We start from the raw sequence: 72089 nt of genomic DNA on the forward strand, positions 1-72089 counted from the left end.
GAATCGGGTATGGGTTATACCCGAAAACCGGGTACACAGGGTTTTCCATTTTTAAACACAATATGACCGTTGGTAACCGGTTCCAACGGCTATATAGTCGTTTTGGACCGTTGGAACCGGTTTTTGAACATATAAAACAAACACACATACTATAAATAGCTAGGTATAGTTTAGTACTTGATAAACCACTTGTCTAACTCTAAAACCCACTATAAATCGTAATATAGATTAAACCGGCCAGCAATTGCAACCAACGATAATGATGCTATAGTCATCGATACCCCAAACCTGAGGTTTGGGTTCATTATGACTTGTATGACCGACACACAAGAGATGGCGCGATGCAAGTACCGTGCCAAGTTTCTGAAAGCGGGGTCGAACTCCACTCTCTGAAAGCGCCGCCGGTAACATAGCTTAATTGGCGTAGAGAGCGAGATGAAAACGACGAACGGTGCTTGTTATTTTAGTTTTATGTTTAATAATATTTGTAGTTTCTCGTTTTATACTAAAATTTTCGTCGTTATGCTATAACGCTAATATAATGAAGTGGTTGTTATATATATATATATATATGGGTGGGATTTAGAAAGAATTTCTTTTAAAGAGAGAACTAAAGAACTAATAAAAAATTATTTTTAACTTTTTTCAAAATTTTTTCTAGTTTTTTTTCTTTCATCCTTCTAATTTGTTGATATTATTACTAAAAAACAACTGTCGATATAGTGCATATACGCAATAATATGTATTACATATTTAAAATAGTGTTTTATTACATATAATAGAACACAATTGTATTATTATACAATTCAGATTATTAAATATATGCAAATACAATACTATTTCTTTTATGCAATGCACACTAATGCATATATGTAATACAACATTAGTGCACATATGCACTATATCAACCTTTTGTTATATTTGCTTATAATATAACATATTGCGCATATACGATACAAATAATTGCATATATGCTATTGAAAACTTTTTTGAATATAAATACACACTATTGCACGTATGCAATAAAAAAATCGATCTATTGCATATGTGCACTGCAAAGAGTTTTTTTTATTATTTTTTATTTTTATATATTTTATAGTGAAGAATAGCAACATATAAGAAGTATGAAAGAATAAAAAATTAAAAATATTTTTTTTAATTAAATTAAAAATTTTTTTAGTAGTTCTTTAGTTTTCTCTCTAAAAAAGTTCTTTTTTGATACTCTCCATATATATATATATATATATATATATTTAGGGGAGATTTTAATTAAGAACCTTTTTTGAGTTTTAAGAACTCGAAAGAACTCAGTGTAATAATTTTTTTTTCGAATTTTTTTTACACATGCGTAATATATGTAAGTCACATACACGTAAAAAAATTACAGAATTTTTTACGCACCGAGTCGACTTTTTACGCATGTGTAACGGACGTAAAAGTTAGTGTAACCATTTACATATTTATTCTCTCTCCTACTTTGACTTTTTTGCCAGATTTAATCTCAACCGCATATTCCGATCCATTTAATTAAATGTGTGGCCTAAAATGAAGTTCTTAAGTTCTTAAAACTCAACATGGTTCTCAAAATATCCCTCCCTTATATATATATATATGTATGTATGTATGTATGTATGTATGTATATATTATTTTCCACGAGTTATTTATTACTTAGGGTTTATTATCTTCACCAAAGCCGTTTCACAATACCCTTCATCTTCGCTCCAGATCTTAATAGCCGGATTCATAATCGATGCTCAAGAATAAATGGGACATGGTTTAACGAATTAAATCTGGATATACCATGTTCAATTGATTGCTACAAATTCACTAGGTATGTTGAACAACATATAATATTTAATCGGTATTATTTTTTTGGTGTATGATGTGATTTTGATTAATATCATCACTCACATATCAACGTGATGTGATTTTGATTAAGGTAACTCTATGCATACAATTTTGGGTGTTTCATTAATAGCTCGATTGTTCCCGACCGAATCAATTTTCTTTAAGGGCCGGCTGCAATGAGTACTCATTTCAAGAAAATTGGTCAGTATCACCGTATGATGTTTGTATTTTATGTCTGTATAGCCATAATAGTCAATAATACTCGGGTTCTGTTTTGCTAATCTTTTAGTAACAAAATGTTTCAACTCTTCATGTTTGGTTTTTTAATTAATAGATTTTGTTTACTGTTTTGCTAATCTCTTAGTAACAAAATGTTTTTTAATCCTAATCTTATCCTTTCATCTTATGATTATTTAATTAAATTAAATAACCTAACGCGACACACGGCTAAAATAAACTTATATTATTTATATAAATAAACCTCAAAACGAGGACGTTACATTAACGAGTGCGAATACAAATCCAAATGCGAATAAAAATGACACATGAAACATACGCAACGAAACATGTGACATATATATATATATATAAACAAAAAAATAAAAATTTAAAATTGGCCAGGTTTACGGGTTTGAAAAATAAGGAATGTTACATGTATTCACAGTAGCAACATTCTAAATCAAGTTTAACCCCTAATTTTGTGTAAATAAATATGGAATCCATGTATTTTCTTTGTAAATTGAGTTTTAACTCCGCTGCTTCGGAGAAGACGGCGGTGGGAGGTAGAGTGGCCGGAGAAGACGGCGGTGGTGATGACTGCCCGACCTTGGTGATGGATGCGGGAAAGCTTGGTGGCTATGGAAGAAGAAGAAGAAGGGGTAGAGAGAAAGAATATAAATATATATTAATTGTTTTTTCATTGTTTTGTTTATTTGTTAAAATATTTTTTTAATTTAATAGATAAAATGACCAATTTGTCCTCATGTGCGAAGCACATGACCTGACTTAACGAGAAAAATTAACTGGGTTAGGACCAAAGGACAAACGTTGTTGGATTTATAAGCGTAATGAATAAAACAGATCAATTTTGAAGATAATGAACACGGGTGAAATTTGGATAAAGATTAAGGATAATTTCTTTAAATCTGTCTTAGTTTTATAATAAAGATTGGTTTGAGTTAGTTTGTGAGTGGGGATATTCTTATGCTTAAAACTATGCGCTCCTATGAATTAAGAAAAGCAATTTAAGAAAAACGGATAATGTGCTTCCCTCAAGTAATCTAATTTGAAACTATGCGTTCCTCTCGAAGATTCTAATTTGAAAATGGGCTACCCTTCAAGATTCTAATTTGAAGCTATGCGTTCCATCAAAATTTTAATTTGAAAATCGTCGTTCGGCCCTCCAAGATTTTCATTTGAAGTTTAATTTTCAATATTATATTACTACATTTTAGTTTTACTAATATTTTGTTTTTTCTTTATAACTTTTACAATATAAAGTATACAAAATTCTGAATTACCGTTTAGACTTGAGACATGCTTCTTTTAATAAACGTGTGGAAAAAAATTTTATTCGAAACTGACTAGAGCCAAAATTTATATTGAACGTTTTGATATAATATCTCTTACCCATTCAGCTCAAAATAATTTTTTTGAACAAATAATAGCTAACGTTTGATTTTGATAGCTAGATATAATATCTCTTACCCATTCAGCTCAAAATAATTTTTTTGAACAAATAATAGCTAACGTTTGATTTTGATAGCTAATTTCGCCCCTAAAAGCTATAAATGGTACGATTTCCTTCTTTCTTTCTTTCTCTTTTCTTTCCGTTTCATTAACTCTTTTTATCACTTTTATTTTATATATTTTAATAGAAAATTAGTAGTTAATTAACCAACTTATTTATTTTATAACATATAAAATTTTCTTTTTTTTTGTTTGACTAAGTTATATATTTTTCTCAATTTTAATTTATACATTTCTTTAAAGTTTTAATAAGTTTAGCAACTTATTTAATTTATTAAAAAATATATTCTTTTACACTTTTTATTACTTATTTACACTTTTATACCGAAATAGTTTGTGTCAATACTGCTCCTTGATTTCCACGTTCTTGTCCTCCATACACTCATGAGAACGTGCTGGTGGTGATTGCTACTTGCTACTTACCATCTATAAGGAGACTATGAAGTTAATATTTCAAATGAATTTTTGCTAGACTTTTACAGGTGCGAACCAAGTTTATTAGAATATGTGTATCGGAGGACACAATTGTGTGTGTGTGGTGTGTGGGGGGGGATGATTTTTGGTTTGAACACTGCCCTCCCCCCAGGCGATATTCGGGTGATTTGTGAGAAGGGGGGGGGGGGGGGAGGGGGTATACCTTTATCGCCGGCTAGGGTGTAAAAAATAACATTTTATTCATTTGATTGTTATCCATTAAAAAAAAATTATTAACAAACTTAATATAAATACCCAACCTATTCAACCTTCAAAAACCAATATCATCCAACTTTCTTTACCAAATTGGATTCGACAAATACTTCCGACATAGTGGAATAATTTATTGATAATAAGAAGAAGTAGTTGTGATCATACAAGAGATGGCGGAGCAGGAGGCTGTCGTTGTGAGTGCATTTCGAGCAATAGCAAATAAGATCACTTCTGGTTATACTAGTCCTCGGTTGCGAACGAGGCGATCGTATATCGTTCGAGACCGTGAGGCTGCGAACGATTCTTTGATTCAGGTCTATTCAACGACCCGCCTAGATACGACGACGCTAAATTGTCGTTTTCGGATGTCTAGACGTTTCTTTTTGTGCATTGCGGAAGATTTGTAGCGTGTGTATTCATGTTTTCAACAAAAATGCGACGCAAGAGGATATTTAGGATTCACCGCCATCAAAAAGTGTACAGCGCTACGCGTTCTTGCAAACGGAAAAATGACCGAAATCAATAACGAATATTAAAGATGGCAGAGAAAACGACACGAGACACGCTAAAGAATTTTTGCATCAATAAAATTTAATTTGATTTAAATTAATTATTTTTGCATTGGTATAATTTAAATTGTTTTATATAAATTACTTGTTTTTAATTTAAATTGTTTTATTTATTTATGTAGGAATAATACAATTATACGGTGGTAATTACCTGAGGATTCCAACAACGAACGACCTAAGTCGCATATATGATGTACAAGAGAGTAAGCATTCTTTCTCCGACATGATCGGGAGTTTAGATTGCCCACATTGGGAGTGGGACAACTGTCCAACCGCATGGCGAGGTCAATGCACTCATGGTGACCATGGAGTACCAACGATTAGTCTTCAAGCCATTTGTTCATACGACCTTTGGTTTTGGTCGGCCTACTTTGGCTTTGTCGGATCCAACAACGACACGACGTTCTCAACGCGTCGCCCGTGCTAGAGTATTATGTGACACCCAGCCTTTTAAAACTAATGCTATGCTAATATAATCCGAGTTTATCGTGTAATATGATATTATGGAAGAATAAAATAAAAATATTTTAGTCCAAAAACTCCAAAAATTTATGTGCTATGCTTTATTGTATTCAAAAAGTTAAGTTTTGGTGCGTAGCAAATACTGCACGAAACAGACACTAGCAGTAACCCGAGTAAGGTTAAAAGTCCAAATAAATTCTTAAATGTCTGGAATGACCTAAAATAATATAAACATAGTGAAAATATTAATATTAGGGCAGAAACATAATTTTAGAATGTTCGGTTCAAGAAAACTGGAAAATAAGCGAGTAAAATCTGGTACCGGACACCTATGGACCTGAAACCAACCAACTCCAGAAAATTACAATTTTATATGGTTTTGAAGCTAATTGTATGAGCCATACTAATATGCAATTGGTTTTACATAAAAAAAATCTTAACTAGTTATAAATTATAAAATTATTCAAAGAAGGCTTAGATTAATACATGTATTACTAAAAACAAATAATAAATAAATTAACTAACCACCACCCCTGGCCGGATCCCCACTTCCCAAGCCCATAGGTATGCTTAATCACCCTCCTAAAGATATGCATGACACAACACTCTATATTCACACATATTCCAACAGACACTCAAGATTTAAACATAATCATCCTCTCCTCTTCCTAAGACCACCACCACCCTCCCTTCTCTCCTCTCTCCCCATTTCCGGCCGCCACCCTCTCTCCCACCTCCCTTTTCTCTTCCATTCACACAATAATCTCCATACAATCATCAAAACCCTAACTTTAAACCAAGAAAATGAAGTAAGGAGCAAGATAGGAAGGATTGGAGCTTAAAACACACCTCTATGGGCTATCAAACTTATTCTCTTTCATTTCTCTCTCAAACCCTAAGGTAAAATACGAACCGTAGTCTTATTCTTCAAGTTTTGGATGCAAAACACTTGTTCTTGCACCTTGAAAGGGTTCACACAAGCCACTAAACCACAAAACTAATGTGAAAATGGAACTTTGAAGATCAAGTGTGTGTGTGCATTTGAGCCGTGGGGTTGTGTGTGTGTGTGTGTAACCCATATCCAGATGCACATACAAGCACACATGCATATCACTTCCATTTTCATATTTGTTAAGTTTGGTTTGATGATTTTAAGATGTAAAAAATTTGAAAATGAGTTTAAAGTGTGAATATGGAAGAAAGAGAGAGAGAGAGAGAGAGAGAGAGAGAGAGAGAGAGTATGAGTATGTGTGTGTGTGTTCTCAAGTGTTCAGTATTACATGCATGTGTGTATCTTGATGATTCATGTTAGAATATTGTTATGCATGCTTAAGATTTGATGATATGTACATGATTTTGAAAGAGATGGATTGATATGATCATAATGTTAGTTTTATGAAATTAATAGCTTAAGTTTATGTAAAATCATATGAAAACACATAGGATCTTTATGCATGCCACACTTGAGTTGCTAACTTGCACATAAAATTATTATTGTAAATATTATTAATGTTAATTTGAAATGGTTGACAAGAATTAGAAACTAATGTTAATAATCTTGGAAAAGTAATGTTTTAACTTATATAATAAAAACTATAGTTAAGATACATAAATGAAGGAATAAAAATCTTATTTTTTCTAGGTCTCTTAAATGCTATATCTTATTGGAAAATGATCTCATAAGTATAGATATTAATATGTGACATGATGAATTTATGATAAGAAATAAATGCATGTTTATAATCAATAAAAGTATGAATTTACGATATAATAAGAAATCTGGAAATTTATATATGTTTACATGTTAGAATAATTAGATTTTGTGTGATATATGCTATACATGCTTTACTTGGTTCAAAATGAGTATCGGTTACTTAACTAGTCGAACAATCGGCTTTTTAATGCAAATCGACAAGGTTTTTAGGAGCTAGTTTAAAACAGCCACTAAAACCTAAAAACTCATATACATTACACTATATAATATGTGTAAAGAGGTCAAGATTAAAAGACTTGACAATAAACGAGTCGCGTCACGAAAGAAGATGCGAAAACGTTAAAAATAATCATTTCTATAAGATTTAAACTAAACCAACAACAAATAATTTTTTTTACAAACTAACTTATAAAATATATACACTTTATCTATAAAAACTATATTTTAACTTAAAAAGAGTAGAATGTAATAAAAACATTAACCGGTTCGTCCTTAAACGCGAAACCAACAAAACCGATAAAATATCACTTAAAACGTAAAATTGTAAATTTTAAAAGACTTAAATAGTTCAAAAAATAAAAAGGTGTTTTTACCATATTTATATTTTAAACATTAAATTAATAATTAATAAAAAATTTTAAGAAAATTGTTTAAGTACATGTTTAATTAAATTTGATGCTAAGTCTATTTATGTACATGCTTAATTAATATTGGAAGTAGATATATATACTTATAAATATTTGTGATGTGCGCTTGAGTGATGGACTTAACCAAACCAAATGCACCGGTGGATAAATTGAACAATAAATCTAATAAACAAGATAAAACATTACGAAATACTATAATTTTGGTGTGAACGCTTTAAGTTGAAAGAACAACTTAAGGATATTGTGAGAATAAATCATTAAAAACGTGTACTAAATGAATAGGACACGAGTTCATTTTGGACAAAACCGACCATCTACTGAAAATAGTGAGTTTCTCATAAATCTCCTCGTTTTGATAACGCTTTATATATAACTGTTTTGGGGAAAAGTATATTTAATTGATGCATTTTATTTTACAAAACGTAATTAAATGGGATGAGCCATTTGAATGGGAAACCGTTAACCTTGGTCTAGGCGTAGAAATATTGATAGATCTATTGGGGTGACACCCCTCATTTAGCCAGATATACTGGTTACGAAGGTAGGAATATTTCGAGTTTGGTATGTTTCGTGTTGTTCATTTTATAGTTATACATGTTTTGTACTCTTTGCTCGTTTACAACTAATACAATTTGTTTAAGAAATAAAATGCAAGATTCAATGTTAATAATGATATTCTCATTGATTAAAATGAAAAAATAATTGATGTAAAAGTCGAGAGCTATTTCATCATGGTTTTTAAATGAGAATTCACCAACATACGTGTTGACAAATATTTTAATATGTTTTTCAGGTAAATGATAGTTTGGAGCTTCGTGGAGCGTGCGGGATAAATGGTGACATGTGTTTAAATGGGAAAAATGTTGACTTTTGTCTAGTTGGACATGTAATATGAATAAAAGTCGTGTAATTGGACATGTGTAACATTGTTATTGGTTAAATAAAGTCCAACATATACTTTCATATGTATACTTGAATGTGAATGGTTGAAACAGTATCTGTCACCACCCGAAACGACTTAGTCAAATCTTCCGCTGCTTAAGTTAAGATTTTCGGGATGTGACATATTACATCAGCCGTAGCATGCTAGTCTTACCGTTTTATGCCAACGGTACCTACTACCATCACGGATACTATTTGGGAGACGAGATATATCCGGAGTACTCGATCATTGTGAAAACGCTTTAAGACGCGATCAAAGAAAAAAAAGACTATTTTAAAAAGAAGTAAGTGTCTGCACGAAAGGATATCGAGAGGTGTTTCGGGGTTCTACAAAAACATTGGCATTATGTGAAAAACCCCTGTCGTGTATGGTCGATATAAAAAATGAACGATGTTATGTAACGTGTATCATATTGCATAATATGATTATAGAAAATGAGGGCAAAGCAATATGCCAACGGTATATACAAAGGAGTGTTCCAGAAAAATTTCCTGAACCAATCAAAGAATAGCAAACACGAAACAATCACCAGTATCGAGTGAGATATATAAACAACTTAAGGAAAATTTGGTACAACACCTTTGGGATAATTGTCTATTTGAAGACGATTAACAAAACGAAGAAACCAAATACGAGTCATAAATTAGTATTTTTATATGTATTTTTTTTAATTTTTATGTATTTTTTGTTTTAATATTTCTTTTTAATTTTAATGTATTTAACTTAATGAATTTTTATTTTTTTAATTTAATGACTTTTTATTTATTTAATTTAATTATAAAAAGAAAATAAACAAAAACTGACGTGGCGATATGATGGGCTACAAACCACTACACCTCTAAAATTGAAATAGATCCCCTGCTGACGTGGTGCCACATGTCGAAAATCCCCACCATTTTGTAGCCCTCCACTACGCATAACTGTCACTCCCCAACTAGCAGTTGCAGAAGCGTAAAACGGGAATGTAACAAACACCTCTGGTATCAACCACACTGTTTATAAAGAAACATTACAAACTAATTTACAATATATTACATCGTTTTAACTTCTTTTGCAAACTAGGTGATACAAATCAAAACCAGCTCGTTAAGCTACTTTAATCCTTACTTGAATACTTTCATCTACTTACCTAGGTATTGATCGCAAGCTAAACACATAGCACATTAGCTTATCCAATTTCGGTACCCCTCCATGTTAAAACGGGTCAACTATGAACAGTTGGTGAGTTTCACGAGTTTCAACAAATCAGTTATGCATAACCATAATATTCATAGTTTGTATGTACACATGTGGGTATGTATGTACGTTTGCGAGTACGTTTGTTTGTAGGTTTATGATGTTATTATGCTAAGCTATAGTGAAACCTTGACTGTTTGTTCGTGCTGCGTGCCTCCATTTCCCACGCACAATCAACCACTGGGCCCCCCTTCCGCCCACAACATGCCCGGATTAGCTATGTCTAACACTACACAGCGTGTTTGTATGATTATGGTCATGTACAAATGGCGTTATGTCTATCACGTCATCTGTGCCGATTCCGTTTGGGTTTGTCAAAGTTAATCACTGTGATTGTGGGGACTTTTGTGTGTTAGCACTTAGATAATTCACATCATCACATGTTTTTATATATATAGGTATAAACAACATGTTTTTCACCTCAAAAGTTCGTAAAACAGTTTAGAAACTCACTTTATAGTAGGTACTCAACACGGTATCAGTTCGTGGTTCGTTTCACTTGTTATCACTTAGTTCCTATAATCAGTATTATATAAAATTAATATTTTATTATTATTATAGTCTCCATACTAAACCGGGTTGTATATCTAGTCTGGGTATAGCTGTCATGCCAAGAACATGTCAATAGTCTTAGATTGTGACATTTTTTAATGTATAATGTTTAAAATCGAACTTGGCTCAGTTTCACCGTTTCACGAGCTGGGCCAAGTTGATCGTTTACGTGTATAGAAAACAGGTATGATCACATAAAATCGGGTAAACGTGCCGGTTGATAAAATAATTAAATTTATAAAGAAAAATTATAGTTTAGATGTCTGGATTCGCTAGGGGATCATTTCCGTTTATTCAGTCTGGCTTGGAGAAAAATGCGCTAAATACATCCGAATTGTCCGGATTTCTCACTAAACATTCGGTATTATTTAATTAACCCAAGAATGTGATATTTGACCACTCTGAATGTTATGATATCTAGCAGGTTCATTAATCACAAAATTGTCGGTTTTTATCAGAATTGAATTTGTTTATCTTTTAAATTAGCACAACTAATTATCGTTAAATTACAATAATTTATACACTTACTAATTAATATATCTAGATTTTTATAAAAATATTTCTGGAAATATTTACTGAATTATTAATTTATAAAAGTTCATTTTATATGCTATTTTTAACCGACAAATCGTTCGTTTATACCAAACGATTTTAAAAACTCCGATAAATTTTCTGAGTGATCCAAATAACTTTCAAAATACCCTGTAAAATTTCTAGAACCCAACAAATTTTCTAAATTACCTTTTAAAGCCAAAAAACCGTTAAAACTCGAATAAACGCGAATCCAGAAACAAATAGCCAGGGTTCTCCAATTGACCCCAAAATTTATCTGTTATCATTTGGTGCATTACCTGAGTTCTCCACAAAATTTCATAATTTCTCAAGCATTTTAAGTATTTTACCCAAATAAACACCGACAAACGATAATAAATTCGCCAAATATTTTTGGATTATTGAAAAATTACTAAATTTGGATAGGGACTTGTTAGTGCATACATCTATTGCTTTCGTTTTTGTCGAATGAAGGTGTGCGGAGCTTTAAAGGAGCTAAAAGTTTGATCATTTTAGATGGAGTATAAATGAATATATTATTATATGGGTGATAGAGAATTTGAATATGAGCAAGTGGGCGAAAACGGCACGTAAAACGGAGCTGTAACGAAGAAGTTATGAGCAAAACAGTTTTCTGGTTTGCTGGAGCATAACATATGCGTTGACCAAACTTATGCGTTGACTAGACTTATGCGTTGACCTACTTATATGTTAGACTTATGCGCTGGTTGAAGGCTTACGCGCCAGAAATACTCCAAACACCCTATAAATAGTGATTTTGACATATGTTTTCATAATTCTTTGGTCCAGAACGTATATGTACTGATACTTGTCATATTTTATTGTAAATGTTGATATATATGAGAAATAGAGAGAAGATAATGAGAAACCTTGTTGTTTTCGATCACGTTTAGGATTATGCACCTTCACGTTGATTATGATATTTGTCATATCTTATTGTAAATGCTGATATATATGAGAAATAAAGAGAATATAAAGAGAAACCTTATTGTTTTCGATCACGTCTAGGGATTCCCCACCTTCACGTTGATTATAGATATCGATCTACGTCTTGTTCACAAAAAGAACACGTTCCTACAGGACTCATTCATATAGCCTTGATGTCACTGTAAAGCATCACAATCTAACAACAATCACATCATAATCTAATCCTAAACAGCCCCTAAAAGAGGGTTTTGGTAACACCTTTGCTGTTTTTGTTTGTTTCGGCCCTTTTTCTCACTTGTACGGGTTCTTGGTCTTCTAGTTAATGTATCTGCAAGGCATATAACACAAAACCAAGCATGTGTCATCAATCAACCAGCCTTGAAACAAAGGGTTTAGGTTAGGTTTAAAACCGAGTTTTTGAACCGTAAAAACATGATTTAAACTTCATAATTCGTGTTTTTGGCCAAAAAAGTATTTGATTATGATTTCTAACCGTGTTTAACGTCAAAGTATATTTTTGTATTATTTTGAAGAGTTTTACATGGTTAGTTATGATTTTCACTAATCAAACTATCATATTTATGTATAAAACATGTTTAATCAAGTGTAAAATGATCAAAATTGAAGCTTTTACCTTAGGGTTTGGTTAAAAGAGTGAAGGATCAGCTGGAGAAGCTCTTAGGAAGATAGTATGGTTTTGGAATGGTCTAGAATGGTTTAAATGAGAAGAAAATACAAAAAAAGGGGGTCACTAGTTGCGGCCGCCCCTTTGGTGGGGTCCCCTAGGGCCCCTCCTTGGCCATTTTTCTTGATTTGCGTTCCTGAATAAATCCCAAGTCTAAATTTATTTTGAGTTTGGTTTTTGGCAAGAAAAAAGTATCGTGTAAGACCCCGAATCCCGGGAATCCTACAGTTGGTAATCACATCCACAAATTCACAAAAATTTAAAACCAAACGATTCTTTGTATTTAAAACAAGTTCAGAGTAAATAACATCGGAAAAGTTTAAGTATTAAAAATCCCAAAACACGGGTACAGGTGTCCAAAATCAAATGTAAATAAAATATTTGTTTTATTTGAATTCCTCGACCAGAAATGCCTTCAACCTCCCGAGTAGCATCCAGCACGTCCAAGCGGTAGCATCCACTTCTTAACCTGAAAGTCAATTTAACATACACACAAAGTCAGCTTGAGCTGAGTGAGTTCAAGTTTTCATAAATAATAATTCATACTTTATTTCAAAGCTATAGTTATACACAATAGAGAAGGTATAAATAAAATAAATTATATATAATTCACCAAGTAATACATTTATTGTCGAACACATGTACACGGGCCTCCTCACCCCGAGTCAAGACTCGAGTAATATATTTGACCCGGACGCGGTAAGACCTAAGCATGTGACACGAGCCTCCCCACCACGAATCAAACCTGAGTAATATATTTGACTCGGTCACAGCTTATACATCCAAGCACGAGATACGGGCCTCCTCACCCCGGGTCTTCCCCAAGTAATATATTTGGCCCGATCCCGGCTCATACATCCAAGCACGTGATACGGGCCTCCTCACCCCGGGTCTTCCCCAAGTAATATATTTGACCTGATCACGGCTCAACATCAGGGTCGAGCAAATGTACAACCCAAACACGTAACATCAGTGCATGCAAACACAAAGTAGGCACACACAACATCAGTAGTCGAAACGACTACAACATCGCCAAATATAGGCCAATCAATAATGTATATACATATATATATATATATTTAACATCCCAAGGCCTACCTTATGCTAGCAAGCCTATATAAATTCGTTTAAAAACACTTCAAGAGTTTAAATATCAAAACGAGATTATAAAACATTCCAAGAGTTTAAATATAAAAACAAGATTATAAAACATTCCAAGAGTCTAAATATAAAAACTGGATTATAAAACATTCCAAGAGTTTAAATATAAAAACTGGATTATAAAACAGGATTATAAAACATTCCAAGAGTTTAAATATAAAAACGAGATTATAAAACATTCCAAGAGTTTAAATATAAAAACTGAATTATAAAACATTCCAAGAGTTTAAATATAAAAACAAGATTATAAAACATTCCAAGAGTTTAAATATAAAAACTGGATTATAAAACATTCCAAGAGTTTAAATATAAAAACTGGATTATAAAACATTCCAAGAGTTTAAATATAAAAACTAGATTATAAAACATTCCAAGAGTTTAAATATAAAAACTGGATTATAAAACATTCTAAGAGTTTAAAATATAATACGGGATACGAACAGTTAGGCCATCATCAACACTAAGTATTCGTACTTAGACATCTATATACATCAATATATTTATATCCCTATAAATACCGTCCAAATAATAACATCAGGGTCGAGCACACGTACAACCCAAACACGTAACATCTCATCCAAGTAATAACATCAGGGTCGAGCACACGTACAACCCAAACACGTAACATCTCATCCAAGTAATAACACCAGGGTCGAGCACACGCACAACCCAAACACGTAACATCTCATCCAAGTAATAACATCAGGGTCGAGCACACGTACAACCCAAACACGTAACATCTCATCCAAGTAGTAACATCAGGATCGAGCACACGTACAACCCAACACGTAAAATCAGTGCATGCAAACACAAATAGGTCTACTCATATTCAATTACTGCCAAGTCTACTAACATCCTCGAGTCTAGACCATCAATAATGTATGTAACCTTAAGGACACAAGACCATGAACGAGTCTAAAATATCCTAAGGCATATAAAATAATTCAAATATAGCTTTCAAAATGCACCATCACGAGTGAGACCATGTAAAACTATTCAATTCACTGTAACAAGTAAAATCGTTTAAAATTGTATTTCGGTGTGTATGCTAGCCCAAAACGTAAAAGAGTAAAAAGGGCATCATGAACTCACTTGGAATCGATCGAACACCTGTAACGAGCTAGGAAATCCCTAAGTGCACACTCACAAGTAAGGGTCTGTAAATTATACACAACGCGTTACTAAACTAGACTGTAAGAACACTCTAGCCTAATGGGCCGTTCAAGCCCAACAACTTGGCCCAAGGCCCAACCACTTGGCCCAAGGCCCAACGCTTTGGCCCAAGGCCCAACAACTTGGCCCAAGGCCCAACACTTTGACCCAAGGCCCAACCACTTTGGCCCAAGGCCCAACAACTTGGCCCAAGGCCCAACACTTTGACCCAAGGCCCAACCACTTGGCCCAAGGCCCAACAACTTGTCCCAAGGCCCAACACTTGGCCCAAGGCCCAACAGCTTGGCCTAAGGCCCAACGATATTCAAATCGGGTCGAATGCGCGCGAAATAAACCTTAAAACCATTTGTTAAACGAATCAGCCCCGAATGGACCAAATTCCATTTTAAATCTTTTCATTCATCAAGATTATGTCACCCGAGTTGATCGGGTTGACGGTTCCTTTTTACAACTCTTACTTTAACGTTTAAACGAAAATTCACGCACCGCCGACTCGATTGACGAAGCACTACCCCAACAGCCTCGTGCATCAAAAATATAATTTTCCCAGAGCCCTTAAACCAACATAGGGCTGTACAAACTGATTCAGTCGGTCATCCGATCGTTTAACGCATCAAACTCAACAATTGCCAATCCTACACCCGATAAACCCTAGTTTTCGAACTAAAATCGATTGACTGACCTAAACACCTCCATTGGCCATGAAATTTTAGTATATTGTAAGTGACATACCTAATAATATGACGGAGTATGAACATCAATTATAACAGCCCCGAAAAATGCGAGAAAGGGCAGCCACCGGTTAAGCCTAAAACGAACTTATTGATCAATACGAATATAACATGCAGATTTTAGCATGCAAAGATGTATTTTATTACATAGGAAAACCATGGAATTAAATTATTAAATTTTTACCAGTGTTATATAAATATCTTAAGTTTATAAAAATTTTTTTATTATAATTTTCTAGTGGACACAAAAATCATAAAAATTCTTCTAACACAGAAAGGTATGTCCAGCTATTTCAGCTGCGCAACAAAATGGTTTTATTTTTATAAAATTCATTACCCAGCCAAATTAAACTATTCCAATTGGGTTTGGTTCCTAACTCAAAATATTAACTTCCAGAAGTGGAACCAACCAATTTAGACTTGTCGAAAAAAGGTTATGATGTCGGGAAGACGGACTAGAATCCGTCGTCCCGCATCAGGTTTGACACTTGATTTTATAAAATCATAAAAAGTATTCAAATCTCGTCCAAAAATTACGTATTATACCTTTCTGGAAATTGGACTCAAAGTAGAACATCATGGAATCAAGAATCGATAAAAAACAGTGGATTAACATCGCGTTACAGACCCTACAATAAATGTATACGAATCTGTCAGCAAGCTGTTATCATCAAAACTCAAACTTAACGACCAATAAGCGCGTTAATATGATCTATTAAGGTGTAAAAGACATTGGGAATCATAAAACCGACCTTGAATTGAAGTTTTCACGGCTGAAACTTGGCTAGGCAGAAGAAAAACGAGCAGGGGGGGGGGGTCCAGGTCCGACGGCTGCAAATAGGTTTAGGGTTTGAGTTTTCTTTTGTTTTATGATATAAAATAGTTACATCCAAGTCCCTCCAAATTGAAGTATGTAGCAACTTGGGTGGAAAGTTAAGTGAGAACGTATACGAGGTTTGCAATGAGCTCCCGGGAGAATGCCGGGTCAAGCCCGAAAGGTGTACATAACACTACAAGATTAAACCTTTTGTCGGAAATTAACGGGCGTTACATATCGGGTGCAACAAACAGCGCGAAAACGAGGGTTTTTCGGCCAAATTTTTGTAAATTTAGAAAAATATACTATTTGTTTGTAAAAATCCCAAAATATTTTCACGAATCGCTTAAAACATATCAAATAAGTGTTTTGTAGGCCTTTTTGGCTTAACGGATGATACAATGCTTGTTTTGGAACTAACTTTTGCGTTTAAAGTCATAGCGGGTAGTTAAACGGGTATCTTTTTGTTTAAATAGTTTGTTATTGTACTCAGGCCATAATATCAATATGTTAGCTTCTAATATACGTATATCACTTATAGATGCCCCCCCTGGGATATACGGGTCATAACCGGGCTCGTTTGGTTATTCGTTTGTTCATTACGCAGTAAACGATTAGGGTGTGTAAATACTAAGGTGTACATGATTTTGTCACGAATGTCATAATAACCTTTTCAATACTATTTCTTGATCTCCACATTTTTTTGTTCTCGATGCATGCATTAATTAAAATCCTCTAGTTTATAATATGGGTTGAGCTATTCTACAAAGGGTAACATAAAATAGAAAGATGAGAAGCCATGATTGATTGTAATGTGTCAAGTGAAGACCAAAAGACGAATAGTCACAGCCAATGCACATGTCAGTGACCCCATTATTTGAAAACATATATAACTTTTTCGTACATGTCAGTGACCCCATTATTTGAAAACATATATAAATTTTTCGTACGACATTTTTTTTAAAGTTCCCCATAATAACAAACATTTTTTTATCTTAAATATAAGTATGACTTTGTTTTATTAAAATATATAAAAAAACTATGTCATTGTGTCTTTTGTTTGTCATTGTGTCTCTCTATTTATCATTGCGCTATTATGCTTATCAATGTTTTCTTTTTCAAAAGTTTTGAAATCTCGAAATTGTAATAGTGAAATAACACCGTTGTGTGATTCTAATGTTTAAATATAATGATAAAATAACAACTGTACTTATCTAATACATAAACACAATGATTAATGCATATTACTTGTTAGGATTCTAGATCTTAATCTAAGCTAATGAACACAATCGCAATCAATGGAACAGTAACAACCGATCTAATTCTTTGTATGAATTAGCATCACTTTAATTAAAATCATATTTGAACTATAATTCAATTAGTATTTTAATCAAATAGTTTATGCAGCGGAAATAATCAAGCTAATAGGAGGTTTCATATGGAAGAACAACTTTGTATTAATCGTAATTGAAAGATTACATTCTACTGCTCCCCCTCAACATTAGCTCATTATGCATTCACTGATTTTCAGGTACAAAGTACGCTTAGTAGGTGAATGTTGTGATGTGTAAAAGTGTTAATAAAGAAGATACTCTTTCTTCATTATATGCATGTGTGAAATAACTGATGAGCTAAAGGTGAAAGCGACATCAAGCAAAACGGTTACAAACTACTGATAAACAAAAAGTAAACAACTAACAAATAAAAGAATCCTATGCTAACTACTAAACCTTACTCAAACAACTGATGTTTGTGTCATCAGTTGTTAGTCTTCAGTTGCTTGGATCTTCTTTAGTTTGTTGATCAGATGTTGAGTCTTCAGTTCTTTCATATCATTATTTTTGTAATGTCAGATGTTTGGAGCAGTAGTTTGTCAAAACATAATGAAGAACAACTGGTGTTTATGTCTTCAGTTGTTTGGTGTTTGGCCATCAGTTCTTTGCCAGGTTCAAAACTTTCCCCGTGAATTGATGATGCCAAAACCATTTATTATTTGCTTCATTGTTTTATCATTATTGTATTCTTTTAGCTAAGTCTTTGATAAATTTTACAAACTCAGCTCCTAGACAATCATCTTCTTCCATTTTCAATGGAAGGTCTATCAAGCTCCTTAGCAAGATTTCATCCAACATAGTCACTTTCTGAGATCTACCCTTTGTGAAGTATGAAAATCAAATTCCAAAGTCACATAGGAGCAATTTTTATGTTTGCTCCATTTAATAACTTTGAAACCTGACTGGCTTTGTTCTTCAGTTGAAGCAATAACCAATGTTGACAAGGAAGACGAAGAAGGCAACTAATGCAGATAAAATTCAAAAGCCGATCTCGGCATCTTTGTGAATATCCTTTATGGTTAGAAGCTCTTCTTCTTTAGTAAGTTTTCTTCTCTTGGCATACAATGCCAAATTTATTTCCTTGATCCCTTCTTGTGCAGAATCAGGGATTAGAGCAGTTGTTTGCACTTTTCTTTGCCTTTTGGGGAGTGTGATCATAGATAAAGGTTTTGGTTAAGTGAATTTGCTTGGGTTCTTCTTTCTTTCTTGTACAAGATCCCTATAAGCAACCTTAGCTTATCAATTCCCCATCTAGCAGTCTCCCTTCTTGAATGAAAATTATCCTCAGGTAATTCCATTTTCATTTATAGGATTTCCTTTTCTTTTTCATCAGAAGTCCTTGCTTTCACTACATCCTACTCAGGTTCAGGATGATCCTGATCAAGGTCTTGTTCAATGAGTGTCTTAATTCTGCCACACTGAGATTGAAGTTCTTCATAGTCCACCCTCTAAACTTCTAGAGAGATACTTTGTACTTGGCATGCTCTTTAAGCCATAAAATAGCAGCCGTTTTATCTTCTATCAATAGATTCTTGTTAGGTATTGGTCTTTTTGATACGACTATGCTTCTTTCATAGGCATGTTATTCTAAATCTCTCGTCTTCAGAAGTTCTTGTTAATATGCTGCTTCTTCATCATACATGATTCTTGCTGCGTTCGCAAAAGCTCTTGCTGCCTTTTGCTCTTGATGAGTGATTAATTCTTCAACATTCTTAGGCTTGAACTTTTGGGCAGGAGGAAATGGTGGTGAATCATCTCCTTTTGGCAAGAGTAGCATTCTTCTGTTTGAACTACTGTCAGCAGCCTTTTGTTGACCATGCTTTAACTTCAAGGTTTTAGCTACCTTTGGAATAGTTGCTGGTTCTTGTGTTACCTGTGGTGCATCAATAGTCTCTGAAACTGCTGTTGGTTCTTAAGGAGCACCAATAGTTTGTTGTTCAGCATTAGCATCAACAGTTTGTGAAACTGCTGGTCTTGAATCAGTTGTTGGTGTAACAACTGTTTGAACATTAGTAGTTTGGGAAACTACTGATTTTTGTTTAGTCTTTTTACCACCTTTAAGATACACTTTAATCTATTTGTCTTTGAGGAGCCTGTTTCATCAGGCTTTTCCCTCAGTTGTTTGACTAAGGAATTTCTCTTTTGACTTCAATCTCTTTCTCTTTTGTCTCTCTTTCCTTCTTCGGCATTTCTTTCAGTCTAGCAGCCTCTTCGGCCTTTTTGTTGACCAATTCATCCAGCTTCTTTTCAACTGCTCTTCTAGAAGCATCAAGAACGTTCTCCCCTTTTTTGGCATTAGCAGCAGCATCAGCTTACTCTGGAAACCACGGAGAAAGAGAAGAAATTCCTGATAGTTTTGCTAATTGATTCGGGTAATCAACCATATCTTTCCTTATCTCATTTGCAAGAGTATTTAAGGAATTTCTTATAATGGAAGTGTCTGTATTGACCTTGGTTTTAAAAATTTGGAATTGGGTAGTGATAAAGAATTTGAGCTCAACATTCTCTGATGTGGAGATGGTTATACCCTCTAGTATGCTGGAGCTTTGAGTGGATGGTGGCTTTGTAGTTACTAATTGGTGGATGAAAGTTTGAAATTCACCCCGTATGAAGGCCAACAATTAGGTGTTATCTTGGGGTTGTTAGACTTGAGTTTGAGTCATATTGGTGTTGAACTTCTTGAGGTGCAAGACCTCAGAACTCAAACTTTTAGCTAGATCCGCCAATTTTTCACACCCCATTTAGCAAATTGCGGAAGCATAAAACGAAAATGTAACAGACACCTCTGGTATCACCCACATTGTTTAAAAAGAACAATACAAACTAATTTACATTATTTTAGATCATTCTATCTTCTTTTACAAACTAGATAATACAAATCTAAACCAGCCTGTTAAGCTGCTTTATTTTTTATTAGCACACTTGTATCAATTCACCCAACATTGATCGAAAGTCAAACACGTAGCACAATAGCTTTCTAGTCCAAATCCACTATACATTAAAAACATGTTAAAACGGTTCAACTACAAATAGTTGGTGAGTTTCACGAGTTTCAAGAAAGCCGTTGTGCGTATAACAATCATATTTTGTAAATATGCAAGTATGTGTGTATGTACGTTCGCAAGTACGTTTATTTGTATGTTTATGATGTAATTATGCTAAGTTACAGTGAAGCCTTGACTGTCTGTTCGTGCTGCATGCCTCAATTTCCATGCTCAATCAACCAATGTGGCCCCCTTCCGCCCATAACATGCCCTGAGTAGCTATGTCTAACACTACATAGCGTGGTTGTATAGTTATGGTTATGTGCAAACGGCGTTATGGTCTCATCAAACCTTGTTGGCTCCGTCTGGGTTCTTCAAACCAATAGTACTATTCAAAAGCCAATGGCTCGAAGTTAATCACTATGTTAGTGGGGACTTTCATGTGTTAGCACTTAGATAATTCACATCATCAAACAGTTCCGAGTGTATAGATATGTATCAACATGTTTTTCACCCTAAAAGTTCGTAAAAACAGTTTAAAAGTGGGGTTATGAAACTCACGGTTTAGTAGATGTTCGGTGCTGTATCGGCTCGTGTTTCGTGTCACTCGCTCTTACTTAGTTCCTATAATCAATATTATAATAATATTAATATTTTAATATTATTATAATCTATACACTAAACTGGGCTGTATCTCTGGTTTGCGTATAGCTGCTACACCTAGAAAGTGTCAATAGGCTTATATTGTGATGTTGTTCAATGTCTAATATTTAAAACCAAACTTGGCTCAATTTCCTTGTTTTACCAGTTGGGCCAAGTTGATTTTTTATGCGTTTAGAAAATAGGTATGAGTACGTAAACTTGGGTAAATGTGTTGGTTGATAAAATTATTAAGTTATAAAGTAAGATCACAAATTAGGGGTCTGGTTTCGCTACGGGGCTTGTTTCCATTTATTCGATCTGGTTTGGAGAAAAACGCGTACAATCCATCCAAATTGTCCTTATTTCTCATAAAAAGTTCAGTTTACTTCATTTATCCAAAAATATGATTTTTGATCACTCTTAATGCTATAATATTCCCACAGGTTCGTTAATCACGAACTTGTCGATTTTTATCAGAATTGAATTTGTTTAATCTTCAATTCAGCAAAATTAATTATCCGTTTGTTATTAAATTATAAAAATTTTGACACTTATCAATTAAAATATGTAGATTTTTCTAAAAAATATTTTTTGTATTATTTACTTAATTACAAATTTATAAAAATTCATTTTATATGCTATATTTAGCCCGAAAATTGTCCGTTTATACCAAACGCTTTCCAAAAAATTTGAAAAAAATTCGTGAGTGATAAAAATACTTCCCAAAACACCCTTAAAAATTCCCAGAACCTAAAACTTTTGTAAAATTACCTTTTTGAGCCAAAACTAAAATAAAACTAAAATAAACGCGAATCCACAAAACATAGCTAGGGTTTTTACAAATGATCCCAAATTTCATATGTAATCATATTATATAAAATATGAGTTTTCCAATAAATTTCATAATTTTTCAAGCATTTTAAGTATTTTTCTCAAATAAGCGTCCCTAATCGGTAATAAATTCGCCAAATATTCTTGGATGGTCTTAAAATTACCAAATTTGGACAGGGACTCATTCATATGGTCCCCGATGTCCCTGAAAAAGTTTACAAGCTAAATATATGCACATCACAATCTAGCCCTAAACAGCCCCTAAGCAAGTAATTCAGTATTACCTTTGCGATTTTCGTTCGTTTTCAATCTCTTATTCAAATTTATGAGTTCTTGTGCTTCTAAGTAAGGTAGATATAGGTCCTATATCACAAACCAAGCATGTATCATAAAAAAATAGCCTTGAAGCTTTGGGTTTTGGTTAGGGCTTTGAACCGAACTTTTGAACCGTAAAAACACGAGTTAAACCCCCCTAATTCATGTTTATGGCCAACAAACTTATCAAACCAGGTTCCTAACCACGTGTAAGATCAAAATATGTTTTTGTACCACTTTTAAGGTTTTTTCATGGTTAGAAGTGATTTTTGGTAAACAAACTATGTGTATATATGTTTAAACATGATTAATCAAGTTAGAATTTGATTTAACTTGCTAAAATACCTTAGGGTTTGTGAGGTTCTTGAAGAGAAGCATGTTTTGGAGCTGATGAAGGTCTGGAACTTGTTCAAACTATCTACTCTTTCTTTATTATAAAGTAAGTAATATAAAAAAAATTAATAATAATAAAAGGTGGCGGCCGACCCATTCGACCCCCCTTTTGGGCCCAATTTTGGCCCACTTTCATCGTTTTGCATGCCCAAACGTGAAATACCAACTCCATATTTATTTCGATTTTTGTTTTTGTTGCGAAAAATATATTGGGTACGACAAACAGCGCGAAAATGAGTGTTTTTCGGCCAATTTCTTGTAAATTTAGAAAAACATACTATTTGTTTGTAAAAATCGAAAATATTTTCACGGATCGCTTAAAACATTCCCAATAAGTGTTTTGTAAATCTTTTCTGACTTAACGGATGATATAATACATGTTTTGTAAGTATCTTTCGCGTTTAAGTTCATAGTGGGTAGTTAAACGAGTATGTTAGCTTATATTAAATGTGTATCACTTATAGATGCCCCCCCTTGGGATATCTGGGTTATAACCAGACCCGTTTTGTTAATTGTTTGTTCGATACGCAATAAGCGGTTAATCGCTTATTCGGCAAGTAAATACTAAGGTGTATCCGGTTTTGTCACGAATGTCACATTCCCCCCCAATTAAGAAATTTCGTCCCCTAAATTCAATATGCCAATTACATAGTTCTTAGGGACAAACAGGAGTATTTGTTATTGTTTTCTAATGTATTTGGTTCCCCGTTGTGGATTTTACCAAACTTTTGCCAATGAAAATTTATTGAGTCGTAACTGTTTGATTTTCCCGTCCTTTATTTACACGGGTTCTTTAAAAATTTTAGTTATGTATAAGTGTTCAAGTGCTACTATCTCCGTCTCGTCAATAAAGCACTTGATTAGGTTCGATATATATAGGAATTTTTCAGTATGATTAAAATCGTGAGTGAAACTCGACTACAGGATTAATTTTTCCAAGGCAACTTTGTACGATTCCGCTTACATCGACGTTTACTTATCGGTTTCCTCAACTCATATAACACCTTTCAAAGGTCAACAATTTACTACGTACATCAGTAATTCTTTTCGTCAGTCTCGATGGCTTTTAGTTTTTTTGTTGAAATCTTACGAGTTTTGTCTGATTTTTCTAAATCAAATCGGATTTTGTAATTCGGGTGTCACCCACTCTCGGCCTAACAAGGTGGTAATCTATATTCTCCCTCGTATAATACCAGATATAGTACTGCTTGCATAATATTCTTATAACTTTCAATATACGAGAATTAGACCAGTGGGAGACATGTTCCCAATTTCCTCCCAAGTCTAGCACATAGGGAGAAATAACTCCTCTAGTTTTTGAAAAGTTCGTTCAGTTTGAACGTCTATTTGAAGATGCTAGCCCGTGCTCAGATCGATTCGGATTTATAAATCTTTATGCACAGCTTGCCAAAAATGAGGCGAAATGACAATCTCGGTTTGAAGTAATTGAAATAGTCAATCCATGTCAAGATATGATTTCGTTAACATACTGGTAGTTGAGACTTTCAATTGTGTAGTTGTTATGGATCGGGTGGAAGTGTACAAATTAAGTTAGCCGGTCGACTAGTACACAGACTACATTGTGTTCTTGGGAGGATTTATTAAAGGGTGTTACCAAGCTTATAGTAATCTGTTCCCACTTCCACTGGGTGTTTCCGGTTTTTATAGCATTACCGAGGGTTCTTGATACGCTGCCCTAATTCTAGCACAAGTTAGGCATTTACCGACATCTGTGGCTATATCTTTCTTCACACCGGGCCGTCAATAATATTCCTTTAAATCTTTGTACTTCTTATCAGTTCTTGAATGAATGGAATATCTGGACTTATGCTTCATCCATGATCAAGTCCCATAAGTTACCAAGAGTTGGAATCCGGACTCAGTTTGTTTAAAGTATAGAATTTCATCGGTTTTCTTTTCAAATTTCTGCTCGTTCCCGTGCAAGTCTTCGTTTTCTAAATGTTATCCTCGTAGGGCTTTGTTTTGGGAAATATAAATTTGCCCAGTACAGTTCGTTTGAAAAATTGTTTCAAGTGCTCGTACTTTCTTGGGTTTAACTTTATCCCCCCATCTTAAGGCATCGGTTTTCACAATTACAAGTGTTTCACAACTCTACTCGTCTTCCTTACCCCGTATTTAGTTCCGTCAGATCTATTGCAGGTCATAGGCTTTTGCGATTCATGTAATTTGTGCATTTGGTGGCATATAAGTAGTATTCCCATGCCTTAGGTGAAAAAACAACCGTTCTATACTCCGGGTCATGGATAGTATAGTTCTTTCTGAAAGTTTTAATATTGGAGCTGAATAAATGTTGCTAGATGGAAAGACATTTCTTGTTCTTCTTCCCAATCATGATTTTGGTCTTTCTGGGTTAAGAGGGATAGTGGTTAAGTTGTCCTGGAATTTTTTTAATGAAGCATTGGTAGTATCCAGCTACTCTCAAAATTTGGTGAATTCCTTTTGGTGCCTTTGGTGCTTATCAACTTTTAATGAATTCTATCTCGTTCAGGTCTATGTAGTTTCCGCGTCGGCTAACAACGCGTTCTAAAAATTGCACTTCTTGTAGACAAAATTCACACTTGGAAAACCTGGCATGCAATTCCTCCTGCCACAACAACTTCATGATTGTTTGTAAATGTTGATCGTGTTCCTCCTTGGTTTTCGAATGGATCAAGATGTCATCAATAAACATTATAATGAGTTTGTCAAGTTACGACTTACAAACTCGGTTCATGAGATCCATGAAAACTACGGTTGCATTAGTCAGCCCAAAAGGAATAACTAAGAATTCATAGTGACCATACCGAGTTTGAAATGCCGTTTTAGAAACATCTTTCTCTTGGGTTTTAACTTGATGGTAGTCGGATCGAAGGTCAATTTTCGAGAAGTAATTCACTCCTTGGAGTTGATCGAACAATTCATTTATTCATGGGAGGGGATATTGGATTTTTAAGGTGATTTCGTTTATTTCCTAGTAATCAATTCACATCCTAAAGCTTCCATCCTTCTTCTCTACAAACAACAACAATGCTCCCATGGAGAATAACTAGGCCGTATAAAGCCGTTATTTAATAACTCTTGTACATGGCTAAATATTTCTTACATTTCGGAGAGTGCCAAATGATAATGTGCCTTGGCAATGGGAGTTGCCCCTAGGATTAGGTCAGTTCGGAATTCAACTTGTCGGGTCGTGGTATTCCGTGTAGTTCATCAGGAAAGATATTGGAGTAGTCACATACTACGGGGATATCTTCTATATGTTTTTCATCGGGGTTATTTACGGTTACGATTGCCAGAAATGCCATACACCCTTGGTGTAAACATTTTAACGCCTTGAGATGGGACACGAGGGATAATATAATGCTAGAATTTTCTCCTTGTACCGTAATTACTTCATTATCCGATAAGGAAATTTTAACCATCTCATTATTACAAACGATATGTGTCTTGCGCTCACATAACTCGCCCATACTGGAAATTACGTCGAAACTTCCTAACTCTATCGGGAGTAGATTAATAAAAAGTGGCTGGTCATTTAGGATAATAGTATAGTTTCAGAATATTTGGTTAACAGTTATAGGTTTACTATTAGCAAATTCTATATCGTAGGGATCTATTAGTTCACTAAACGGTATATTCCCCAGGGATGAGAAGTTAGTGGGAATGAGACTTCTATCGGAACCTATATAAACGGAACTGAAGCATATTAATCAGAAATTACGAATGTACCCTTCACCACATTTAAATCTTGTCGTTTTTATCTGATCCAATCACTAAACGTGGCTTCCAACCGAGACGTTGATGTTTGTTCTTGGTTTAACTTGGGACATTTCCTTTTGTAGCATTTCGTAATTCCACACTCAAAGTAAGTATGAGGGTTTGTCATAGGTTGTGAGCGAATTGGTTGATGTTGGGTAACTGGGAATAGTGAGGTTAGAACGGTCGGCGTACAGTGCTTATAATGGTTCCACAGCTACAAGCACAGTGCCCAATCTTTCCCCTTTTATGACATACCTTTATCGGTATTCCTTTATATGATAATGATTACATAACCACACTTTTGGCCAAGTTTCATTGTATATTGTTCGTTCGGAACTAAAGCTGATCGCAGTATCGGTTCAAGTTGTAGGGAGCGCACATTTAATTGGTTGTACCTCTTGTACCCCTGTTTCATGTTCGGTTTGTTTTGTACTAGATGATTCCTCGGGCATTCTCAACACACCATTTCTCCCCAATTCAAAAGCTCCCACACCAGCTTGTGTCACGGTATTTTCGAAAGTTAAGTGGCTAACTGAATTAACTAAAGTCCCAACTTCTGGGCTACTAAGCATGGCACCAGTCGAGCCAGAGCGTTAAAACGGTTTGTGTATTCCAATTGGTTGGAACTTTCCGTTTTCAATTTCTCGGGTTCGCGTCCTAATTTCTAGGTTTTCTTCCTTGGATGAAAATGTTTCAATATAAAGGTTTTAAGTTTTGCCCAAATCAGACGGATAATTGCCTCTTATTCCTGAATTCGTACAATCGTTATTTATCACCTAGGTTATGGGCAAATCCTGATATTGATAACAGATTTTATCGCTTTGATTCATTTTACTAACCCATTTGATCATTTAGTACCACTAAAATTTATAGGTTTGCACGACTTAAATTGTTTAAATGAGTATTCCCGTAGTGAAGGATCATGGTTGTTACGACCAGCATTCATGTTCGGTAAGAGATTTTTATTGCCAATGGCATTTAGTAGGGGAAATTATTATTATTAGCAATAACATTAGTGTTTGGTGGGGGAGTATTATTGGCGACAATGTTCGTATTTATGAAAATAACATTTGTAACTGTATTAGTATTGGGCGGTGAAATAGTACTCACAGCCGCAGCCGCATTATTGTTTGGCATTGGATTTGTATTCATTGTCGTATTAATACCGGCAGCGAATCACGCTGCTATTGTCGGGATTACTGTCTACAGTTTCCGAACAATCATCTCGGCCACAACTGCTTCAGATCATGTGTTTATTTTCTTCGGGGCCATCCTATAATAATAATCAGCTATACTTCAATTAATAGTAATGCCATATATAACTCATCGTACAGGGAATTATATTTGTTATTGCTCAGGTAATTCAAATAACACATGTGTATTACGCACATCGGATCCTGTATCTATATACTAAGGATAACACATAGATTTAGCCTAATAAGGCCATTGTTTGCATGTATATATCCAAAGTTGTCACCCAGTAACAAGTAATTTTAACCCGGTAAAGGTCAATGTTTGTACTAAAAGACTCAAATCGTCCTCCATATCAGTATAGCGCACTCTTGGTGCTTGCATGAAGTATTGAAAACTATACACAATAGTGCCATACTATCCTTGTCTATCCTATCACACATTATAACAAGCATTAACATTTTACAATTCGCATAAAAATTATTTCGATACAATTCCATCATTGCTCAATTGCTTTATCCCGACACTCGCGTAACTAGGCATATGACCTTTATGAGTTCAAACCATTTGATGTAAGTTGGAATGCACTCATACACCACACTTGATCTTTGGATGTTACTAGGAATGAGTTTAAATGTTCTATCACAGGTCAGTCAGTACCCTTAAGCATGTTGGGTCTACTAAAAGTGGTGGTTTAATAGTTGAGAGTAAGTACGTCCCATGCCAGCTAAGGCACATCATTGGTCCACGAGTGTTAGTTTTCTCTTCTATAACAAACCGATTAGAATGGCAAAAATATAGCAGTGGTTGGAGATACTCGTATACATATGATTCGAGGAGTTTGTTGATTAGGTAGGTTTGACAGGGTTGGTTGTACTAAAGATATGAATAATTTTTTTTTGAACTATAGCTGGTAAATGGTATATACGGGTGATTACGGTCTATATAATCGCGAATTTCGTAAGGTAATTATTATATTTATAATTTCATAAATTGAACTTGTCGCTAGGTATTCCCCTAAGAATAGTGTTTGTTTTTTGAATGACGAAAGTGGAAGGACGACTAGAAAACAGTTCAGTTTACTGACCGAAAACGAGTATATGAGATAAAGATTAGGCCCCGATTGAGATGTATTGTATCCCCATGAGATGAGTGTATGCAGATCACACCTCCTACGATTCTATTTAGGGCCTTGAATATTAAGCTCAGTCTGTGGTTCTATAATACAATAATATTCAGTTTGGACTCAATAGAACGATCTCGTATTCTTGTTTATAGGCAACATCAGTTTCTTTATCCGACGTAAAGCTACCAGATTTCGATATCTTTCAGTGTAACGGTTAAATTATAAGATTAATATTTTTTTCGATAGCATTGATCAGAGTAAAAGGATATTATTAATTATAGTAAAGGATATTATTAATTACGGAAAAAATAAAATATTTATTTGTTATGATCAGGTACCATATTAATTATGATTAAATATAATATTAGTTTTAATAAAATATAGTTTAATTATAATAAGAATTAATATTGATTATGATCGAATATAATATTTGTTATAAGAAGATTTAATATTATTGACAGTACAGTACATACATGTATTCGTACACCTTGTTCCAAATAAGCACGTATTCATGTTACACACATATATACTTAACATTATCTTTAATATACATATGTTACCATTTTTACCTACCACTATGTTCCGTGACTTCTCCCCGAATTCCCTTGTATAAGCAAGTCTGTTATTATGTTTAGGAACACAATAACTCACTTGCCCTTTGAGTTAATTCCGTCATCCATCAGCATATAGTATTAAATTATTATTTATTTTCCAAGAGTTAATCGAGCCTACGGTTATATTTTAGGTATCCTAAGGGATAACCTAATCCTTTATAACCAATGGTTCTGATACTAACTTCTGTCACACCCCATTTAGCAAATTGCGGAAGCGTAAAACGGAATCGTATTAAACACCTCTGGTATCACCCACATTGTTTAAGAAGAACAATACAAACTAATTTACATTATTTTACATCGTTCTATCTTCTTTTACAAACTAGGTAATACAAAGTGAACCAGCCCGTTAAGCTGCATTACTTCTTAATAGCACACTTGCATCAATTCACCCAACATTGACCGCAAGTCAAACACGTAGGGCATTAGCTTTCTAGTCCAAAATCCAGTATACCTAAAAAACTTGTTAAAACGGTTCAACTACAAATAGTTGGTGACTTTCATGAGTTTCAAGAAAGCAGTTGTGCGTATAACAATCGTAGTTTGTAAATAAGCAAGTAGGTATATATGTACGTTCGCAAGTACGTTTATTTGTATGTTTATGATGTAATTATGCTAAGCTACAGTGAAGCCTTGACTATCTGTTTGTGCTGCGTGCCTCCATATCCCACGCTCAATCAACCATCGTGCCCCCTCTTCCGCCCACAACATTCCCGGAGTAGCTATGTCAAACACTACATAGCGTGTTTGTATAATTATGGTCATGTGCAAATGGCGTTATGGTCTCAGCAAATCGTGTTGGCTCCGTTTGGGTTCTTCAAACCAATTGTACTATTCACAAGCCAACGGCTCGAAGTTAATCACTATGTTAGTGGGGACTTTCATGTGCTAGCATTTAGATAATTCCCATCATCAAACAATTCCGATTACATAGATATGTATCAACATGTTTTACACCCCAAAAGTTTGTAAAAACAGTTTAAAAGTGGGGTTATGAAACTCACGGTTTAGTAGATGTTCGGTACTGTTGTGGGCTCGTGTTTCGTCTCACTCACTCTTATTTATTTCCTATAATCAATATTATAATAATATTAATATTTTAATATTATTATAATCTTTACACTAAACTGGGCTGTATCTCTAGTTTGGGTATAGCCGCTACACCCAGAAAGTGTTAATAGGCTTATATTGTGATGTTGTTCAATGTCTAATATTTAAAACCAAACTTGGCTCAGTTTTCCCGTTTTACCAGCTGAGCCAAGTTGATTGTTTACACGTTTAGAAATATAGGTATGAGTATGTAAACTTGGGTAAATGTGTTGGATGATAAAATTATTAAGTTATAGGGAAAGATAACAAATTAGGGGTTTAGTTTCACTACGGGGCTCGTTTCCGTTTATTCGATCTGGTTTGAAGAAAAACGCGCACAATCCATCCAAATTGTCTGTATTTCTCATAAAAAGTTCGGTTTTACTTCATTTATTCAAAAATATGATTTTTGATCACTCTTAATGCTATGATATTCCAATAGGTTCGTTAATCACGAACTTGTTGGTTTTATCAGAATTGAATTTGTTTAATATTTAATTTAGCAAAATTAATTATCCTTTTGTTACTAAATTATAAAAATTTTGACACTTATCAATTAAAATATGTAGATTTTTCTAAAAATATTTCTTGTATTATTTACTTAATTATAAATTTATAAAAATTCATTTTATATGCTATATTTAGCCCGAAAATCGTCCGTTTATATCAAACGATTTCCAAAAAATCCGAAAAAGATTCGTGAGTTCAAAAAATACTTCCCAAAACACCTTGAAAATTTCCCAGAACCTAAAACGTTTGATAAATTACCTTTTTTAGCAAAAAACGACAATAAAAACTCAAATAAACGCTAATCCACAAAACATAGCTAGGGTTTTTACAAATGACCTCAAATTTCATATGTGATCATATTATATAAAATCTGAGTTTTCCAATAAATTTCATAATATTTCACGCATTTTAAGTATTTTTCTCAAATAACTGTCACTAATCGGTAATACATTGGCCAAGTATTCTCGGATGGTCTAAAAATTACCAAATTCAGACAGGAACTCATTCATATAGTCCCCGATGTCCCTGAGAAAAGTTTACAAGCTAAATATATGCACATCACAATATAGCCCTAAACAGCCCCTAAGCAAGTAATTCGGTATTACCTTTGCGGATTTCGTTCATTTTCGCTCTCTTATTCAAATTTATGGGTTCTTGTGCTTCTAAGTAAGGTAGATACAGGTCCTATATCACAAACCAAGCATGTATCATAAAAAAATAGCCTTGAAGCTTCGGGTTTCGGTTAGGGCTTTAAACCGAACTTTTGAACCGTTAAAACGCGAGTAAACCCCCCTAATCCGTGTTTATGGCCAAAAAACTTATCAAACCAGGTTCCTAACCATGTGTAAGATCAAAATATGTTTTTCTACAACTTTTAAGTTTTTGCATGGTTAGAAGTGACTTTTGGTAATCAAACTATGTTTATATATGTTTAAACATGATTAATCAAGTTAGAATTTGATTTAACTTGCTGAAATACAAAAACTTCATGTGTTAAAAGTTGTCTAATAAATGTTGGGTTTTAACAAGATTATCAAAGTGATAAAACCTTACTTTTACCAAAAACGCAGCGGATAAAAGTTTTAAATCTTGTTTGTTTATAGTGTATAAAACCAATTTTATACATGTAAAACCCAAACCCGGATCCAAATATGAAATACATACTATCAAACAAATGCATGTCACTATCTGTCCATGCATGTTAAGACGACCTTTCAAAACCAAGGAAATGTGAAAGGGATGATGAATGGTAGGCTAGAACTTCAAGGTAGGAGTTCCTCAAGCTTGTATACCCTTCAAGCCTACAAGCAAACATCTTGTAGCTAGGATTTGCACTCAAAAATTTTCTTCCTCCCTTGGCTCCTCCTCTTGGCTGAAAATTAGAGAGAAAGAGAGAGAGTAGAAAACTTTTTTATTACTTGCAAAAAATGAGAGTGAAAGAGGAAGTAAGTGTGTATCTTTTGGCACCACCCATGGCACCAATTAGAAACCTTGCATGTCTCCACTAACATTTGAAATAACAATAAAATAATAAGAGAGAAAGAGATTCCTTGTTATTATTATTATTATTATTTTTAAACCTTCCATTTATATATTATCGTTATAAAACTTATTACTTATAAGTGTAACACAACATATAGGTAACATGCTAGGTAACCATTTCACATAGTTATTTAATCATCTTAAGTAAAACTATGGAATGTTCTCTCTCAAAATATAAATCATCCATATGATTTATTCATTTCACAAGTACATTGTATTTAGAAACCCATTTCCAAATAACATAAGTGTCAATATTTATTTACTTATGATCATATCATATATAAACAAATATAATTGGTGTTTGTCTAGCTTGTTATTGGGTATGACCCTACTTGGATCATAACGTACTAGCCACATCAATTATAATATGTGTCTTGGGCAGACCGAGTCCAACAATCTCCCACTTGCACAAGATACATAGAAGATTGATGTAAGTAGCAAATACCGCCTAACTACGGTTTACTACCCCTAATACGCATGACGAAGTGCCATTCAATACATCATCCCCTTCAAGTCCCTTACTTGAAATGATTTAAGTGAATCTATCATTTATCCTTTTGCCTCAGATATGTCAAATCAAGAGACAGAGAGTGATCATTCTCTGTTGATTTAACTTAGCAGGCCTTAAACATCTTACTCTCAACGAATAAGAGGGACAAATCCCCTTTTGACTACATACGTCTTTCACAATCACCTAGTACAATACCTGATCTTAGACTTATGTACCGTCATGTTTCAGAGTAGCAAAGAACTAAGTCAAAGCATAATACTTGGTGAATATCAAGACCCAATATGTATCTCAGGTCGGAGGATACTATGATATTCGCCTTTTCTCAAATTTACTTATGATCAATCACAAAGATTCCATGGAGTAACATTTGAGAGCGGGTCAGTCCAACATTTATATCCAATAAATATCTATGAACCTTGGCAGCAACCCTTGCTCTATATTCATACCTTATGAATATCCACCAATCCAAGTTCATAATAGTCTTTCCTTCATATTTGCTCCCACAAATATGAGCGACTACTGACATTTAGAATAAGTAACTTATTCATGGATTTAAACATGCTAAAATGGACCATAACTCAAAAATGTCATAATCATAAACCATAATCATATGAATGAGTCAAAATAACAATTGTTCCGATATCCAAATACAAAATTCGATCATATCCAATCACTAGAATATCGAAGTCCTAAGGCACAAGTGTGACCTTCATGCTGTGGCCTTTCAAGGAGCTTCGTGAGTGGATCCGTAATGTTTTGATCAGTGTGAACTTTGCGAATACATATCTTTCCCTTTTCAACTTCATCTCTTATGTAGTTGAACCTCTGCTCAATGTGCCTCGTCTTTTGATGTGCACGAGGTTCCTTGATTTGAGCAATCGCACCCTCGTTGTCACAAAAGATTTCTAGAGGGTCTTGAATGGAACGGACCACCCCTAGGTCAGCAATGAATTTCTTAATCCATGCAGCTTCTTGAGCTGCCAATGAGGCGGCGATGTATTCCGATTCTGTGGTGGACAAAGCTACCACATCTTGTTTCGAGCTCTTCCAAGAGACTGCCCCACCATTCATAATGAAAACATATCCCGATTGTGATCGAGAATCATCTCGATCGGTTTGGAAACTCGCATCCGTGTAACCCTTTACAACGATTTCCTCCTCACCCGATCCGTATATTAGAAACATGTCCTTAGTCCTTCTAAGGTATTTCAATATACTCTTAACCGCCATCCAATGGCTACTTCCCGGATTATGTTGGAATCTACTTGTCATGCTTAAAGCACATGACACATCCGGTCTAGTGCATACCATTGCATACATGATGGATCCAATAGCCGATGCGTATGGGATTCCATTCATTTTCTCTTGCTCATCCTTTGAGCTTGGACATTGAGATGTACTCAATATCGTTCCTCTTTGAATAGGTACCAAACCTCTCTTAGAGTTCTCCATCTTGAACCGTTTCAAGATTTTGTCAATGTATGCACATTGATTTAAACCTATCAACCACCTTGATCTATCCATATAGATCTTATTCCCAAAATATAGGCGGCTTCACCAAGATCTTTGATGGAAAAACAACTTCCAAGCCATGCTTTTACACTTTCCATGATTGGAATGTCATTCCCAAATAGTAGTATGTCATCAACATACAATACTAAGAAGGTAATGATGCTCCCACTAGCTTTCTTATACACACAAGCTTTATTACCATTTTTGATGAATCCAAATTTCTTAACTTCTTCATCAAAATGGTGATTCCAACTTCTAGATGCTTGTTTCAATCCATAGATTGATTTCTTTAACTTGCATACTTTGTTAGAATGTTGTGGATTGACAAAACCTTCGGGTTGAACCATATAGACATCTTCCTCAAGATGTCCATTTAGAAAAGCGGTTTTGACATCCATTTGCCATATCTCATAGTCATAATGTGCGGTTATGGCAAACAATATCCTAATAGACTTTTGCATTGCTACGGGAGAAAAAGTTTCATCATAGTCAACCCCTTGAGTTTGAATGAAACCTTTTGCTACAAGTCTTGCTTTATAAGTATCCAAGTTTCCATGCATATCAGTTTTCTTCTTGAAAACCCATTTACTTCCAACCGGTTTCGAATTAAGAGGTGGTACAACCAAATCCCATACTTGGTTGTCATGCATGGATTGCATCTCAACGTTCATGGCTTCAAGCCATTTGTCACAATCGGATTGTGACATTGCATCAGTGGTATGTGGTGGGTTCATCTGAATCTACCACATAGCATCCATCCATGAAAAATCCATATATTTCGGGTGGATGACTAATTCTACCGAATTTGCGAACATTTTGTGTGTTTTGATCAACCATTTGATCATTCTCAACAACCTCTTGATGATTGCTAGTATCAACCAAATGTGTGTCGGCTTGTGGTTCTCGATCCTCCCCGAGTTCCACCGTTCTACTAGTACCTTCCATAAGGAACTTAGTTTCCAAGAACTCGGCCTTTCGAGCAACGAACACCTTTTGCTCGGTTGGGTTGTAGAAATAATATCCCATAGAATCTTTGGGATATCCTACAAAGATACACTTAGTGGATCGACTTTCAAGTTCGTTTTAGGTGTTGTTCTTGACATAAGCCTCACAACTCCATACCTTTAAATATGATAATGATGGAGCCCGTCTATTCTATATTTCAAAAGGTGTCTTGTCCACTTTCTTGGTTGGGGCCATATTTAGAATACGGGCCGCGGAGAGCAAAGAGAAACCACAAAATGATAGAGGTAATGTGCCTTTAGCCATCATAGATCGAACCATATCCAATAGAGTTCGATTCCTCCTTTCGGATACACCATTGTGTTGTGGTGTTCTGGGTGGAGTAAGTTGTGAGATGATCCCACAACTCCTAAGATGATCTTGGAAAGCATCGCTTAGGTATTCTCCTCCTCTATCCGAACGAAGTACTTTGATGGTTTTATCGAGTTGATTTTGTACTTTATTTTGGAAGATTTTGAACATTTCAAAAGCTTCATCTTTGTGTCTTAACAAGTACACATACCCATAACGACTATAGTCGTCAATAAAGATAACGATGTATCTTTCACCATTCCTTGTCATTGCCTTAAAAGGACCACATACATCCGAATGTATGATGCCTAATAAGTCTTTTGCCCCTTCGTTTGTCCCACTAAAGGGGTCCTCGGTCATCTTTCCTAACATACAAGACTCGCATTTATCAAATGAATCACCTTCACTTGATTCCAAAAGACCATTCTTTTGAAGTGTATGTATGCGATCTTTGTTTATATGACCAAGGCGACAATGCCAAAGATAAGTTTTACTCAAATCCATTTTGAGTCTTTTGGTGCTTGATTGGTATAACATGTTATCATAAGATGTGTTATTATGAACCAATTAATAAATGCCATTAGATGGCATTGCTTTAAAATAAAATACATCATTCATGAAAACATAAATACAATCATCCATAAACTTAAAATCATAACCATATTGTCTTAACAAGGAAACGGAGATAATATTCCTAGTCAAACTAGGAGCATACAAAACATTATTTAAAATAACTTCCAAACCATTTGGAAGCTTCAAAATGTAGTCCCCTCGGGCTTCGACAACAACCTTTGCTCCGTTTCCCATGAAGAGACTAATATCTCCCTTCTTGAATCCTTCATTTCCTTTGAACCCCTGCAACAAATTGCAAATATGAGTTCCACATCCGGTATCCAATACCCATGTTTTAGAGGAAATAGTATTAAGATCAACATGAATCATGAAAGTTGTACCCGAGGTTGGCCCCGCATCCCTCTTAGCTTTCAACTCTTTGAGATAGGTTGGACAATTCCTCATCCAATGCCCTATCTCCCCACATCCAAAACAAGGATCCTCCGCGCAAACCTTTGGCTTCTTTTCCTTCGGTTTGGGTGGTCCCCCTTTCTCCTTTCTCTTGAACTTAGCCATGACTTGTCCCTTACCTTTGGCAACCTTTGCCTTAGGTTCCAGGTGATGCCTCTTCCTATTGCCTCCCTCATTGATCGTGAGAACGGATAAAACCTTTTTACCCATTCCTGTCTTGGCCGTCTTGAGCATTGCATGAAGCTCACCAATGCTCTTGTCCCACCCATTCATGTTATAATTCATAACAAAAGTCTCAAATTTCTTGGTTAGCCCATTTAGGATCAAATCCGTGGCTAACTCGTTTGAGACGCGACAATTAAGGCACTCGAGACGATCAATGTGGCTTTTCATCTTAAGCACATATGAGGAAACGGATTGGGTTTCTTTCATACGACATGCATGAAGCGCTCGAACCATTTTGAAGTGCTCCACCTTAGCTTGTGTAAGGAACATTTCCTTAAGTTGGGTAATCATGTCGTATGCCCCATGAAGTTCAAAATCCTTTTGAATTTCGGGAATCATAGTTCCCAACATGAGGCAAGAAACTTGCACCGAATCCTCATTGTGCTTTACCCAATTGTTATAGTTTTCTGCATCGTCAACACTAGGTTCATCAGGAATAGGTTCGTCTATTACGTAGTATTTCTTTTCTTGCTCGAGAACGATTCTCAAGTTACGATACCAATCCATAAAGTTGGTATAGTTTAGACGATCCTTATCGAGAATAGATCTTAGTGATTGGTTATTTACGGGTGGAATAATAACGTTAGGTGAATTGTTGATTGCGGCCATCTACAAACATAACAAAGCTCAATTTTAGTATTTTTGATATCAATTATTTTAATCATTAATACCCTTATGTCTCCAAGACAATTAATGATTAAAATCTAGAACTCAACGTTACATTCAAATAGTAGTTAAGTGACCTTTATCCTACTATTTAAATTAACAAGGTAGTCAACGCTTAACGATTGAAACCCTTTGCAACTTCTAGTTTTATGGGATCGGTTAAACATCTTATGTTTAGTTGGCATGTTTAATCCCATCAACACCATTGTACACCATGCTTCGGTGACCCTATTCACATGGTTTCCAATTTAAGTCATCCTACTTATACACACATGTGTGTTTACATATACAAGGGGTTAAGTAACCTTTATCCCACTTATATGGTAAACCCACCTCAAACTCCCAAGTTTCCTCCAACATGGTTAGGTGACCTTTATCCCATATCGAGTTCCCAAGTGATTCGAGTGTTGTATAAAAGGATGGTGTAAAACTTATTTTATAAAAGGGATTTTCGTTTTCTAAATTCTAGATTGGAAAACAATTTATGTACCTTTCATTTGCATGCATTCAAATGTATGGTACTTAGTTGAAAAATCAATTCTCAAAGTTCCTATTAATAAAACCCATTTTATTAAGAAATCAATAGACTTTAATAAAACCAATTTTTATTACCTAACGATTTCTAAGGAACCAATTTTATGCTAGTTGTTAATTTTATGTAGTTAGCAAACCATATTGGAATAACACAAACAAAAGAAAATCAACCATGCAAGCATAAAACATACAACCACAAGTTCATAACCATAGCCTCCTAATGTTGACTACACTTGTTGACCGAAGACAAGTGTGTCAAAAAGGTCTCTCCTAAGGGACCCATAAGAACATGAACTTGTGTCGGTGAACTCCCACTTGATCCCGCATCCAAATGCTCCAAGTGTTCACTCCGTGTTGTGGTTTCCATCTTTACTTGGGTTTCCTTCCTTGCATCTTCTTTTACAAAATATATCCTAATACATTTTTCTAGTAAAAAAAATACATCTAACCTATTTATTATTACAAACCATATGAATGAATAAATAGATTACAAAACCCAAATAATATTATTGGGTATGACCCGACTTGGATCATAACGTACTAGCTACATCAATTATAATATGTTTCTTGGACAGACCGAGTCCAACAATAAAAACACGCTAATCTAGACACTAACTAATAAATTCTAGACTCTTAACTTAACTAAAACTACTAACCGGCAAGTGAACCGGTCAACTCTAGTACAGCTAAGTAAGTCCGGATATCGAACCCACGAGACTCTTTTAATTACGCTAACTAGCTAAATTAGACTGAATTACAAACACGACTAGTTATTTATTATTATTTTGAGGGGGTTTTACTAATAAAATAATTTTAACTAATTTAAGCTAATTAATAAAACTAAAGACGACTAAACTTAGAACTTGGACTTAATTCAGATAATGATGGAAAATCACCTAGGCTAGAATCCCTAAAGTATTAGTTATCACTTGATTGGAAAATGCCTGTTATGGAACTGGGATCATAAAATATTCACTTAAAAGAAAACCCGAACAAGACTCTTGACCAGTCTCAAGAAGACACATATGGATTTCTATTGAGTTCTTAAACACACCAGTTTTAATATTATACTTCCTTACGATTACCTAATTAATTATGAATGAGTACCTTTATACGAAATCCTACCTTACAGCGCGGAAATCAAAGGCAATCTAATAAATTCATTCGACATTAATAGACAAAGTTGAAAAATCAAACCTAGACGGACTTCTTACGAATAACTAAATCTAGTAATCTTAATCAACCAAGACCTATCAAATAACCTATCACCTTATAGCTTTTTAGATTAGCAGCACACTTTTATTTATTTGATTAATAATATTGTTTCTATGATCTTATTATAAATCAATCACAAACTAGTCAAGAACACATAGTAAATGACATAACAGAATCCTATTATATGACAGAAAATCACCAAAGACTCTGTGAAACAATAAAATTCACCAAATAAAACCAAGCACACATATGCATCAAATAAGTAATATTAAACTCTTTACTAATTCATAAAACCATAACGAAAAGCAAATCCCAAATAAAAGCAAACTTTAATCAAAGGTTCATCATAAGCCTAGGCAGTCTAAGGGTTTAGCCAACAACCATACTCAACACTAAAAGATAATAAATATGTTAAAACAATAAATTCATAATGAAAATAATAAATTCGAACCGACTAATAAGGGTGTTTGGATGAGAAGGTGTTCAAGCCGAACGCTCTCTGCTCGGACCAAAGGCTTCTTTTCTTCTTTCTTTTTCGCTGCCTTCCAGAAAAAACCTTTTTTTCAACTCCTCACATGGATGGCTGACTTTTGTTATAGATTAATATAATAATAATGTCCTCCTCCAAAAGAATGAAAACTCCTTTTATAATGTTGCTGTGTTGACCTATATTTCGAAGTCTTTCACAATTGAGCCCGGTTTGTTTGCTAGCAGCCCGTTACGACGTTAATTTCTTTTCTTTGATGACCATAATTGATTTTAGCTCATTTAATATAGTCTACAAATTTATCACTTAAAATCTTGTAACCTGTATTACAAATTTGCAATTTTTAAACAAACAATTAGTTGTTATCATAAGAAATTACCTTAACTCTCAAATATATCTATTTCCAACTTAAGAGTATCTTTAATTAGACTTGACTCAACGAAATCAAAAACCCATCATGATATACAAACAACACAAAAACTTGAACCCATATTAATCGAATTAGCTTGTTGTCTCTTAAAATCTTAAAAACCCACATATGAACCAAATAATAATATTCAATAAAAACATGGCCCAAAAGTATTTAAAAGTGTAGGAAATATTTATATATTTCTATGTGTATTTTAGACTATATCAAATATCCCCACACTTGAACCTTTTTCGTCCCTGAAAAAAACTTTTAGCAATGGAATCATAATCGGAAAATATGGTCTTAGAAACATATGGATTATTTTAAAGCTCAGATAAACGCAAAAACCGCTATTGCCGATATTGTTGTTCATTTAAACCCAGCCACCAGCCTATCAAGCCCAAGCACATTTAGCAATTATGTTTACGTAATATCAAAATCCTATGGGTCTCACACCTTTGGAGTTAAGATCCACCTACCTCATCTCAAGCATAGTAAAGATAGTTTAAAAAAATTAAGATGAAGCAAACTGGTTCAACATATAACCGTAAGATAGGAACCCCTCAATGGTAAGAAGAAAAAACACTTAGATGAAATTATGAATGATAGGTCAAGTGAGGTCGTACGAGCATGCCCTAAATATTATTGGACTTCGTCCTATATATTCCCTAAGAAAATATTTATTGACTAAAAACTTCGAGTCCCAATAGTGTATCCTCAGAGTCGCCATCCCCTTGGTAACACGTAAACTCTCAGTCGCGTCTAGTATGCGCACTTTGGCCTCTTTTTCTATTTTTGAGAATAATTCTTTGGCATTTTACATTACATAACTTTTTTCACTTATTTTCGTTTTGGATCAATTTCTTGGAATACTTATTTTTTTTCTTTTCTCTTTTTTTTTTCTTTTTAATTTTTTTCTGCACTTAGGCATCTTTAACCTCTAACTATAGAACTAATAGAAAGATCATATAAAATTGTACATGGCGGAGCGCCACCACTCTTTAATTATTTTCATAAAACGGAGTGGCGTGCTAATTTTAAAGTGCATTCAATTCTCACCACCTTAGGGTAGTCAGCTTATGGTAATACTCCCTATTCTTTATCGAATTTCAGCTTCACTAGCCCCCTATGATGAGAACCAAAAATCTAAGATTAATTATGTTTATTAAGAATATGCAATGGGAAACCTTTCAAGACTAGTTGGGCTACCGGCACATCCCAAGCTTAGTACGCCTTTTTAATATTATCTCATATTATTAGTAGTTTGAAAAACGAATCTCCGATTATACTATCATTATCCATTTTAGTGCAAAAAATATTCCTTAAATTCTTGGGACATTTTTCAAAAAAAATTTTAGGTTTTTTTTTCAATTTTTTTTAATTTTTTTGTTTTTCATATTTTTATTTTTGCCGTAAAATATCAATTTCCCATTCCTAAACTTAAATTTCACATTGTCCTCAATGTGAGAAAAAGGAAATTACAAATTAAATTATGCAAAAAATAAAAATAAATTAATGAATTAGAACAGACTCCCCTGGTAAATATGACGATATGCCTCACGAGCCGTGTTTCGCGTCTTCCAATTCGAACCCAATCATCAAACTCTCTTCAAATAATGTCATCTCTCACGAAGAAAATTGGCAATACTGAAGCAAGTGGCATCCCCACACTTGTTTAAAACCATATCTCATCAATCATCTCATAAGCGGCCCTGGAGCGACCTGCAAGTAAGAGAAGCAACACCCGATAGAGCAAAGAAGTAAAACCAAAATAAAAATAAAAATAAAATGAAAACATAGTACCGGGTTGCCTCCCATGAAGAGCTAAGTTTATAAAAAAGTCTTCAGCCAGACTCGTTCCCAAAACCTCAATCAAGAGGCTTCTCCTTTATCCTTTTCCCATCAGTGCTCTTTAACACTCTCCTTTTACAACTAGTTGGGAAGAAACTAGTTTTCAAACTCATGTGGGCCCAATAATAAGTATTCAGCTTGATCCACCAATTATTGAAATTTCGAGGATGCGACAAATTCGGCACACTTTGATTCCTGTCTCAAGATATCCTCCTTGGGGCTCTTGATTTACGTGGCGATCCACAAACGAGTATTTCTAAAAATCTTCTAGCTTTACCGCGCATACGATGATGTTTCACAATGAGATGCAGTTCTTTATTCTTTAATTTTTCGGATGTCCCTTGTAATTCCTCTTTGACATTTAGCTTTTTAACCGACTCCCCGAATAACAATGATTCAAGCTCCCTAATATCTCTTTCGAAGTTAAAATCTCTCTCATCCATAACGGTTAAACCCACTAACTCTTCACCAAATTCATCTCTAGACTCGTCCTCCCAAGAGGGAATACACTCCTCTATCTGCATCTGCAAACCAACATCCTCAACCTCGATCATCGGCTCACTAAGTTGTATTCGACTTTTTAAACCTGATTCAAATGCATCTGTAATGTGCCAAAGCGGTGTACTTGGATTAATGCTATGGACGACACGCATGGAATCCATTAATATCTCCTCAGGATATAGTATGTAATCCATCATTGTGTAACGCCAGTAAATTTCGTTACTCGGCTCGATCGTTTATAAATGCTTGTTTAAAATCCGGGGTTTCATCTTTCTAATTTAGAGCCTTGTAATATGTTTTATAAGTCCGTCTATCCGTCCCTTTTCTCAAAACATCGCCTCTTATGACTTAAAGTGTTAGATTAGTATGTATCACCCGACATTTTAGTTTATCGGCATGAGACATTTGTAGAGTTTGTATATCTTTCGGGATTGAGTTGGCATCCTTCAGGGACCTCCTTATCTCACTCGTAAGTTAAATTACTTAACCTTTCATCCAAGTTATCACCACTTTCAAACTTGAGGGGCTAGATTGCAAATTAATTATTATAACACAAAAACCCTAACCCCTCCGCTATTGTACGATCGGTCCTTTGTGGCTACCTCAACTCCGTCGTTTTCCTTCTTTTCCAGCCATTCTAAGGAGCCAAACTCCAATTCAAGGTTAGTTCTATATCAATGCAAGTCTTTTTCATCATTAACACCTTTTATTGAACCCTAAAGATGTCATAAACATGTTAGGGTTTGAGTTTTGATTAAAACAGCTTCTGACAGATTCGTACTCGTTTATTGTTTGGTCTGTAAGTTGATGAAAATTGATTGGTTTTGATCGATTCTTGATTCCATGATGTTCTACTTTGAGTCTAGTTTCCAGAAAGGTATAATATGTAATTTTTGGACGAGATTTGAATGGTTTTTATGATTTCAAAGATCGTGTGTCAAAGCTGATGCGGGGTGACGGATTCTGGTCTGTCTTCCCGACATCATAACTCTTTTTTGACAAGTCCAAATTGGTTGATTCCACTTCTGAAAATTCATATTTTGAGTTAGTATTACATCCCAATTGGAATCGTTTAATTTGGTTTGGTAATGATTTTTAAACAAATAAAAGACTTTTGCTGCGCACTGTAATAGTTGCACGTACCTTTCTGTGTTGGGGGATTTTTATGATTTTGTGTCCACTAGAAAAATGTAATAAAAATATATTTATAAACCTAATATATTTATGTAACTCTGGTAAATATTTCATAATTTATTTCTAGGTTCTTCCTATGTAATAAAATACGTATTTGCATGCTAAAATTTGCTCCTTATACTCGACATTGATCAATTCTTTCAGCTTAGGATTTAACCGGTGGCTGACCAATTGAGGTCCTTTCGGGGCTGTTTTAATTGAAGTTCTCACTCCATCATCTTCCTAGGTATGTCTAGTATATCATACTTTAGTATTATGAGTCTTGGCATTCTTTAGAGTGGTCTTGTTGGCTGTGATTTTATTAAATTTGGTCCATTCAGGGCTGAGTTGGTTGTAAGTGCATAAACAACTCTTAAACGCGCATATTAGTCTCACCTAGTACTTCTTGGGGTAATTTGGGAATTGTTTATTATCGGGAGTGTCTAAAAGTCATTTTGGTATAAACAAAGCCTCGGGGGTTGTTATAATTCATCTTGGTGTGGTCGAGGCTTTAGGTAACTCGAACCATGTTAGAACGCCTCGTAGGGTAAACGAGTCCAGTCGGTATCGTTAGTATAGATTGTGTGTATAATCCGACAGGCGTGTGAGTTGTGGGAATACGTAAGGTTATCTAGCACGTGGTGATTTGTGCCTCGTGTCAAGTGAGTTCATGATGCCCCTTTTCATTCTTTTCAATTTTTAGGCTAGCATACACGCCGAACTGTTTTTACTAAATAAACCGCTTAAATAATTTTGCATAGACTCACTTATACTATGGTATATTTTGTGATGATATTTAATTATGTATACATTGGTGATACCTTATGGCCCATAGGCTTACTTGTAATATGATATATCTTGGAATAATATATATACGTATGTTTATACACATGTTACTAAATGGCCAATGATTGGCGATGTTAATTAGTCGTTATCGACTAAGGATGTTTACGTATGCCTGCTTTGTGTTTGCATACGGTGGATGGAATGTTACGTGTTTGGTTTGTACGCGTGCTCGATCCTGATGTTATTACTTGGATGTGATGCCTAGGGATACAATTATATAGATATATAAGTATGACCAATTATCGTTTATTATGGCCTAACTGCTCATATCCCGTATTATATTTTAAACCCTTGGAATGATTTATATAATGCTTCTTATTAAAACTTGAACTCACTCAGCTCAAGCTGACTTTGTGTGTATGTTAGTGTGAGTTTCAGGTTAAGAGGAGGATGCTTACCGCTTGGACGTGCTCGAGACTACTCGATCGGTGGAAGACATAGCTAGTCGGGAAAATTAATAATGAACAATGTTGTAAAACTCCCAAGTACGCGGCCGAGTACTCCCCGATTACTCCCCGCCTAGATCGAGTACTCCCCGTGTCGGCCGAGTACTCCGTAGGTATTTTCCGAGTGATCCCCGACTACTCCCGAGTACTCGCAACTCCCCAGTCGACCGCCTAGGACCGCCTAACGACTTTTACAACCTTCATAATGAAGACTGTTTATTTTTAAGTTATTATTTAACGCATTTAAATTTGGCTTTGGGCATATTTCCCGGTTTTTGGGAACTTGTTTTAGTGCTTGTGAATTTCCGCTGATTTTATACTCTGAACTAGTTTTTAAAATGAAATGGGTTGCCTTGAGTTTAAAAATTTTGTTAAGTTTTGGGAATCTTGGCACTTATTATTCCGCTGTTATTTACTCTGAATCGGTTTTAAATAAAACGAAATTTTTTGTGGTTTTAAATTTTTATAAGTTTCTTGTATGATTACCAACTGTAGGATTCCCGAGATTCGGGGTCTTACAAGTTGGTATCAGAGCCAAGGTTCGAGAGATCCGAGCGTTCTCGAATGCTTGGACTCGAACTGTAAAAGAAAGGACTAGAAATGCCAACTGCGAGTAGCTGCACGTCCAGAGGTAATTTTATTTGTTAATCATCTTTATAAGCCTTAGGGTTTCATTATGTGTATAATTTTTTACGTGTTAGATTGGATGCTAATATGGTTAGGGGCAGGGGTTGCTTAGGATGGGTGGGTAAACTAAATAATTAATAACACTTGATCAACGTTATTAGCAGTTTACCGTTACCTACCATATTCTAAACGCTACCTGCGCTTGACTGTGTTAGGGTTGTGTCTTTCTAGAGATAGGATATGGCTAATGCTTGTGTCTTAGCGTTAAAGTTCATCTCGTTCCTTAAATTCTCCGGTTCGTATCTCATCCTCTAGAACGCCTTGCGCGCAATTGTTTAGCTGAGATGTAGCATGCTGTAACTCCAGGTTTCCTTTTTACTTGTTGAGCTTTTAGCTTCGTTCCTGTTTGACACGAGCGCCAGTAGGGGTTTTGCCTCCATCGTCCTATGGTATGATTAGATGATTAGGTTTCATTTCTATCCGTGTTCGTTCCTATTGCAACGGGATTCGGGGACGAATCCCATTGTAAAGAGGGTGGACTTGTAACGCCCGTAAATTTTGTTAATCGTCTCGATCGTTTATAAATGTTTTTTAAAATCTGGGGTTTCATCTTTCTAATTTAGAGCCTTGTAATATGTTTTAAAAGTTCGTCTATCTGTCCCTTTTCTCAAAACATCGCCTTTTATGACTTAAAGTGTTAGATTAGTATGTATCACCCGACATTTTCGTTTATCGGTATGAGACATTTGTAGAGTTTGTATATCTTTCGGGATTGAGTTGGCATCCTTCGGGGACCTCCTTGTCTCACTCTTAATTTAAATTACTTAACCTTTCATCCAAGTAATCACCACTTTCAAACTTGAAGGGCTAGATTGCAAATTAGTTATTATAACACAAAAACCCTAACCCCTCCCCTATTGTACAATCAGTCCTTTGTGGCTGCCTCAACTCCATCGTTTTCCTTCTTTTCCAGCCATTCTAAGGAGCCAAACTCCAATTCAAGGTTAGTTCTATATCAATGCAAGTCTTTTTCATCATTAACACCTTTTATTGAACCCTAAAGATGTCATAAACATGTTAGGGTTTGAGTTTTGATTAAAACAGCTTCTTACAGATTCGTACTCGTTTATTGTTTGGTCTGTAAGTTGATGAAAATTGATTGGTTTTGATCGATTCTTGATTCCATGATGTTCTACTTTGAGTCTAGTTTCCAGAAAGGTATAATATGTAATTTTTGGACGAGATTTGAATGGTTTTTATGATTTCAAAGATCGTGTGTCAAAGCTGATGCGGGGTGACGGATTCTGGTCTGTCTTCCCGACATCATAACTCTTTTTTGACAAGTCCAAATTGGTTGATTTCACTTCTGAAAATTCATATTTTGAGTTAATATTACATCCCAATTGGAATCGTTTAATTTGGTGTGGTAATGATTTTTAAACAAATAAAAGACTTTTGCTGCGCACTGTAATAGTTGCACGTACCTTTCTGTGTTGGGGGATTTTTATGATTTTTGTGTCCACTAGAAAAATGTAATAAAAATATATTTATAAACCTAATATATTTATGTAACTCTGGTAAATATTTCATAATTTATTTCTAGGTTCTTCCTATGTAATAAAATACGTATTTGCATGCTAAAATTTGCTCCTTATACTCGACATTGATCAATTCTTTCGGCTTGGGATTTAACCGGTGGCTGACCAATTGAGGTCCTTTCGGGGCTGTTTTAATTGAAGTTCTCGCTCCATCATCTTCCTAGGTATGTCTAGTATATCATACTTTAGTATTATGAGTCTTGGCCCCCACCTCATTTTCCGTGCAGCTCCAGCTGAGTTCCAGCCCTCCCGAGTCTAATTCAAGGTCGGTATTAAGTGTCTGCAACTCTTTTTCACCTTAATTGATCATATTATCACACTTATTGGTCGTTAGGGTTGAGTTTTGATTATAACAATTTCTGACAGATTCGTACTCGTTTATTGTAGGGCCTGTAACGCGATGATAAACCATTGTTTTTTATCGATTCTTATTTCCATGATGTTCTACTTTGAGTCTAGTTTCCAGAAAGGTATACTACGTAATTTTTGGGCGAGATTTGAATACTTTTTATGATATTATAAGATTGAGTGTTAAAGCTGATGTGGGATGACAGATTCTGGTCTGTCTTCCCGACATCATAACCTTTTTTCGACAAGTCTAAATTGGTTGGTTTCACTTCTAGAAGTTAATATTTTGAGTTAGGAACCAAACCCAATTGGAATCGTTTAATTTGGCTTGGTAATGATTTTTATAAAAATAAAACCATTTTGTTGCGCACTGAAATAGCTGCACGTACCTTGCTGTGTTGGAGGAATTTTTATGATTTTTGTGTGTATTGGAAAAATATAATAAAAATATTTTTTGATACCCAAGACACTTATACAACTCTGGTAAAAATTTAATAATTTAATTCCATGGTTTTCTTATGTAATAAAATACATCTTTTCATGCTAAAATCTGCATGTTATATTCGTTATTGATCGATAAGTTCGTTTTAGGCTTAATCGGTGGCTGCCCTTCCTCGCATCTTTCGGGACTGTTATAATTGAAGTTCATGCTCCGTCATCTTCTTAGGTATGTCTAGTGTAATATACTTTAGTATCATGAGTTTTGGCATTCGTTAGATTGGTCAACTGTTGATGAAGTGAAAACTAGGTTTCGGTTGTCTAGTTTGTCAATTGTTGCGTCTAGTGCGTTGTTTGAGGGAATTAACAACCAATTCGGATGTTGTAGCCTCGGTATGATTTATTGGCTGTGAAAAACTTTATTTTTATGTTATTGGGTCTGAATTGGTTGTCGGTTACTCAAACGGGTCGGTACGGCGCAAATTCGTGTTTATTGGTAGTTTGTGCATCGTGCTTGCGAATTACCGACCCATCCAACTCGTGTAGCGTCGTGTGGACTTGTTGGCTGTGATTTTACTAAATTTGTTCCACACGGGGCTGAGTCGGTATCTAAGTGCATAAACAACCCGTTAATGCGCGTATTCGACTCGATTTGATTACCGGCGGGTGAGTTGTGCATCATGGTTAGCCCCGGGCATAATCATAGGGTGGATTTGGTTAGTTGAAAGGTTTTAGGGGCTGAGGTAAAGTAATTGGGTTTGGGTTTGGCCTCGGCCCAAGTTGTTGGGCCTCGGCCCAAGTTGTTGGGCCTCGGGCCAAGTGGTTGGGCCTCGGGCCAAGTGGTTGGGCCTTGGGCCAAGTGTTGGGCCTTGGGCCAAGTTGTTGGGCCTTGGGGCAAAGTGTTGGGCTTGAACGGCCCATTAGGCAAGAGTGTTCTTACGGTCCAGTTTAGTTACGGTCCAATTTAGTTACGCCCTTGCTTGTGAGTGAGTCCTTAGGGAGTCCTTAGCTCATTGCTGGTGTTTGGTTGACCTCAGGTGAGTTCCTGATGCTTTTTTTACTCTTTTTACGTTTTGGGCTAGCATACACACCGAAATCCAATTTTATACGATTTTACCCGCTACAACTATTTGAATGGTACTACATGGTCTCACTCGTGATCGTGCGTTTTGAAAGTTATATTTGAATTATTTTATATGCTTTAGGATATTTTAGACTCGTTTATGGTCTTGTATCCTTTAAGGTTACATACATTATTAATGGTCTAGACTCGAGGATGTTAATAGACTTGGTAGTAATTGAATATGAGTAGACCTATTTACTTAGTTTTCGTATGGGATGATATATATATATATATATATATATATATATATGTATGTATGTATGGAGGTATGTATGTATGTATGTATGTATGTATGTATGTATGGGTATGTGTTACCTTATAGCCTACGGTTGTGTGATGATATTTAGTTCCTCGTGACTAAGAATGATATGAGTAGGCTTATTGATATGTGTGTGCATGGTGATTCACGGCCGGGTCAAATATATTACTTTGGTTGTACCCGTGGTGGAGAGGCCCGTGTGACGTGATCATTATTTTGGCGGGTCAAATATATTACTCGGGTTTAAAATCCCGTGGTGGAGAGTCCCGTTGAATGTTGAGCCGTGATCGGGTCAAATATATTATTCGGGTTGTACCCGTGGTGGAGAGGCCCGTATCGCGTGCTTGGATGTGTGAGCTGAGATCGGGTCAAATATATTACTCGGGTTGTACCCGTGGTGGAGAGGCCCGTATCACATGCTTGGATGTGTAAGCTGTGACCGAGTCAAATATATTACTCGGGTTTGACCCATGGTGGAGAGGCTCGTGTCACATGCTTAGGTCTTACCGCGTCCGGGTCAAATATATTACTCGAGTCTTGACTCGTGGTGGAGAGGCCTGTGTACGTGTGTTCAACCATGAATGTATTACTTGGTGAATTATATTATTTATTTTATTTTTATCCTTTCTATTGTTTATAACTATAACTTTGAAATAAAGTATGAATTATTGTTTATGAAAACTTGAACTCACTCAGCTCAAGCTGACTTTGTGTGCATGTTAGATTGACTTTCAGGTTAAGAAGTGGATGTTACCGCTTGGATGTGCGGGATGCTACTCGGGTGGTTGAAGGCATTTCTGGTCAAGGAATTCAAATAAAACAAATATTTTATGGACACCTATACCCGTGTTTGGTACTTTTAATACTTAAACTTTTTCCACTGTTATTCACTCTGAACTAGTTTTAAATACAAAGAATTGTTTGGTTTTAAATTTTTGTGAAATTGTGGATGTGATTACCAACTGTAGGATTCCCGGGATTCGGGGTCGTACATTTTTAGTATTATGGCTGAATTGGTTGTCGGTTTCCCAAACGGGTCGGTACAACCCAAATTCGCGTTTATTGGTAGTTAGTGCTTTGTGCTTGCGAATTACCGACCCATCGAACTCGTGTAGTGTCGTATGGACTTTTTGGCTATGATTTTATAAAATTTGGTCCACACGGGGCTGAGTTGGTTGTTAAGTGCACAAACAACTCTTAAATGCGCATGTTAGTCTCACCTAGTATTTCCAGGGGTAATTTGGGAATTCTTTATTCTCGGGAGTGTCTAAGGGTTGTTTTGGTATAAACAAAGCCTCGGGGGCTGTTATAATTCATCTTGGTGAGGTTGAGGCTTTAGGTAACTCGAACCATGTTAGAACGCCTCGTAGGGTAAACTAGTCCAGTCGGTATCGTTAGTATTGATTGTGTGTATACTCCGATAGGTGTGTGAGTTGTGGGAATACGTAAGGGTCTCTAGCTCATGGTGATTTGTGCCTCGTGTCAGGTGAGTTCATGGTGCCCCTTTTCACTCTTTTCAAGTTCGGGCTAGCATACACACAAAATTGTTTTTACTTAATAAACCGCTTATATGATTTTGCATAGACTCACTTGTACTATGGTATATTTTGTGATGATATTTAAGTATGTATACACAGGTGATACCTTATGGCCCATAGGCTTACTTGTAGTAAGGTATATCTTGGAATAATATATATACGTATTTTTATACACGTGTTACTATATGGCCAATGATTGGCGATGTTAATTAGTCGTTATCGACTAAAGATGTTTAAGTATGCCTATTTTGTGTTTGCATACGGTGGATGGAATGTTACGTGTTTGGGTTGTACTTTTGCTCGACCCTGATGTTATTACTTGGATGGAATGTTACGTTTTTGAGTTGTACGTGTGCTCGACCTTGATGTTATTACTTGGATGTTATGCCTAAGGATATAATTATATAGATATATAAGTATGACCACTTATCGTTTATTATGGCCTAACTACTCATATCCTGTATTATATTTTAAACCCTTGGAATGATTTATATAATGTTGTTTATTAAAACTTGAACTCACTCAGTTCAAGTTGACTTTGTGTGTATGTTAGTGTGAGTTTCAGGTTAAGAGGAGGATGCTTACCGCTTGGACTTGCTCGAGACTACTCGGTTGGTTGAAGGCATAGCTAGTCGGGAAAAATTAATAATGAAGACTATTTACTTTTAAGTTATTATTTAACGCATTTAAATTTGGCTTTGGGCATATTTCCCGGTTTTTGGGAACTTGTTTTAGTGCTTGTGAATTTCCGCTGATTTTATACTCTAAACTAGTTTTTAAAATGAAATGGGTTGCCTTGAGTTTAAAAATTTTGTTAAGTTTTGGGAATCTTCTCACTTATTATTCCGCTGTTATTTACTTTGAATCGGTTTTAAATAAAACGAAATTATTCTTGGTTTTAAGTTTTTATAAGTTTCTTGTATGATTACTAACTATAGGATTCCCGGGATTCGGGGTCTTACACATTACACCCGATGAGTCCTTACGACCGACAACATTCCTCATCCTATCATATGTCGGGCAAACTTAGGGCTCATAGGAGCACTCCATGAAGATCACTGCAAAGATAAACTTAAACAAAAAGGTTCACGTGCACCAAATAGTAGTAAAATAAACAATATATCAAAGAAATTTAAACTAATTTAAAATAATTAAACTAAACTATATTAATCTAACTCCTTTGACTCAAAATCAGACTCAAAAAAAAAAAACAAAAAGAAAAATAGAATAAAATATAAATCTACTTAGACTCCTACGCCTAAAAAAATTAAAATAAGAATAATAATAGAAAAAAATACAAATAGCACGGATGTATCAAGCAAGTCTAATCAAAGCTAATGAACCCAATCGCCAAGAGTCCCTAGCAATGGTGCCAAAAACTTGATGTGCTAAAAGTAGTTTAATAAAAACATGCTAATCTAGATACTAAGTAATAAATTCTAGACTCTTAACTTAACTAAAACTACTAACCTGCAAGTGAACCGGTCGACTCTAATACAGCTAAGTAAGTCCGGATATCGAACCCACGAGACTCTTTTAATTACGCTAACTAGCTAAATTAGACTTAACTACAAACACTACTAGTTATTTGTTATTATTTTGAGGGGGTTTTACTAATAAACTAATTTTAAACTAATTTAAGCTAATTAATAAAAGTAAAGACGACTAAACTTAGAATTTGGACTTAATTCAGATAATGATGGAAAACCACCTAGGCTAGAATCCCCAAAGTTTTAGTTATCACTTAATTGGAAAATGCCGGTTATGAAACTAGGATTATAAAATATTCACTTAAAAGAAAACCCGAACAGGACACCTGACCATTCTCAAGAAGACACATATGGATTTCTGTTGAGTTCTTAAACACACCAGTTTTAATATTAGACTTCCTTACGGTTACCTAATTAATTATGAACGAGTACCTTTATACGAAATCCTACCTTTCAGCGCAGAAATCAAAGGCAATCTAATAAATTCATTCGACATTACTAGATAAAGATGAAAAATCAAACCTAGACGGACTTCTTACGAAGAACTAAATCTAGCAATCTTAATCAAAAAAGACCTATCAAATAAACTATCACCTTACAGCTTTTTAGGTTAGCAGCATACTTTTATTTATTTGATTAATAATATTGTTTCTATGATCTTATTATAAATCAATCACAAGCAAGTGAAGAACATACAGTAAATGACCTAACAGAATCCTATTATATGACAGAAAATCACCAAAGACTCTGTGAAACAATAAAATTCATCAAATAAAACCAAGCACACATATGCATCAAAGAAATAATATTAAACTCTTTACTGATTCATAAAACCATAACGAAAAGCAAATCCCAAATAAAAGCAAACGTCAATTAAAGGTTCATCATAAGCCTTGGCAGTCTAAGGGTTTAGCCAACAACCATACTCAAGACCAAAAGATAATACATAGGTTTAAACAATAAATTCATAATGAAAATAATAAATTGAAACCGACTAATAAGGGTGTTTGGATGAGAAGGTGTTCAAGCCGAACGCTCTCTGCTCGGACCAAAGGCTTCTTCTCTTATTTCTTTTTCTCCTTGCTTTTTCGTTGCCTTCCAGAAAAAAACTTTTTTTTCAACTTCTCACAGGGACGGCTGACTTTTGTTATAGATTAATATAATAATAATATCCTCCTCCAAACGAATGAAAACTCCTTTTATAATGTTGCTGTGTTGACCTATATTTCAAAGTCTTTCACAATTGAGCCCAGCTTGTTTGCTAGCAGCCTATTACTATGTTAGGTTCTTTTCTTTGATGACCACAATTAATTTTAGCGCATTTAATATAGTCCACAAATTTATCACTTAAAATCTCGTAACCTGTATTACAAATTTGCAAATTTTAAACAAACAATTAGTTGTTATCATAAGAAATTACCTTAACTCTCAAATATATCTATTTCTAACTAAAGGGTATCTTTAATTAGACTTGACTCAACGAAATCAAAAACTCATCATCATATACAAACAACAAACGTGAACCCATATTAATCGAATTAGCTTGTTGTCTCTTAAAATCTTAAAAACCCACTTATGAACCAAATAATAATATTCAATAAAAACATGGTCCAAAAGTATTTAAAAGTATAGAAAATATTTATATATTTATATGTATATTTTAGACCATATCAAATACCTTAGGGTTTGTGAGGTTCTTGAAGAGAAGCAGGTTTTGGAGCTGATGAAGGTCTGGAACTTGTTCAAACTATCTAGCCTTTCTTTATTATAAAGTAAGTAATATAAAAAATGTTAATAATAATAAAAGGTAGCGGCCGGTCCATTCGGCCTCCTTTTTGGGCCCAATTTTGGCCCACCTTCCTCGTTTTGCATGCCCGAACATGAAATCCCAAATCCATATATATTTCGGTTTCTGTTTTTGGTTCTAAAAATATATTGGGTACGACAAACAGTGCGAAAACGAGTGTTTTTCGGTCAATTTCTTGTAAATCACGGATCGTTTAAAACATTCCCAATAAGTGTTTTGTAAGTCTTTTCTGGCTTAACAGATGATACAATTATTGTTTTGTAACTATTTTTCGCGTTTAAGTTCATAGCGGGTAGTTAAACGAGCATGTTTCTTTTAACCGGTTTGCTATTGTACTAAGACCATAATACTAATATGTTAGCTTATATTAAATGTGTAGCACTTATAGATGCCCCCGGGATATCTGGGTGATAAACAGACCCGTTTGGTTAATCGTTTGTTCAATACGCAATAAGCTGTTAATCGCTTATTCGGCAAGTAAATACTAAGGTGTATCCGGTTTTGTCACGAATTTCACATTCTCCCCTAGTTAAAAAATTTCGTCCCCTAAATTCAATATGCCAATTACATGCTTCTTAGGGACAAACAGGAGTATTTGTTTTTGTTTTCTAATGTATTTGGTTCCCCGCTGTGTATTTTACCGAACTTTTACCAATGAAATTTTATTGAGTCGTAACTGTTTGATTTTCCTGTCCATTATTTATATGGGTTCTGTAAAAATTTTAGTTATGTATAAGTGTTCACGTGGTACTATCTCCGTCTCGTCAATGAAGCACTTGATTAAGTTCGATATATATAGGAAGTTATCAGTAGGATTAAAATCGTGAGTGAAACTCGACTACGGGATTAATTTTTCCAAGGCAACTTTGTACGATTCCGTGTACATTGACGTTAAGTTATCAGTTTCCTCAACTCATATAACACCTTTCAAAGGTCAACAATTTACTACGTACATCAGTAATTCTTTTCTTCAGTCTCGATGGCTTTTAGTTTTTTTTTTTTGAAATCTTACGAGCTTTGTCTGAGTTTTCCGAATCAAATAGGATTTTGTAATTCGGGTATCACCCACTCTCGGCTTAACAAGGTGGTAATATACATTCTCCCTCGTATAATACCAGATATAGTACCGCTTGCATAGTATTCTTATAACTTTTAATATACGAGAATTATAACTTTAATTCCTCCCAAGTCTAGTACATAGGGTGAAACAACTCCTCTAGTGTTTGAATAGTTCGTTCAGTTTGACCGTCTGTTTGAGGATGCCAGGCCATGCTTAGTTCGATTCGGATTTCTAAAGCTTTATGCACAACTTGCAAAAAATGAGGTGAAATGACTATCTCGGATTGAAGTAATTTAAATAGGCACTCCATGTCGACATATGATTTCGTTAACATACTGGTAGTTGAGCCTTTCAATTGTGTAGTTGTTATGGATCGGGAGGAAGTGTAAAAATTAAGTTAGCCGGTCGACTAGGAAAAGAACTACATTGTGTTCTTGGGAGGATTTATGAAAGGGTTTTACCAAGCTTATAGTAATCTATTCCCAATTCCACTGGGTGTTTCCTGTTTTTATAGCATTACCAAGGGTTCTTGATACTCTGCCTTAATTCTAGCACGAGTTAGGCATTTACCGACATCTGTGGCTATATCTTTCTTCACACCGATCCATCAATAATATTCCTTTAAACCTTTGTACTTCTTATCAGTTCTTGAATGAATGGAATATTTGGACTTATGTGCTTCATCCATGATCAAGTCCATAAGTTACCAAGAGTTGGAATCTAGACTCGGTTTGTTTAAAGTATAGAATTTCATCGGTTTTATTTTCAAAGTTCTGCTCGTTCCCGTGCAAGTTTTCGTTTTCTAAATGTTATCCTCTTAAGGCTTTGTTTTGGGAAATATAAATTTGCCCGGTACGGTTCGTCTAAACAATCGTTTCAAGTGCTTACGATTTCTTGGGTTTAACATTATCCCCCCATCTTAAGGTATCATTTTCACAATTACAAGTGTTCCACAACTCTACTCGTCTTCCTTACCCCATATTTAGTTCGGTCAGATCAATTGCAGGTCATAGGCTTTTGCATTTCAAGTAATTTATGCATTTGGCGGCATATAAGTAGTATTATATAAAATCTGAGTTCTCCAATAAATTACATAATTTTTCACGCATTTTAAGTATTTTTCTCAAATAAACGTCCCTAATCGGTAATAAATTCGCCAAATATTTTTGGATGGTCTAAAAATTACCAAATTTGGACAGGGACTCATTCATATGGTACCCGCTGTCCCTGAAAAATTTTACAATCTAAATATATGCACATCACAATCTAGCCCTAAGCAGCCCCTAAGCGAGTAATTCGGTATTAACTTTGCGGTTTTCGTTCGTTTTCGCTCTCTTATTCAAATTTCCGGGTTCTTGTGCTTCTAAGTATGCTAGATACAGATCCTATATCACAAAAAAAGCATGTATCATCAACAAAAGAGCCTTGAAGCTTCGAGTTTCGGATAAGGCTTTCAACTGAACTATTGAACAGTAAAAACGGGATTTAAACCCCCTAATCCGTGTTTATGGCAAAAAAAAAACATATCAAACTAGATTCCTAACCATGTGTAAGATCAAAAAATGTTTTTAGACCAATTTTAAGGTTTTTGCATGGTTAGAAGTGATTTTTGGTAATCAAACTATGTTTATATATGTTTAAACATGATTAATCAAGTTAGAATTTGATTAAACTTGCTAAAATACCTTAGGGTTTGTGAGGTTCTTGAAGAGAAGCTGGTTTTGGAGCTGATGAAGGTCTGGAACTTGTTCAAAATATCTAGCCTTTCTTTATTATAAAATTAGTAATATAAAAAAAATAAAATGATAATAATTAAAAGGTGGCGGCCATCCCATTCGGGCCCCCTTTTAGGCCCAATTTTGGCCCACTTTCCTCATTTTGCATGCCCGAACGTGAAATCCCGACTCCATATTTATTTCAGTTTCGGTTTTTGGTGCGAAAAATATATCGGGTACGACAAACAGCGCGAAAACGAGTGTTTTTCGGCCAATTTCTTGTAAATTTAGAAAAACATACTCTTTGTTTCTAAAAATCGAAAATTTTTTCACAGATCGCTTAAAGCATTCCCAATAAGTGATTTGCAAATCTTTTTCGGCTTAACAGATGATACAATGCTTGTTTGTAATTATCTTTCGCGTTTAAGTTCATAGCGGGTAGTTAAACGAGTATGTTTTCGTTTAACTGGTTTGCTATCGTACTAAGGCCACAATACCAATATGCTAGCTTATTTTAAACGTATATCACTTTTCAAATGTATATTTGTGTACGTATATAGTAGCACATAAGTCTCCATATGGACGAATATGTTAGCGACGCATAACATATGCGTCGGATAACATATGCACCATATGTGATCTTTCATGTCAAACCTATAAATAGGATGACTTATGCGTGAACATGAGCTTTTGGTCATTCATGTCAGATTATAGAGAGAGAAAGTGCCTTATAAAGTCATATCCTTTGTAATCCGTTTGTTATATTAATGAGGATGTGCTTAACGTGTCTTGTGTTCTTCCGTCCTTGTTGTTTTCCGCACCTCAAGGCTTGAGCGATAACATTTCCGATCTGTACGTACATTCTACGTCACCCTACAACGTCTTTTCACTTTCAGTTGATGTGGTAAGAAAGGACTGCATTCAATAATGTGAGATACTCTGGCAATTACTTGAGCAACATCTTCAGTGGTAATTATATGATGATCCAAAGGGCGTGAAAGAGAAGTAGCCCTGGGAGAGGGGCTTGGAGTTGGAGTGTGAGGTGAGGTCGAAGTCCCACTCAAATATAAACCAAAAGCACTAATAGATATCGGTAAATGGGTATCGAAAACAGGGAGTTTGTGGAAAATGCGTTTATTAAGTAGCTTGTAAATTAATAAAATAAAAAATCAAAATGCAGTAAAGTAATCTCAAAGTTTTGTTTTTTTGATTTGTAGAACTGAAATTAAACTAAAAATAACTAAGAAGGTTGTAAACGATTAAGAGCAAGAGTGTTTTTCCCAAGGTTCAGGTTTTATATGAACAACCAACGTTAATGTTCTAGTGGAAAGAACATAGACATGATTCGTGCATGTGCAATTGCTTGTGATAAAAGGGGACCAAGTACTCAAATTATTAGAACACAAAGTCATCACTCGATGATCAATTAATATCGCCAACCCAAATTCCTCCCATTAAATCTTGATTAGCACCAAGAACGTATGGTTCAGAAAACAGATCAAACAATATTAACAAACTGCAAATAATCACACAAACACCATAATAATACTAAGCACGAATGATTAGATTACTATTCCATAGATTAAATAACATTAACATAGTCGTTCACAATAAAACCTTACATCCGGGAAGAACACAAGAAAATTAGTCACTCACCGTTTGATGATCACACAATAATCAAATCTGTAATCCATCAATGAGAAAGCTTCAATATCCCCTTGGAATTCCCCAAAATATTGTTGTTAACCCTATAAAATGCCCCCCCCCCCCAAAAACAGTTTTGGTTCAAAACTATGATAAAAGATAATAAAATTGATTTTAAAGCAAAAAACTAAATCGGCGTCCGACCTCCACTGTAAGCTACATTGGCTACCATAGCTTACGGTGGCCATCAAAATGCTACGGTAGCTTCCTTCTGTTCTATGGTGACATTTTCTTGATGCATGCCTACCGTAGCTTACGGTTGCTACCGTAAGCTACGGTAGCGCCCAATATTTTTTTTGCTCCTTGACTTCTTCACTAAATTCTTCCACTTGATTTCATTTCCGCTCTTCACATGACAAAGCACACTGTAGTCATCCAACTACTTAAAATTAAATAATTAAGCATATGGTAATTTTATATATTTATGACAATTAAGGGTTGTCCTGCGATCCACCCGTCACATTCCCACACATACCTGCTTTCTTTCCCTCAATCAACACATTCATTTTCCTTTTAATCTCTAACAACCATTCCCATCAAACTCCCAGTTTCAATTAAGGTCCCAAATCATACCGTATTTCCCCGCATTTAACATTTGCCCTAGCAACACATACATATTCTTCAAAACATAGAAATCTAGCCAAACATAGCATGCGTTTTGTTTTTATTTCATGCAACAAACCCCTCACAATGAACTCTCCACTCGGTGAGTTTTTTTTAAAGCTAGCGTGATGTGCTAGTACACTCAAAGGAAAATGCGAAATTCTACTATAATAAGCTTGTACAACTATCGAGCCTCCAGCTAGATGAATGCTTAAACACTCGTGAAAATCAAGAGGGCTTACCATAGGTTGTAACAAGGCTAGGTGTTAGGGTATAGAATGGAAAATTTAAATTGGCGCAAGCGATCCAATCTAGCCTAATTATTACATGCAAAGCAAAATAAACAACTATACACATCACGAACTCTTTTCCCTCTTTTTTTGTTGCTCCATATGTATATAGTTCACCAAACTGAAATACATACATGAGTACACTACTATGCCAGATCTTCTCGCAAAGGTAACAAATATGTGAACGATTCATGGGGTGTCAATCTATAGGCAATAAGTTCAAAAATGGCTTCTAAAGAACAAACGCCCTGCCTTTGTCGTTAACCACACTCATATGTATAATGCATAAGGCCCAACCCCCAAACCCACACTCGCACACATCCAGACGAGGCTGCACCTAATTGCCTCTATCATCTTTGCACTCTATCAAGCTAAGGTCTCGGAACACAACCATTGCAAAAGTTCTAACAGAAAAAGCCACATTACCGCATTCAATTAATGACAACTATGATAGACAGTAATGTATGGTCAATCTCGCAATGTAGGAAAATGGGTTGCCGGTATGTTACGTGAGGTAATCAACCAAAAGCATGCTACCCTTGGCTAGAAATATAATACAACTTTTACTAAAATATAGACAACACGCACACATAGGAACCATGACCATGATAAGGAACCTCTACCTTAACACCACCGCATACCCACATCTTACATCTTAAGAAAAAAAATCCATCCATACCCACATTTGTTATACGTTTTCCCCAATGTATGATTATGGAAGATACCGATAGTGTAAAACAAGCTCCCCCCCTCCCCTTCACTTTTTTAATACTCTGAACATTAATAAAATAGACACCCCAACGGTCCACAACCCTTAAAACAACACACATACATAACTCCACCCAACCTCCAATAACCCAACATTAATCCAAAAGAAATAAATAAATGTATAAAAATACAACCTGGATAGCTGCTGGCATAGCTTAGTAATAACGGAGTTGAGGTAGCCCAAAGATGGACAACATGACGTCCGTGAACTCCCCGAATCCAAAAGCACCTTGACCACTACCACTTCCTTGATCTCCTTCTTCAGGTTGTTGAACTGGCTCTTACTTTACTTGATCATGGCGAGGGTCTATCCACATCGAATGATACAAGGGTGGCGTAGGATGTGTGAAACTACCATCATATAGCGGTAAAGTAGTGCAAACGATCGGTGGGTCTGCCATAACCGGCTACCCTGCATGCCCTACATGCCATGCATCATGCATCCACCTCACCATGCCATCCTCACAACAGTGAGTAATTTCCCGCCGGAACGATGTAGGCATGTGTACGGTTCCACAACCCTTGTCGATCAAACCTTTGCTTCTTAGCCCTTTCCATAGTTCCCCTCATGAACGTCTAATGATCAAACAACACTTGGGTAGTTTTACACCATTAATAAAACTTAGGTGGTCTAGTATTTATCACAACATCGCGCATATTTCCTTGATGGGCCCAACTTGGATCAAACGACTATTCCACGTAATTAACTGTTGCCATACTAGCATAAGTGGATCTAAGGGCCCCCTCCTTTGAGTACCTTAGCTGGAGCCAACCCCCTTTGTCTCTAATGCCACAGGCTTACTTAGGTTACTCTGATAATCATCATCCCCACTTTTGATTGCTTCATCACCAATATCCAGCTCATCCGCCTTGCTCGACATCAATGATCTCACGCCAACCTTTAAAGCCCTCCATCTTTGATCTTCACTCTTCAACTTATGATACCGTTCATATTCCTTATACTCCCAACTTCTTCAAATCAAACTGCTTATGCTTTTTAGGTGCTCCCACATCTTCATTACCGATGGCTCCATACAACTTCAACGGTGCCATAATCAGTCGGCGATGTGGTATTATATTTCTTCTTACACTATTTCTACATATCCACACGTTATTGAGTACCAAGTATCGATACGGAATGAGAGGTTTTCCGTGCATGAAGGTGTATAAAACGGGCATCTCAAGAAAGCGAACTTCCACCATATTACCCCTCTTGGAATCACATTATGCAAACAGATTACCAACAACAACTTTGCTTCAATCCTCATATTCTTTCTATATAACTTCCCATAACCCTTTCCTTGCAAGAACAGAGCTTCTACCATAGTATTCCACATCAGGTGCTTTTTAGGTTGAAAATAAAGATCATCCAAACTCGGATACATGTACTTATTCGTGGGTTTACTATCAAATCTTGCCAACTGTCTTAATGTCTCAATTGACATTGTCACATCAATGTTGTTCACTGTCCTGATCAACGTCATCAACGAAGGCTTATTATATGGTGATCGTCTTAAAGTAGCCATCCACTTTTCTATTTCCTCCACAAACAGATAGTTATCATCATTCTCATAACACTTTAAAGCTGCCTCCCATCCCAAAGCCTTGAATTTATTAATAACATCAAATGGCCCAAAGTCTTCTTCCCAAACCACTTTCTCACTAATGAACCCCTCCGTTTTTTGGTCAACGAATTCATCTTATCATTAAGTAGCTCGGGTTGCCATCTCTCTTTTTATCTAATAATGGGCCGAATGTCCAATATGGATTAACATAATGAACCTTTTCTTCTTTGTCCTCCGTGTTAAAACCAATCTTGTCCTCTTTGGTTGGTCAGGGTCTGGATTACAAGAAGATCCGGCTACACCCTTGCCCTTGTCTTGTCCTGATCGACCCATCTACATAACATGTACCACAAATAACCCAAGTTAAAATTCTATCTCATTAATTCCCACTATCCCCACACTTGCATGCTACTATGGTTGTGGACATAAGAAACCTCATAATGTTCAATTTTCACAAACATTTTGCAATATTTTGACTAACTTATGACAACATTCTGTCAAAGACCTTTATTATTTTTTTAATTACTTGTCATCCACAACCATAATGTATCAACAACCCAATGTCATACTATTTCACCAAGTAACGACATGACAGCTTCAAGTCTTACAACTGGTGCAAAGGTTTCTTCATAGTTGATGCATTTCTCTTGTTGGTAACCTTGAATTACTAACCTTGCCTTGTTTTTTTTTATCACAACCCCTCTCTCAATAGTTATGTTCCTGAATGCCTATTTTTTTTCCAATAGGTGAACTCCCAAACATCCATTTTTGTAAATTTCAAGAGTTCGTCTTGCATAGCTTCTACCCAACTGTTTACTCTTAAATCAATTTCAAACTTAGTTAAAGTTGAGATAGAAAAACAGCAAAGAAGAAGACATTTGCTTGTTGACTTATAGTGAGAACATCATGTTGTATGTCACAAATTATCTATTCTTGAGGATACACAGGATGAAACACATAAGGAAAATGGCTCTTATATTGTTAGGAGAAGTCGATGGTGAAACTACTAATGAGGAAATAGTTGCTAAAGGTGGAGGCATTGGAGGTAAACAACTGCTCTGAGAAACATTTGATGAGCTTTCAAAAATGGGATGAGGTAGTTCATTTTGTATATCAGCTGTTTGAGCATTAGTGGTTACACTCCCTTGAATTCCTTGATCAGCAGATTGCTCATGATCATTATTTTGAATGAAAGTGTTGTTGTTCTCTATATCTAATTCATCAAAGAAATATAGCCTTTCAGATTGAATACCTGCATCAACAGCTTCACTAGTTTTAGGCTCATACTTTAATATATCAAGAACGAACAAATCAGCAGGATCTAAAGGGATTTTAAATCAGATATTTTAGTAAATTTAATATTTAATGTTTCTTCTATAGCCTTTGTTCTAGAGTTTAAAAGTCTATAGGCTTTTTTAGTGGAGGAATAGCGTAGAAAGTAACCAAAATCTACTATGGCTGTAAATTTTGAAATTGAATCTTTTAAATTTAAAATAAAGCATGGGCAACCAAAGCTTTGAAAAATGAGATTAGCGGTTTGATCATGTAAAGAATTTCTGTAACGTCCGTAAATTTCCGATAAAAGGTTTAGCCTTGTAGTGTTGCGTACACCTTCGGGCTTGACCCGGCATTCTTCCGGGAGCTCCTGGCCACCCTCGTAAACGTTCTCACTTAACTTTCCACCCAAGTTGCTACATACTTCAATTTGGAGGGACTTGGATGTAACTATTTTTATTATATCATAAAACAAAAGAAACCTAACCCTAAAACTCTCTTCCAGCCGGTCGGACTCATCACCCCCCCCCCCGCTCGAAAATCTTCTGTCTAGCCAAGTTTGATCCGTAAAAACTTCAATTCAAGGTTGGTTTTATGATTCCCCATGTCTTTTACACCTTAATTGATCATATTAACGCGCTTATTGGTCATTAAGGTTGAGTTTTGATGATAACAGTTTGCTGACAGATTCGTATATGTTTATTGTAGGGTCTGTAACGCAATGATAATCCATTGTTTTTGATCAATTCTTGATTCCATAATGTTCTAATTTGAGTCTAGTTTCTAGAAAGGTATATTATGTAATTTTTGGACAAGATTTGAATGGTTTTTATGATTTTATAAGATCGAGTGTCAAAACTGATGCGGGATGACAGATTCTGGTCTTCCTTCCCGACATCATAACCTTTTGTCGACAAGTCTAAATTGGTTGGTTCCACTTCAGAAAGTTAATATTTTGAGTTAGGAACCAAACCCAATTGCAATCGTTTAATTTAGCTGGGTAATGAATTTTATAAAAATAAAACCATTTTGTTGCGCACTGAAATAGCTGCACGTACCTTGCTGTGTTGGAGGAATATTTATGATTTTTGTGTGTATTGAAAAAATATAATAAAAATATTTTTAGATACCCAAGACGTTTATACAGCTCTGGTAAAAATTTAATAATTTAATTCCATGTTTTTCCTATGTAATAAAATACATCTTTGCATGCTAAAATCTGCATGTTATATTCATTATTGATCGATAAGTTCGTTTTAGGCTTAACCGGTGGCTGCCCTTTCTCGCATCTTTCGGGGATGTTATAATTAAAGTTCGTGCTCCATCATCTTCTTAGGTATGTCTAGTGTAATATAATTTAGTATCATGACTTTTGGCATTCGTTAGATTGGTCAACTGTTGATGAAGTGAAAACTAGGTTTCGGTTGTCTAGTTTGTCAATTGTTGCGTCTAGCGCGTTGTTTGAGGGAATTAACAACCAATTCGGATGTTGTAGCCTCGTTATGATTTTTGGCTGTGAAAAACTATATTTTTATGTTATTGGGGCTGTTGTCGGTTACTCAAAAGGGTCGGTACGGCGCAAATTCGCGTTTATTGGTAATTTGTGCATCGTGCTTGCGAATTACCGACCCATTCAACTCGTGTAACATCGTGTGGACTTGTTGGCTGTGATTTTACTAAATTTGGTCCACACGGGGCTGAGTCGGTATCTAAGTGCATGAACAACCCGTTAACGCGCGTATTCGATAAAGTCAACAACTTTCTGGGAACCCTTTGTCCCCGGGATTAACTAAGGGTGGTTTTGGTAAATACATGGCCTCGGGGGCTGATGTAATTGAATTTGGTAATGTCAAGGCTTTAGGTCAATCAAATCATGTTAGAACGTCTCGTAGGATAAACGAGTCGGTACGTTTAGTTAGTAATCTTTGTGTGCAATCCGACAGGCTTGTAAACTGTGGATTGGCTTTGAGGTTCTCAAACCCTTTGGTATTTGTGTGGCTCGTCTCAGGTGAGTTCATGATGCCCCTTTTAAATCTTTTTACGTTTTGGGCTAGCATATACACCTTATTATGATTTTAACCGATTTTATTCCTTTAAACTATTGGGTTGGTATTGTATGATCTTGTTTGTGGTTGTGCCTTTAAGAAGACATGTGTAAATTATATTTTATGCATTAGGATATTTTAGACTCATTATAGGGTCATATATCCCTTAAGGTTATGCATATTACTTGGGCTCTAAGCCTCGAGGTTGCTATTAGGCTTAGTATTGAATGCCTAGATTATCCATTATTTATGGATTGTATGTGGTGATATTGTTGGTTGGATGTTTGAATTAGATGTTTGTATGTGTGTATGTAAATATGTATCTGATGGTAAACTGTGACCGGGTCAAATATATTACTCGGGGAGGACCCGGGGTGAGGAGGCCCGTGTTGCATGTTTATGACCCAGCGGGTTAAATATATTACTTGGGGAAGACCCGGGGTGAGGAGGCCCGCCGTTCTATAAACCGTGGTCGGGTCAAATATATTACTTGGGGAAGACCCGGGGTGAGGAGGCCCGTATCACGTGTTTGGTATGTTAAACCGCGTGTTTGCATACGGATGGATGGTGATCTTGGCCGGGCCAAACTATACGACTCAGGTTCTTAAATCCTATGGCGGGCCCTGAAAAGCCCGTGAGGGGGGAGGCTCGTGTGGCATGATCATCATCGGATGTTACGTGTTTGGGTTGTACGTGTGCTCGACCCTGAATGTTATACATTTGGATGTTATAGATGGTGATCTTGGCCGGGCCAAACTATACGACTCAGGTTCTTAAATCCTATGGCGGGCCCTAAAAAGCCCGTGAGGGGGGAGGCTCGTGTGGCATGATTATCATCGGATGTTACGTGTTTGGGTTGTACGTATGCTCGACCCTGAATGTTATACGTGGATGTTATATATATTGTTATATATATGGGGATGTACTTGGAAGGATGTTGATATATATATCTTTCGTATATGTTTGTATGAGAATGTTTAGTCTTCGGTAACGATGACTTAATGGATGCACTCTTTTTACTTTAAAACTTTTGGTATGTCTACCATATTTGTTATTACTAATATTGTTTACTTAAAACTTGAACTCACTCAGCTCAAGCTGACTTTGTGTGTATGTTAGTGTGAGTTTCAGGTTTAGAGGAGGATGCTTACCGCTTGGACGTGCTCGAGACTACCTTAGACGGTTGAGGGCATAACTAGTCGGAGATTAATACGCAAATTGTTTTCTTTTTATTTATTACTTTAAACATTTAAATTATGGTTTTGGGAACTTGGTTTTAGTACTTGTGATTTTCCGCTGTTTATCACTCTGAACCGAATTTTACTAAGATGAAATGGTTTGACTTTAAATTTTTGGGAATTTTTGGATATGATTACCAACTGTAGGATTCCCGGGATTCGGGGTCTTACAATTTCATAGGTTTTTTTCTCATATCTTTGATTTCTTAAAATCCTATTCTGAACATAACAAGTAGTGTTGATTGCTTCTGCCCAAAAGTATAAAGGTAATCCTAAATCAACAAGCATGGATCTAGCAGCTTCAATGGGTGTTATGTTCTTCCTTTCTACCACTCCATTTTGCTAAGGCTACCTAGGAATGTTGAATTGTCTGATAATTCCTTTGGAGATACAAAAATTATCTAGCAATTCATTCTTGAATTCAGTTCCATTGTCACTTCTTAGGATTTTTACTGGCAGATCAACTTGTTTATCAACTTATACAATGAAGTTCTTGATCTTTTTCAGTTGTTTCATCCTTTGAGTCCAAGAACAAGTCTAAGTGAATCTTGAGTAATCATCTACAATCACAAGACAGTTCTTTTTCTTTCCAAGACTTAGTATTCCAATTGGTCCAAAAAGATCTGTATGTAAGAGTTTAAAACAAGCATTAGTTTTGGATTCTTCTATGGATTTATATGAGACATAGTGTTGTTAGCCTTTCAAACATGCAACACAATTTTTGTCATAGATATATTCTTTGACAGGTAGAACTCTAACCATTTTTTTCTTGGTTAGTTTGTTAATCGTTTATAAATTAACATTACCTAATCTCCTATGCCACAAATCTATTTCTTTGATTGATGCTCTACTAAGAAAACAAGTTGCAATAGCGATTTTATTATCCTTATGCATGTCTACAGCATAGACATTGCCACTCCTGTTTGTAGTTAACAAAGTATTTTTTTGTAAAAGTCGTTAGGCGGTCCTGGGTGGTTGACTGGGGAGTCACGAGTACTCGGGAGTAGTCGGGGATTACTCGGAAAATACCTACGGAGTACTCGGCCGAGGCGGGGAGTACTCGATCTAGGCGGGGAGTAATCGGGGAGTACTCGGGCGCCTACTCAGAACATTGATTTTTTGAAACAAGTTTTTCAGTCTGTTTAACACGGTCAGAATTGATAATTTTGCATGTTTTCTTTGTGAAGAAAGCACCATAACCCTTATCACACATCTGTGATACGCTTAACAAATTGAATTTCAATTTGTCAATCAAGTTAACATGATCAAATATTAACTTACCATCTTCCAATCTACCTGAACCTAATACACTACCCTTTTCATCATTTCCAAAGGATACAACTCCCCCTCTATAGTTCTTGAATTTAGATAGGAGAGATCTGTTCCCAATCATGTGCCTAGAGCCTCCACTATCAACGTACCACAAACTTTCAAGGTATGTGAAAGCTCTTTACACATATGAATAAAATTAGTTAGAAGGATTAAGCTAAGCCCCTTTGGTCCTAGGTTGCTCATTTAATGAAGATAAGTCAATTTTCTGTAGAAGATTCTTAATCAGATTCATCAACTATTTTTGGTTTTCCATCTACAATTTGATCTCAGTACTTTATGAAGCAGTTGATGGATTGTTTGAATCAACTATTTATTGTGGTAAGATTCTAGTGGGTGGAGAATCTGTTACTTGAACAAGGGATGTTCTTTAAGCCAAAGTAACAGGTGTTTCAACATATTCAAATTGAACTATCTTTATAGGTGTAGAACTTTGACTTTTGATGAACACATCAGCAGTTACAACAGTTTTCTTGTGATGAACAGCTTTAAAAAATTTACAATCTCTAGTTAGATGATTGTTTTTCTTACATGCGTCACATGGATTTAAGAAACAAAGGTTTATTTTGACCATTTTTAGATTTCTTTTTGTTAGTCGCACCCAATCTGTCCACAATAACCGTTCCTGGTGATCTATATCCAGGTACAGACGTTGGATGAATTTCAGTTTAAACATGTTCGATTCTTGTAACAACTAATCTTGTAATGAAAGCAGGAGAAGAAGCTATAATCTTTGAAGGTTCATTCCTTAAAACTACTAATGCTGCTGAAGAGGTATCAGTTGTTTGGGATGCATAAGTTGTTTTTGGCAAAACTACTAATGTCATAATGTCACACCCCGCCCTAGGGCCTAGGCGTATGACCAATAGCTGGTACCTATTTTGTAAATATATCAGAGTTATGCTCTTTTAGTGGAAGTCTTTTGAATAAGATATCATTATATTGAAATCTCAGGAATTTAATACTCGTTTTAAAATACCTGTCATTGTAAAATATGATTCTTCATAGTATTTTAAATAAAATATCTGAGCCATCAGATCACCTCTAATGACTATGTCCTCAATCTTCTTATCTGTCTTGCTTGTCTGTTTTAACCTTTGCTGTTTCCCTGAAATGTGGGGAAAATACGTCAGCTATGTGCTGGTGAATAACACTGACTCAACAAAAAGGTTTTCAAAATTCATCATACATAATCATATACAAATCATCTTCATTATGATACAACACCAATAGCGTTCAACGACTCAGTGGCTCTCAATCCCATCTCATCGAAACTAAAAATACCCATAGACCACATAATTGGAGTTCACTCGCCCTAGAGACAGTCACTTGCCTCATGGTCAGGTCTGTAGTGTGCCCACTACAGATATGTAAGGATCCTGATACATGTATTTTAGCTTGAGTGTTTATTTCTACCTTGTATCAAAACGTTTTTAGAGGATTTGAACCAATCCTCATGTAAATACATTCATAACTTTTAACATATGGATAACAGTCCATAGTTTATAAGAGTAAAGATTTCATAAACATAGAGGATTCGTACCAATCCTCATACAAATCTTTTCTGACTCTTTATCTATGGATAACCCTCCATAGTAAATCTTTAAACAGTACATAGACGTATTCACGTCATAAAACATATAAAAAGGTTGGATGTATTCACCTTTATTCCTGATCAGTGTATCTTTCTGATTTATGCATTCCTTTTATCTCGGACCTATAGTACGAGAACAACCTTTGTATAAATCTAGATCAACAATCTAGCTTCAGACCTATAGTCTGTTTTGTATAGCTTAACCATGACAATTCATTTCTTTCTATAAAAGATTTGGATCTTTAGTCCATTTGTCTATTCTTTAATCATGTACTATGTTTCTTCTTCAGGAAGAAACATCCATATTGGGTTTCTTCTTTAAGAAGAAACTTTAATCTAATTATAACCTTTGCATATATTTCTTAATCACACAGAAATATTATTTTATTCCTTACGTTTCTTAATCACTAAGAAACAATACTTTACTATGACCTTTACTTATGAAAAGGTATGTTATTCTTATTAGTAATCAAGGTTCGGGCTATACTCCGGACTATAGTCTAAGTCATTATAATAATAATAATCAAATAATAACTTAAGCAGAACCCCTACCTCATGCGGGTATTTTAATTGCCTAAGCTTTGCACGGACAGCACTTCTACTTCCTTATAACTTATTGAAACTTTAATCATCAGGATCTCACTTCCAGCTCGCTTAACACATCTACGGATCGTTAAAACTCCAGTTCTTGCGCGAATTACGAGAAATCAGAGCCTCGGAATCTCACAATGGTCGGGCACGCCTCCAAAGGTTGTGTGTGTCAAAGTGAGTGTGAATTTGGGATGAAAATGCATCAAACCCGTAGCCCCCTTTTATAGGCAAAGTTTTGCCTACCGTCGCGTAGCGCGATGGGCCTCTCCAAAGGCCATCGCGTAGCACGACACCGCAATTCACAAGATCTTGCCACGTGTTGACACGTGGTTAATCCGGTTACTTAACCGGGTCATCGTGTAGCGTGATACCCCCTTCCTTCTGGACCATCGCGTAGCGTGGCGCCCCCTTTTTCTAAATTCCTGGGAAACACCATCGCGTAGCGCGATGATCAATATGTTCTACTCTTCGCGTAGCGCGATGGGTCTAGAAAACCAAAATTTTATTTTCAGCCTTTGGGCTTTGTTAACTTGTCACGTCTTGGTCTATCTTCCACAGTTCAAAAATACTAAAGCGGCCCTTATGCAGCTCGCGGAGATGCGAGCATGCGAAGTGCCAAGTGAGCCATCAAAATGCCACATTACGCCTATCGCCCGAGTCCATGTCCGTGTCCGTGCGCGTGTGCGCGTCGGATGCTTCGCACCCACTGCTAGGACAAGTGAGAGTGGTTAGCCATACAAGAACATTATCATGGAAAACTCATTCCTTATAAAGTGTTTGATTTGTTTCCCACTTTCCATGTAGGATGAAGTTTCCTTACTTATTTCATTGACATAAAAATTCTTTTTTTTCTTTATCTTACTTTTTCCATTACTTATCCCATAAATATTTTTGGTTCTTTATCTTTATAAACTTGTCAAATTTGAACCAAAATTTTGTGGGTGTTACATCCTCCCCACCATGGAATGAATCTCGTCATCGAGATTCGCTAAAACAGATGTGTATATTTCTTTCTTATTTTCGATTCTAACTCCCAAGTAAACTCTGGTCCTCTTCGGGAGTTCCACCTATTTTGACTAACTTTAGCTTTTGACGCTTAAGTTTCTTATCTTGGAAATCTTCAACTTGTAGAGGTTGTTCTACAAATTTTAGATTTTACTTGATTTCAACATCCTTTAAAGGCGTAGCTAAAGTTTATTCAGCCAGACACTTTCATAAGTTAGAAATATAAAATGTATCATGTATACTATTCATTTTTTTTCTGACAAATGTAAGCGTTAAGCTACATTATCGATTCATTCTAATACTTCGAATGGTCCAACAGAATGAGGACTTAATTATCCTTTCTTACCAAATCGTACAATACCTTTCTAAGGTGATATTTTCAATAAAACTTTGTCGCCTTCTTGAAATTCTTAACGGCTTACGGCGAATATCAGCATAATTCTTTTGTCGATCCCTTGCCATTTTAAGTCGTTCACAGATTTGTAATATCTTATCCGTTGTTTCTTGGACTATTTCATGTCCAGACATTTGATTATCTCCAGTTTCAAATCAACACACAAG

The sequence above is a fragment of the Bidens hawaiensis genome, unplaced genomic scaffold (assembly GCF_021521415.1).
Source record: "Bidens hawaiensis isolate Kalapana, Puna unplaced genomic scaffold, B.hawaiensis_p1.1 tig00006556_1, whole genome shotgun sequence".
NCBI lineage: Eukaryota > Viridiplantae > Streptophyta > Magnoliopsida > Asterales > Asteraceae > Bidens > Bidens hawaiensis.